The following is a 72,089-nucleotide window of genomic DNA, read 5'->3' on the forward strand; positions in this document are numbered from 1 at the left end:
ACGTTCTACACTGTTTTATAACAATATCTAACCAGCTTAATACTGACTTTCCTTACTTCTATTTAGGTAATATTTCTACGAACAAGCTACACCACATTTCCAAAATCTGGTGTCCTGCCAGGGCCACAGTTAATTGAACGCCACCGTGACGCAACTTCTTGTTATCGACGCGCGTCACTTCCTTATCACGGAAAAATTACGATCACCAACCATTGTGTGCGGGGTAATCTGATGATCTCCGGAAATAACCCTAACAGTGAGTCCAAGATGGAGGGATTAATGGGGACCAAGGGCAGTATATAGTAATGTGAAGACACTGCTAGACCACCAGTCACCACAAGCTCACTGACAGCCAAGCGTCCATACCTGCTACACTACCAAGGCCTCCACATCTCACCTGCTTGTCATAACTTAGCCCAACAAAACAACAACAATGAAACACATCCTGTAAGTAGAGTGTCTTGAATCCCAAAGGTTTGGTGATTTAACAAGGGAACACGTACAGTTAAGGTTGCAGACCCTCTTGTTAGCCGCTCGGTCACCTCTCCGTCACGCACTGTAGGCAAGTATTGGGCATGCACCGGCTCCTTAACGTACCTATAGTGTTGGTCAAGTCTGGTCTTGTAACAGCTCACACTCGGTGCCGTCACAACTCTCACTCCGAAAAAGTTTGCCCGCACAGTTTTCTTGACTCGAGTCTTCATCAACCTTGAGCTGTGTCAGCCGGACCCGGGCCTCCGCCGGCTCAGGCCCTTACTACCATTCATGTCTACTATAGCGTTTATTTTCTCTGGCGTTTATTTTCACTGCGTTCACCCTTACTGGCGTTCATCTTTAGTAGCATTCGGTTTTACTGGCGTTCACCCTTACTGGCGTTCACCCTCAGTTCCGGATTTAAACTAAACTTGGCACGGCCTGGGGCCATCCCCCCCCCCCTTGAAAAAAAAAAGTCTCCCTGGCAGACTGGTACTGAACTTAGTCCATAACTCAGGTCAGGGTTGAGTTTTACAAATTTATATATTTTTTAAATTATGACACCACTTACACTTTGAAATTATTGGATTTTATTTCCACGAAAGTATTACTTTTACTGTTGGCAAGTACTGGCTCCTTGCTGAACCTGCTCCAGTGCTGGTTAAGTCTGGTCTTGAAACAGCTCACACTCGGTGCCGTCACAATACTCTCTGGCAGATTGTTCCAAGACTTAACAACTCTCACTCCGGAAAAGTTACCCTCACAGTTATCCGGACTTGCTGCTTCTTCAACCTTGAGCTGTGACCCCTTGTGGGGCGCGCGTCCGCCAGCTCTAGGTAAGGGCACTCAACTGAGTAGTGCCCTTTGGGATGCTTATACACCTCAATAAGGTCTCCCCTTGCCCGCCTGTGGTATAAGCCATGTTGTTCAAAACTTACCCTCCTCAGTACAGTATAGCACCTACTTGAGTGCTGTCTGCTGGCGTTATTGAAACCAAGCTTGTGCCAAGATCAATTAATCCTTCTCAAACTACGGGGCTTATAGCCTAATGTGTGGGTGAGGCTTCCCTAGGGACAAACGCGGACACTACTCAAAAGGAGGCATAAAATGGACAAGATACAGTTCTTTACTTTCCTCGAAACTTTCTTGAAAAAAGGCGTAACTTAGAGTGTCTAGCGTGGAAATCAACTTAAATGATCTAGGATGATAATGAACTAATATACGAGATCAAATTAATTTTGAACTTGTCTCAACGCAAATGTCATGCACAGTTTCCCATTTGGAGAATGGAGTTAGTTAAGGCCATCTCAGTGAAATTTCTGAACAGTATTTCCACCATGTAATTTTATTACACAAAATGACGTGCTCTTAAATCTCCTGGCAGGGGGAAATTTAACTTAAGATCCTTCGAGAATCTGAAGTGTCTAAGCTGTTATGTGTTCAATTTAATTTTTCCTCGCAATATATATATATATATATATATATATATATATATATATATATATATATATATATATATATATACACACAAAGCTAGTAATTAGTTATTATAATAAATATTACTAAACTGATTTAATCTTGCTTTGCGTTCCTCAGATTGGTTAGTGTGTGTGTTGTGATGGTGGCCAGGGTAAGCCATGGCCACCCCGCTTACCTCACAGCTGGGCCTGACGTGTCTTCCCAGTGCCCTTCACCCCCTAGAGAACATCCATTTCTGCTGCCCAACCCTACTGATTGTTCCTCCTTCTACATGTGCACTTGGGACTCTATCGCCATCCTCCAACACTGTCCCCTCCACCTCCAATTTAACCCCACTCTACAGGTGTGTGACTATCCAGCACACTTCTCCTGTGTCGTCTCCACCACACCTGCTCCAGTCTACAATGCCACCACACCTGCTCCAGTCTCTAATGTCACCACACCTGCTCCAGTCTCTAATGCCACCACACCTACTCCAGTCTCTAATGCCACCACACCTGCTCCAGTCTCCAACACCACCACACCTGCACCAGTCTCCAACACCACCACACCTGCACCAGTCTCCAACACCACCACACCTGCACCAGTCTCCAACACCACCACACCTGTACCAGTCTCCAACACCACCACACCTGCACCAGTCTCCAACACCACCACACCTGCACCAGTCTCCAACACCACCACACCTGCACCAGTCTCCAACACCACCACACCTGCACCAGTCTCCAACACCACCACACCTGCACCAGTCTCCAACACCACCACACCTGCCTCTAAAGCCACAACAGAGGCAGCTTCACAATGCCCTCCCTACAACCCCCAGTCTGTAGTGTTGCTGGCTAACCCTGCAGACTGCGCCACCTTTTTCATGTGTCTGCAGAATGGGTCAGTTGCCCTCAAGCACTGTCCTTTTGACCTCTTATTTAATGACAGACTAAAGGTGTGTGACTACCCACAACACGTTGAGTGTACCTCTTCCACCACTGTGTAGATCCTTCCTGGTACACCTCCATGATGTAGCTGATCTCGGACAATATTATTCTTTGTTTTTCAGTTTATATTTAGCTTTCCATAAAAAAATCTTGGATTGATCCCAATATGAGATGTTTTGTATTTATAACTAATAAACTATACTTAGCATAAACTAATAATTTTAGATTAAAAACTATAAATTTTATACAGTACCCCTGTACTTCTTTATCCAGTAGGAATTTATATAAATTCAGATGCTAAAATAAAAATTAGTTATAATAAATAGCTTATTGACTTTTCCGCCTGAGCACAAAGGACCTTGGAAAATTAAATTGAAAGAAATTTGATTAATTCATTTGACCACAGTTCGAGAAACTGAACTCAAAGGTAATAACTAACTTTCAGTTTCTCAACAAAATCTTTCATAGTATAGTTCTTACCAGGTTATGGAAATATCTGTATCACAACCACTAGCGTAGCTAGGGGGGGGCGGTCCGCCCCAGGCGGCACTTTTGGGGGGGCGGCACTTTTGGGTCTGCTCATCACCCATATCTGCAGCTACTGGAGACGTTAATCCATCCCTTTGTATCGGCGGCAAGTTAATCCTTGTCGTGTCTGACCTAACACCTGACCCACATCATCACGGCCACGTCATGAGCTACGTACACCCTTGCTATGCTCCCCCCCCACACACACAACCTGTAACCTGTTGAGGATTAAGGAAACAACTTCAAACAAGTACGCCAGTGAGCTCATGTGGTGTGGGTCAGGTGTTAGGTCAGACACGACGAGGATTAACTTGCCGCCGATACAAAGGGAAGAATTAACGTCTCCAGTAGCTGCAAAACCATGCAGTCTCGGGTCATATCAGTTCATGTACAGCCGACCAATCCACCAGTTACAAGCAATTCACTTCAGTTCTGCACAAGTCTCCATCGTGACAAGACGAGGGGAGGCTAGACGACTTTTAAGTTCTCTTGTGTTTTCGATCCAGTTATTTACTTCGTTGGAAGACATAATACTATAAGGTGAGAAATATTAAAGTATTGGTTAAAAAATATTGATGTGACTTTTGCTGCGGTACTGAGATTAAATATTAAGATTTTGTTTCACAGCATTGCGATTTTATACTAAGACACTATCCTCACTGGGGTACAGACAAAAGCCCCCCAGACGAAAGCCACCCAGACAAAAGCCCCCTACTTTGATCGGGGTGGCTTTTGTCTGACAACAGTAGGGCAAACTATTTAATATATATATATATATATATATATATATATATATATATATATATATATATATATATATATATATATATATAAAAGAGTGAGTCACTGTGCAATATGTATTTTTTGTAGGGTCACGGGGGGAGGGGGCCGGCAAACTCAAGGGCCGCCCCGGGCGGCACACACTCTAGCTACGCCACTGATCACAACCCTGTATGAAAAACTTTAGTCTGAGACAGCGATAGTGATTTAAGTGCAAGAGTTGAAGAGGAGTGTGGGTAAATGACAAGTGAACAGGGTCTCATCTTTCAGTGTTGCATTACACATCTACCTCACTAGAGCCGTTCCGAGGGGGTGGCTGCCCCAGGCCTCGCACTCTACCAGTTAGTATTATACAGGTCAAATACAACACATAAACTAGTAAAAAAAAGTCTGTGTTGACTGGAAGTATTTTAGTGAGAATAAAATCTTATGAGTCATCAAAAGAACATTTGTTCAACCTTAATCAAATGGAAGTGAAAAGAAGGTTGTGTTCAATGAATACCATGGATACACGCACATTACAAGACTTGAATAAAGAAAAGGAATGTTGGCAATCAGTTCTAACACATATTATAGCGACTGTGCAGTAAGCACAACTCGTCTTTGCACAAGTCATTGAGTGTTGGAAATTCCCACAATACTGCCAAAGCTGCGTTGTTTTCAGTGCTTCCAGTACTCCGAGAACTCATTCCCAAAGAAGCATAAAATGGAAGAAATTAAAAGTGACAGAAATGATGAGCTTAATGCCTTAACCCTTCATCGATGGCTAAGGATTCCACATTCCTCCCCCCCATAATGCACAAAAATAAAGCACTGATAACATGAAACTTCCACAAATGATGACTGCCATTCCTACAGCTAACTTTCACTGATGATGGCCAGTGTTTAGGCATTGAGAGTAATAAATAGGGTAAATTAAATGCAGGTCTGGGTCTGCTCAGGTCTGGACAAACTGAGAGAACTTGAAAGATTGGTAGAAAAATGTATACTTGTGACATGAGAGGGAGAGTTGATGACCAAGTGAGGAGGATGCTGAAGGAGAAATATGCTTGAGTGAGTGGAGAGTATGGTGAAGGGTGATATACTGAAGCAAGATACTAGAGGTCTTGTTATGGAAGGGAAACATCACAATAATACTTTATAATGTGTAAGTTTTGCTTTTGTTTCCAGACAAACTCCATTAAGCAGGAAAAGGCTTGAAAAAGTAAACTGACACAAGTAGTTAAATAAACTGGACAATAATGCAGATCTTTTACTTTGCCTTTTTACTTCACAAAGGGAGAAGAAAAGGAAGAGGGGATGGAAGAGAAATCACCTTTCAGGGGGTCCATGCTTGATGCCGTCATTTCACCAATAAATTTTTAAGTTCACAAGGTGTAATTCAAGATTATTTTATTTAAATCAACATTGCACTGCGCTATATATTATCAATATTTTAACTAAATTTCAGAATTACCAATAATTTCAATGTAAAAATGCAAAAATACTCAAAGACATCAGCAAAATAGATGTTTACTCCACTGTCAACCAAGCCAAACTGACACCTGGTGGCTGAGTCAAGCGGCTGATGGACGCACAAAAAAACTAGTTCCCTAGCTGTGCTGCATATATTATCAGCATGTTCACTAGATTTTAAAATGACTAATAATTTTAATATAAAAAATGCAAAAATATTAAAGAGCACAACTTCTTGATATTTACTCCACTGGAAACGAATGTAAACATAGAACCAATTACTGTATTATTGGCAGACTAGCCCATCAGCTGATGCTCACAACAAAACGTGTTTGTCGTAAGGATTTCGTTAATCGAAGTTTTGTTCATTAACCGAATTGAAGATCCTTATGGGAGGTAATTCGTTAATTGAACCGTTCGTTAACCGAGGGACCACTGTACAATGTACTGTACTACTGAATTTATTTTGAAAGCACTATTCTGCAAATTTTTCCAACATTCTTAATAACAAGGAGAGAAATCAATGCACAAAATATGAATACAGTAAAGCCTTCAATTACGACGGTTCTACTAACGAAGATTCACATCTAAGACCCTGGTTAATTTAGGACCCAATTCAATTTATGCCATAATTTCCTTAGTATTTAAGAAGAAAAATATTACATTTTCGTATAAATAATAGCAATCCAGATATTAAAAAAAAATACACCTTGCGCACAGAGGCTGCCGGGCTTGTGAATGGTGACGCCAGCATCACTAGTATAAACAGTTGCAGTTGGCAGGCCTTTTGTTTTCATGCATGTGAACAAGAAAAGGAGAAAAACATTCTCAGGTTTCTTACAGCATTTTTGCATCCCTATTCAACATGAGCAAGAGAGCAAGTGATGGTAGTGTTTCAAAAGCTAATAGAAAGTGTATAAGCTTAGCCGAGAAACTAGATGTGTTAAAACGATATGAAAAAGGTGAGAGGTTTGTGGATATTATATGGAGCAAGCAATGGACATATTTTCTGAAGTGGATCCATTAACAGAAAGCCCTAAAATTTAAATAAACACAAATGACCTCTACATAAAGATGTATAATGAAAAAATAAAGCAGCTGTGCAAGGTTCTTTTGACAGCTTTATTATTCGAAGGCTTAAACCGTCAACTTCAGCTGCACCATCAAATTCAGCATCATAAGCTGATTTAACAACAACTTCAGGTTCAGTAACAGTTTCAGCAACAGCTATGACATCTTTATGGAAAGCTACGGCTTCAGCCAGAGTTGAACCTGATGACTTCGTCATCTGATTAAAAAAACTCACACAACATTCAATGGTTGTCCTTATATTTTAGACTTTACCACCATTAGTGAGTAGAATTTTTGTTTTACATAAATATTATTTAAAACATATATGAACAGTAAATAAGCGTTGCTTTCATATTCATATGTAGAGAAATGGCGATATGTCTTCACATGTACGCACTTACTGTTCATACATTGGCGTTCCCAATCGTCTCGCTTTATTTCTTTACTATTAGTGGTTAGCTACTTCTAGTATTCCATGTATTAACATTAAATAACATTACTTAAAAAATACATACAGGTATTCAATTTTTTTACATTAAGTTCACTACAGCTACAACCAGGATCTTATTTTCTTCAGTTTCTTATGTAGAACCATCGTCACTCACTAAAACAGTGCCGTCTTGTCTCCTCTTGTGTGTTTTAATATTCTACGTATTATTAATGAATTGCATTGTTCATTTCACATATATAAACATTAATTCAATCAAATACATATTCAGTAATAAACAATAATGAATCTTTTGTACATATTCTTAAAAAGATAAATGACGCAGTATCCTTAAATGCACACGTACAGTATATGTTGGCGTTCCCAATCCATCTCACTTTTTTTTTTCTTTACCATAAGTGGTTAGCTACTTCTATTGTTCCATTTATTAACATTAAATAACATTACTGTACTTAAAACATATATATTAATTTTTTTACATTAATTTTACTACAGCTACAACCAGGGTCTTATTTTCTTAATTTTCTTGTGTCGAACTATCGTCCCAGACTCCTGGCTGTAAACACAAACGAAAACAATGGCGTTCCATCTCCTCTTGTGTGACCATATTATTATTCATTTATATATTGTATAAGGTGCATTCAGAAACATTATTTAAAGAATATAGTTTCCAATTTTCATAATTACATTGTTTGGGGAGTTAAAAAGAGGGTAAAAAGCCACACAAAAGATATGAAAGGGTCACACTTGGGAATGAATCTCATTATTATTGCTTTATTTTAATGGTAATTTTTTATTCACCTTACACTGCAATATTGGAGGACACATTACCGCCGTTATTCAAGGCTTTACTGAACATGATGGGCAAGTATTATTTTCAAAAATTAATTCTCAAGATAATTTTAATATTATTTTCAGCAATAAATTCTTAAGATAAATTTGTTAACATTACAAAAATATTTTAGCAACATTATTATTTAACATTAAAAATTTGACCTTCCTTATAATTACTACAAAGAGAAAACAAAAAAGTTATTGGTACTAACAACAATTACTTTATCCATCCTTCTTGCAATGATCTAAGACCATGCATGAAAACCTAAACAAAGGAAGGTTAGTAAACTATTAATCAATAACTAAAACAACACACACAGCTTCCTCAATTTTAATATTATCTTTTCTTTTAATTCTTACACTTCTTTAACAAAATTATTTTAATGTTAGTAGTGTGGGTTCATGACCGGTAGATGTCAAAAATTTACTGAGGTCGTTCGGGGATATCCCCAAGGTGGCTGCGTTTGACATTGGATGGAAATTTACGTAGGGATGGGAGACACTTAGTGCTTCCTGATCTACGAGAAACTGGACTTGGCGGTTTGTATCATTTATCAAGGCGTAAGCGGTAACACACCCCTGCTTCACCCCTAACACACTAAACATTGTGTCTTCATCTCCAAATCTTAAGTCCTTTACACCAATTTGTTTCCCAATTTCATTGAGTTTGACCTGAAACAAGAAAACATAAAACAATTAAAGTTAAGAACTGACGATATACAGTAAATGGAAGATGCCTCAATTAATCAACAGAGAAGGTAAAGGAAATATATTACAGTGGATCACAAACTATTAGCCTAAAAGATCAGTGTCCACCATTACTGTATTACAAATATGACTCGCCTTATTTAATTTATTTACTTCCAGGTTTCCTATCCACAGAAAAGATAAAATCCACAACTCTGAAACTCCTAAAGTTCACCAGAACCAACATGAGTCACCTAACATGAAATCAAAGTCTGAAGTGACTGTTTTCACAGCAGAGTTCTGTACTCTGCGAGCAAGTCGAATATATCATAAAGCAAGTGTGCAAGTACAATATTGTACACGTTCCCATAACGTCAACAGCAGGACACAAACTAACTCATAGAGGTACTACAGGAAAATATTAATCTTTTAAAAAATTTAGAATGCAATTTATTATGCTTACAATTATAATGCTAGACCTTTCCCAGAAAAACAACAAGGTACAGTATTAATATATCCACCAGCATACAGCTCATTGGATGAGGTGGGAGCCATGGGTCATTGGGTAAAGTGTAAAAACTTCACTGCCCATGAAGAGTAAAGCACACCACTTAATACAGTTCCATGACCTTAAAGACAAATACAGTAGAGTGTAAATTTATAAAAGTGTAAGACAAACCATAAATGAACATTTTTTTTTTACGGGAATTAGCCCACCCGGGCACAGGTCAAACGACCCATAACGGAGCCTGGGGGGCGAAAAAAAAAACGGAAAGAAATTGTAAATATAGAAGAAAACAGTTTATACTGTATTAATCTACACCACGAAGATGCCGGAAAACCAGCTTTTTAAAGTGAGACAGATTGTAAGAGTATGGAAACACAGAAGTAGTCAGAGCATTCCACAGTTTGGCTGTGTGAGGAAAGGAGGTACTATAACGGGTTATTCTCATGTGACCGACATCCACAGAGAAATGGTGGGCACCGCGGGCAAGACGTGTGTTACAAACCCACGGTCTTGCCGGCGGTACACAGGATGCCAAATCCACTGAACATTGCCCGTTAAAGTGCCTGTAAAAGAGAGAGAGTGAAGCAACATTGCGGCGAAGAGAAAGGGAAAAGAGATTGTCGACTAGAGGAGAGTTAATAAAACGAAATGCCTTTGATTCCACCCTATCTAACAGTTGGACAGAAGAAGAGCCACCCCAGATATGAGAGCAGTACTCCAAGTTAGGATGAATGAATCCCTTATATACTTGGAGCAACTGCTCAGGAGTGAAGTAGCTGCGGCATCTGTACAGCATTCCCAACTTTCGGGAGGCAGCTTTAGTTATTCTAAGGATGTGTGATTTCCAGGACATATTGGAAGAAATGGTGAGGCCTAACATATTTATTTCAGAATTTGGGAGGATGATAGCGTCCTGAAATGTAATTGGTGGGAGATCGTCTAATTTACAAAGTGTAATTGGTAAATATTGAGTTTTATTACTATTGAACTTTACCAGGTTTGTACCTCCCCATTCAGAGATGCTGCACAGATCCGCATTGATAGAAGTAATGATATCAGCTCTAGAAACAGATCTAGTTTGAGAGGAAGGGAAAAATGTGAGGAGGAGTGAAGAGTAGAATCATCAGCGCAAGAATGGATAGAATTAGTTGTAGTGTGAAGTAAATCATTGATAAAAAGAAGGAAGAGAGTTGGTGAAAGAACAGAACCCTGTGGGACACCACTACTGGTAGAGAAAGAGCGAGAGATCGATCCCTCGACAACAACTGCCATGGATCGGTTCTCAAGGAAGCTAGAGATGAGAAAACAAATTGGGGGAGAGAAACCAAAAGAGGGAAGTTTAGATAGCAAAGACTTGTACTATAATGTACAATTATACACAATCTAAAAGTTGATAAATAAAATTAGCCAGATTTATAATTCTTGCCATGATACTTTTTGTAATATGTGATACAGATATCTTCTGGTGGGGCGAGTTTCATTCACTATACAACTAACTGTCTTGTGAGATGCCAATGATGTCAAGGTTATACCAAGAAACACCTAATTATTACAGTTGGCAAAGTGTGCATATGTACTGCTATACAGTGTTTAAATATTACAAATGTGGAAAAAGCGAAAGAGAAGCAATATACTGTACTGTGAGCCAGACATAAGAACAAGACTGGCAAACAGTGATAAACTAGTGAGTAACTTCCATTGTAAATAAGACCACAGAAATAAACCAGACAGACATGACTCAGAAGAACAAAGAAAGAAGAGATAGACAAAGTTATAAAAGACTGTTGAGAAGGTTGTACAGTACAGTACTGTAAACTTAACCATACAAATAAGCTAAAAGGTGGACAAAGGATGGTGTTGCTGTATCACTCACCAAGATGTTTATGTCTGAATTGCGATGAGTGAACAATTCATAAAGTAGAAGAGTCACAAAATGATGGACAGAGAGAAAAGAGTAACTATCTGAGCCGTCCACACTTTGTGACGGGACACAGAAAAAGTCCAAACCTCTGCATTGTGTCGTGCAGACAGAAGATAGAGATTCTTCTTCTTGTCCTTCAGGAAGAGGTTCTTCATGTGCAGGCCTGGCATGTCCCTCACATGTTGCATAAGGGCATCTACTGTGAACACTTCCTCATGGTCTTGCACTTGGTAAGTAATACTTAACTGTTTTAGATGAGTCTCTAATCCTGTTCGGTCCACAAAGGTCTTCTGTGAGCCATCTTTTGTCCTCTCCTTTGAATCTAAACACGTCTTGGATTTGTGTGCAGTATTGGATGGCCCTGTACTACTGCTTTCTCTAGAACCTGATGTGTCAGTGTTAACACATGGCTGTGGTTCTTGGACTTCTGTCTCTTTATCTGCAATTAAATTTGTTCATGACAATATTTCTTTTCTTTTCTTTTTTTTACTGACTAGACTACCGGAGACACTTTCAAAATATAGGTAAACTATTTCCTGCCAAACTAATAATGATCAGAGAAGTCAATCACTGATATTAATCCCTTAAGTTTACAAGAAAAATAACAATGGTTTCATGAATAGTTTACTTTCCAATATTTATAATTGTTCTTAAAATTTGCTTTTCAAATACATGATTTATTCACTGGGTAAATTACTGACATAAAGTACCATCATATTCATGTTTTTCTTTTCCTTCACTATAACAAGAACAAACACCAACACTTCTTTCAACTATTGTCACTCAGTCTTTCTAACAGCTGTACCAAATGTCCTGCTGTGGTTCCACTACAGAGTCCTGGACCCAGAGATATTCATCTGACTCATTCCAACTGCTTCACATACATATTCACTACTATCACTTAATTCCTAATTCATGTGATCAGCAGCAAATCTGTGTGCACAACAAAAGCAAGAAAAGAATGGATGGAGTTAGGCTGCAACCTGTATTAGTAATTTAGTACTGCACTGTATGGTTATTTTCTGGACTTATTGTTACTCGAAATTAGTACAGAAGAAACTTTGTTAGACCAACCTGTTGAACTGTGGCAGAGAGCTTATTCCAAATACAGTATGGCAGACAACTTATTGCACTTATGACAAACAGGTTAATGTATATATGACAGCTTATTGCATCATTACATATATGGCAAACAGCTTAATGTGTATATGGCAAACAACTTAATGTGTATATGGCAAACAGCTTAATGTCGTATATTGCAAGCAGCTTAATACATGTGACAAATAGTTTACTGCATACATCGTGAATGACCATTGTATAAAAACAGAGATAGAAATGCTGTCTTACCTAAACCAGCCAAGGTGGTCATGGCCATGTACCACTTGGCTAAATTTGCTGGGGCACTAACACTGAGCTGTGCCTGTCTCATCAGTGACCAGGTCAACACATCCACGATGCTACAAGTATTTCCCATCAGCCATATTGTCTTTCCAAGTCTGGGGAAAATTGTTAGTAAATTGTAACATTAAACTAACACACAAGGTCCCTGGCCTTCACTAACCTAACACACAAGGTCCCTGGCCTTCACTAACCTAACACAAGGTCCCTGGCCTTCACTAACCTAACACACAAGGTCCCTGGCCTTCACTAACCTAACACACAAGGTCCCTGGCCTTCACTAACCTAACACACAAGGTCCCTGGCCTTCACTAACCTAACTCACAAGGTCCCTGGCCTTCATACAAGCTTGATTAATAAACATGAGAGTTAAAATCAGCAGAATGAAAAAGACTGAACTCATACACACACAGTGGTCCCTCGGTTAATGAACGGTTCGATGAACAAAATTTCGGTTACTGAATTACCTCCCATAAGGATCTTCAGTTCGGTTAACAAACAAAACTGATGGGCTAGTCTGCCAATTCAGTAATCTGTTCTATGTTTACATTCGTTTCCAGTGGAGTAAATATCAAGAAAGTTGTGCTCTTTAATATTTTTGCATTTTTTATATTAAAATTATTAGTCATTTTAACATTAATTTAACATATTGATAATATATGCAGTACAGGGAGCTATTTTTGTGTGCGCCCATAAGACACTTGATTCAGCCAACAGGCGTCAGTTGGGCTTTGTTGAAAGTGGAGTGAACATCTATTTTGTTGGCGTCTTGAATATTTTTGCATTTTTACAATAAAATTATTGGTCATTCTGAAATTAAGTTAACATATTGATAATATATAGCGCGGTGCAGTGTTGATTTAAATAAAATAATCTGTAATTACAGCTAGCGAACTTAAAATTTTATTGGTGAAATTACTGCATCAAGCATGGGTCCCCTGAAAGGTGATTTCTCCTTCATCCCCACTTCCTTCTTTTCTCCCTTCTCCTCCACCCCAACTTCGAATTCCCATCATCATCATCAATCAGGAGCCTTCTACATACACACCTCAAAGTAAGTGTACTTTACTGCATTTTTTTACTTTGTATGCACTTTTCTGTGAGCTGGAACCAATTACCCAATATCCCATTGAAACAATGGATTCGGTTAACAAAATTTTCGGTTAACGAACAACTCTGTGGAACGAATTGTGTTCGTTAACCGAGGGACCACTGTACTGTATAATGATTAAGTTAAGGTAAATTGGAGCTCAGTTAAACCACTTAACAGCTAACAAGATATGGATAGACAAGCACAGACAATGTTTCTTTATGGTGACAGCTCCATCACCAAACACTTGTGATGTAAGCATAACTATTGGTTTATATTCTACAAAATTTCAAGTCTGTTCCCTGGGCCTGATGAGTCCAGCCTTCTCCCCTAAAAGGATACATCAATAAACTTTGTCATGTGAATGGTTACAGAAACACACACTCACTGTTTCAGAGCCTCCACATTGTAATATAATGCTACATACTACAAAAACTAAGCAGCCTTAATATGTTCCTGATAAACCATATAGTTCATAATCTACTTATCATGAATCAACAAAACATTCAAGGAGATACAATATTTTCCCCCAAGGCAACCAACCCCACTTAGGAAACGTACCTTCCATTTAACTGCCTCAGTGCTGCTTGCCGTTCTTTGTTATTTCCACAAGCTATTTGTTTGGACAGCTGATCCATCAATTGGTCTGTTTCTGTGATGATCATGAAGGTGCCAGAAGCTTCATAATTGTACTGAGATGACAGGGGAAACAGGCGAGATATATACCGCAGGATGTTGGCCTCGCCTGATATTTGGGTTTGACGGAGAGGATTGACCTGTAATTACACATTTAATTCCTTACACAAAGTATACAAGCAGGTGGGAACAGCATCGTGTGAAGACGGGGGAAAAATATATACAGTGCAGTATATCAATTTATTCTTCTGGTGAGGTGTTGGTAAAGAGGTAGAGTACACAACAGTGAGAGGAGATGTGTTCTGTATATAGTGAGAGCAAAGGACAAAGATAGTAACTAGATACATGTCCCCCACTAAGTGCTGCAACAAAATTAAGCAAATGTATGTAACATCTTTTTTCTGTATACAGCAGACCTTAAGAATTGTCATGCAATATCAAACGGTGTTTTATTACTGTACCCTATACAGTATTTTAATAGCAACTGTCAATGAAAAGTGTTTAATAAGATAAATGAAAGACGGACTCACCATAAGGCATGGAGCTGGCACATCTTTCCAGTGCAGAGTGAACGCTACTTTGTGTTTATTGCGATCTCCCATAGGACAATCTATGAAGCAACTTCTCAAGACATCATTGACCTGTAAACAGTTAAGAATGCTATACCATACATTATTATTCATTTAAATTTTATAGTTTGTGGCTGAGGATGTTTGAAGCATACTATGAGTTCACTAAAACTTTCTTCCCTGTGGCCTGACTGTGCACCAACTCTACGGTACAATATATTTGACAGATCCATTGACCTGTTCAAATTGTGTGAGTACAAATGACTCTAAATATCAGTACAGTAGAATCCTGGTTATCCGGGGACCGGATGACCAGCAGATTCAACTTATCCGCACCAAAAAAGAAATAATAATAATAAAAATTCCTCCCAAATCAACTAGTATTGTAAGTTTGGATACTGCATACAGCAGAGATAAGCTACCATATTTATTGCTATAATAAACAATGAAATTGATACATATCATACAGTAAAATACAATAGCACATATTTTAAGTACTGTACTAAAATAGCCGCCGCCCACCCGTACATTAGTTTAGTACATTTTAGTAATGTAAAGTTTTTCAACTGTATTTTTGGGTAGATTTACATAAATTTCTTCATTTATTTTATTCATTTACACGCACACACCATACTAAAAGAAACAAAAAAGAAATAAATGACCTAAGTGCAAACCTGTACTGTACATGTACTAAATGATTATGGTCCTAAACTTTTTATGTCTAGTGCAAATTATAGCTTGTTTATATTCAAATTAATCACTATCTTACAAGAATCCCAGCAATGTAAATTATATTCTTCCCGGTCGTTTTGATGACAAATGGCAAGAGAAAAGCTTAGTCACTCTTAAGGACTGATAAATAAACACACAGACCTTTGGTGCCAACTGTCAAACATATCCCTCCCCCCCTCCCAGCCAGGGTTTTAGGCTTACAGTTTTTATCTTATATAATATCACAGACTAAAGTTAGGAGAATATAATTTGCATTGCTGGAATCCTTGCAAGACAGTGAATAATTTGAATATAAACGTCATATATTTTGCACAAGAGATAAAAATTAATCACCTGTATCACATTACAGTAGTGATTTAAGAGTTCTAGTGTATATATATATATATATATATATATATATATATATATATATATATATATATATATATATATATATATATATATATATATATATATATATATATATATAAACACTCACTTACCTCTAACACAGAAGAGTGAAGATGGTTCACAGAGAACACTGGACAACCAACTTCTTTCAGAAGTTTGCGAAGTAAAACCAGAGAGAAAGGCGGAGCGTTGGGATTGGCTGAGATCACCAAGTCATGTACTGATGTAGTCTGGAAGGCAAAGGATGAAAATGAAGTGAGCTGTAATACTGGCTTAGTCGTGTCAATATTGTTAGCATTATCCACTCTGTATCTGTATTTTTCTGGCTAAAAACCGGTTTCAATAAAAGATTCAGCAGTGTTGTAACAAGAGCCACTGTCTTGATATCATATACAGTACTGTGGCAGCAGGCATCATGAGAATAAGAAAGAAGTCTTGTATAAAGAGGGATGAATGAAGAGTGTACAGTACTTGTTATAATATTCAAATTGGTATTTGTACAAGAATGTTGACAAACATAATAAAAAGATCACAAGTAATAATAAAGTCCACAGGTTTTTATGTACAGTATACTGTCAACACCAGCTCCTACCTGTTGTTGGCTGATGACACAGGTTGAGTTGCTAAGATCCTGAAACTTGCTGCTGGTTCAGTGTGGCTCACCCATTAACCCTCACATTATGCAAAGCCAACAAATGTTCATACACAACTCACTGTTGTTGATCCTCCAACTTTATTCAACCAAAAAGTTCAAAGGCAATTTTGGACATAAGCCAGCAAGAGGGTGAGATTTTCCTAGCTGTTGACAATGTAAAAGGCTTAATACCATTTATGGGAATGTAGATGCATCATTTAAGACCTGTAAAATACTCTCAACTCTGATTTGTCTAAAGCTGACTTTTCTTATTTAAAACATAAATACCAAACAAGTTGATAAAACAAATTAGAATTGTATTTGCCTTCCCTTCCCAATAACCATGTGCAATAATTTTACATGAAATTTATCCATGGTTCTGGACATTTAAATATCTGTATAAGCTTTAACACCTGGCTAGTAATGTACTCTGAAAACCCAGTAATACATGTAGTACATTACAGTAGTAACCAAGAGACTATGCATTTGTCTAGTAATATCCATCCCATAGTGACTTGATTAATAATGATTGCAGTACAGCAACATAAATCAAATAAAACTGATTCAAACACAAATCACATGCAGAACCCAAACCTTGAAAAATTCATACCTGCAACACACATTACTGAACAACAAGACAATCCTCTACTGATGTCCAACAGCTGGCCGTCATATCTTATCTAACCCTAAAACTACTTAAAGCACATTATCGTCTTATTATCCTCTAAAACTGTGCCAAGCTTTAAAAAAAAATACCAGTGGTTTCTTGGTGGTTAGGAGCAATGGAAATTGGAAGACAGACAAACACACAGACAAATTGATGGAAAGAAACTGTACTGTATAATGGGTTAAGTTTTGTTGGGACAGCACAGTAAAAAGTGAGATTATCCCTGAACATGTGAACCACTGAGGAAGTCCATCAATCTGTGAACATTCAAAAATGCTAACTGTGCCAACATTTTAGCTTAAGGCATAATACTAGCCTTTGAATGAACTAATCTTGTTTATGCCAAATTTTAATTCATTTGTCTTGTTAGTTCAGGAGAAAACAGACTGCCCAATAGGTGCTATATTCCCCCCAGAAACACCTAATAAATAATCCTGGACAGCTACCTATATCCTCCACATCACCTCAAGATTTTCTTCTACTGGTTTAGTAATTCTGGAGAATTTTAAAAGAACCTCCACACACAATTACAGTTGTTGGAGCATAACAAGTGGCCATGGCTGCCATGTTTTCTTACAAAGAACAACACACAAACAACAACAAACTTGAATTATGGTGCCAACATCTGCAAATACAGTCTGGTGGTTCTTAAGGAATAAAAGTTTTTTACACTAATTACTAAGGAATTCAAAATGGCTGCTAGTTATAAGGAACACTCACATGTCTGTTATTAAAACCAAGTTGGTTGTCTAGAACAAGTCAAAATGTAGATGGATAAATGATTGCACACACACTCAACCTTCAACCAGGTGAGCTAAATAAGTTAATATACAGTACTGTACTACAAAGGTTATCTACTGAGTCATCTTAAGTGTGACTGAAGGCAATACTTAAATAATGAAAAGTAAAAATAAATAACACTACAGAAAGGGTCTCTTACTGCAACGATTATTTTCAATTTCTAGACAGGTCGAAGTCATCAAACAGGCTTTAAACAATTGAACTAAAGCAATTAAATGATCCAGTTTTTACAACTTTAAGACATAACTTGTGAGTGATCTCAGCCTAAAATGTAGAAAAGTCAATAGTCTTCACACTAAAGAACCCAAACAAAAATTATACTGTAGTATTTATAGTTGAATACAGTAATTACAGTTGCAGACGAGATACATAAAAACAATGTCCACACACACAAACACACTTGTCAACCACCCGCGAGACAATACGTACCCTGAAGGCGCTCCCAGTTTGGGCAGCCAGGCCGAGTCTGTTTACCCCCCCTCCCCCCTGCTATATCCCAACGCCCTACCAGCCTTATCACACCGGGATTTATTCAGCAAAACATTCAAGTGATTAGTGAATGATTGACTACCAAACAGTGTTCCTATAGTGCACTCCAAGAAAAAGCACAAAAAAACAGCAGTGTAATACTGAGTGTGGCTGGATCTGACCTGACCTAACTTGAAGGATGGAGCACACCTGCATTGCCCAAAGCTACTGTTCTGGCCACGTGACCACACACCTGCCCAACCGCATCCAACCCATACGAGCATGAACCGATTGCTATAAGAACAGCCCAGTCCCAACCATTGTAAAAACTATCAGCACATTATTATATATCATATTTGTATCACTTATGTTACTTGTATAAAATTTGTAGATCAAGAGACCCATTCCCCAATTATGTATTGTAATTGTATATTTTTTGCCTTCTGGCTGCCATGCTCTTTCAATAAACCGTTAATTAAAAAAAAGCACGCGCGCACACACATTCTATACTGCCCTTCAGGGTTTATTGAACAGTCTCCAAAACTGGGCTACCAACAACCACAACCATACCAAGACCATGGTTATGCACATCAACCTCTCCTACTACGTTGTCCCACCCCCTTCCATTACTTTAGGACCCAACACACTCCAGGTTGTAGATTCCACTGAGCTCCTCGGCATCACTATAGACAATAAATTAAATTGGAAGCCACACGTCAGTGAAGTTGTCAAATCCTCCAGTTTCTGTCTCCACCTCCTCCGCCGACTCAAGTCCCTCGGAGCTCCTGCCCCCGAGCTCCTCAGTGTTTACTCAACATTCATACTTCCCAAGCTCACCTATGCCTCCCATGCCTGGTCTTCCTCCCGAAATGCCACACAATGTAAACACATAGAAAAAGTGCAAAAGAGGGCATGCAAGATTATTCTCTCCCCTTCCTACTCCACATATCAAGAAGCGCTCAACACACTGACCCTCTCGGCTCTCTCTGACCATCACCACGACCTCATCTGCAAATTTGGTGAAATGCTTCTGAATCACCCTCGACGCCGGCTCCTACTACCACCTGAGATCCCTCACCCGGGAATTGCTGTTCGACACCACAACCGCATCCTGCCCATACGAGCACGAACTGATCGCTATAAAAACAGCCCAGTCCCAACCATTGTAAAAATTATCAATAACTTGTAATCAACCAGTGTATTCACTCCCAGTCAATCTTACTTTTTGCACTGTCACTATGATGAAATGCCCTGTAGTTTGACCTTCTCCCAACCTAGTTATTATATATCATATTTGTATCACTTATGTTACTTGTATATATTATTTGTAAATCAAGAGACCCATTCCCCAATTATGTAATTGTATATTTTCAGCCTTCCGGCTGCCATGCTCTTTCAATAAACCGTTAATTATTATTATTTATTATTACACACACACACACACACACACACACACACACTATGAGTCAGGACACCAGAAACATCAACATTGTTAAGCCTCCCCGATGCCTATATTGTTCTTATGATAAAACAATAACAACCTTAATTAATAGAAATTATGTTAGTGTATGTATAGTAATTTGCTTGTATTGTTTGGTCCTACAGCTGGGAACCTGAGTACTGTACCAGTGCTGAGGTTTATTTAACATCAGGAGAGAGTTTACAGTTTTCATACATAAAGGAAGGGGAAATATCCATCAGTTAACTGGTCAGCCAGCTAAAATGAATACCAGTTGTGTCTGACTGACTGACAGAGTACTCTTTGACCAGCTTGTGCTAATGCAACTTATAGTCAAATACCTCAACTGAAACTGTGTTGTACTCCGATACTTACAAGGGCTTTCCTACTGATAGTATAGGGTGATCCTTGTTTTAGTTTATACCACACATCTTGTTAACAAGTTATTAGTAATTATTATACAGTACAGTACTCACATTTATTAATTCATTGCAGGCTGTTAGTCATCACATAGTGTACTAATCATGTTTATAATGCTTGTACAGTACCAAACTTTCCATAGCCGATCAAAGCATCACACCAGCACTGTAGTTAACTACGAGCACTACACGCACAAATTCTGGTTTGGTGTAGCCAGGTAGATAAACTTAGATTGATACTTGCTGCCGGTGATGTTGAAGCGAACAAGGGTGAGGAGACAGTAGGAAAGGGAGAAAACTGGTAAGATATGTCACATTGACACCCAACATCTTGAGGGAGTACCTCCCAAGAGAGGTCCTGTAACCCTCGCAACATCTTAGCCAACTCCTCTTGCAGTAACTTGAGTTTCTTGACCACTTCTCTGTGGTGGGTTACAACATCCACCTCAGAGGGCCAGTCCTGCAGATACCAACAATCATCCAATGGTCACTCACTCACAAATTTTCAGTACAATACTTTCTTCAATGGTATGGTAGATTATTATTCAAAAACTTTATCATATTCAGAACATCATGTGATCTGGAGACCTTGGGATCCGTTTTCTTCTGCAGTTCGGCAAGAAATTCCACCTCCTCCTTTAGCACCTTGATTATTTTCAAGATGCTACACTGTCGTTCAGCTAAGCCTACTGATTCAACAGCTGAGAAGGTGTCCTCATCAGTTTCTGAGAGACATTGAAGTTCGGCCTTCAAGCAACCCAATCTGTACAGTACGGAGTCTTGCAGCCTTCCCACATCAGTTTCCATTCCTCCATCTTTATCCTGCTGTACATCAACATCAATTTTTTTTACAATAACATTTTCTTTATAAGAGAAGGAGAATCTGAACAAAATTCATGAATAAAAATAAAAATGACAAGGGTTATTGACACAACATATGGCAATGTATTCACATAACTGTTCTCTTCACAAGGACACAACAAACCACCTGTGCAATGAAGTTGTGCTGAAGGCTATTTAGATGTGCCAGATGATCTCCAACACGAGCCACTACTTGTTCCACCTCTGCCTGTTTCTCTTCACCACCCATCTAGTCAAGTGATCCATAAACATGTACAATAGACAGTCAACAACTACAGATGACACACCACAGGTAAAACAACATCACATTAACGAGTTGAGATACAATAATAATAAATTGCTTCTGGCAAGTTTAATGATGTGAGAAGACCAAACTATGATAAGAGGAGTGACACAACATGGAGCTGTGTTAGTAAGAGGAGTGACACAACATGGAGCTGTGTTAGTAAGAGGAGTGACACAACATGGAGCTGTGTTAGTAAGAGGAGTGACACAACATGGAGCTGTGTTAGTAAGAGGAGTAACACAACATGGAGCTGTGTTAGTAAGAGGAGTGACACAACATGGAGCTGTGTTAGTAAGAGGAGTGACACAACATGGAGCTGTGTTAGTAAGAGGAGTACACAACATGGAGCTGTGTTAGTAAGAGGAGTAACACAACATGGAGCTGTGTTAGTAAGAGGAGTGACACAACATGGAGCTGTGTTAGTAGAGGAGTGACACAACATGGAGCTGTGTTAGTAAGAGGAGTGTGGGCTTGGAGCTGTGTTAGTAACACAACATGGAGCTGTGTTAGTAGAGGTGACACAACATGGAGCTGTGTTAGTAAGAGGAGTGACACAACATGGAGCTGTGTTAGTAAGAGGAGTGACACAACATGGAGCTGTGTTAGTAAGAGGAGTGACACAACATGGAGCTGTGTTAGTAAGAGGAGTGACACAACATGGAGCTGTGTTAGTAAGAGGAGTGACACAACATGGAGCTGTGTTAGTAAGAGGAGTGACACAACATGGAGCTGTGTTAGTAAGAGGAGTAACACAACATGGAGCTGTGTTAGTAAGAGGAGTGACACAACAAAGATAAGTCCCGGGTACTGTATAAGAATAGTAATTAAGGAATCGCTTGTCAAACATAAGGACAACCAAGAAGGTGACAACAGTGAAGGGTTGACTGTCAAACACTTGATACTGTACATGTGGCAAATTAAAAGTCATAACAACTATTATTAAAACACAAATACAGAATAAACGTATTTTTTTTTTTACGGGCAATAGCCCACCCGAGCATAGGTCATCGACCCACAACGGGGCGTGGAGGGTGAAAAAATAAGAGTAAAAAGAAATTAAAAATAGAAGAGAAAAAGACTACGTACGGTGATATCTCCGTTAGCCGGAACAATTGGCGCAGAGCACATCTGGGAATGAGAGATTTCCGGGTGACGAGACGACTCTCAAAGCCGGAAAAAATCCCTCATCCCCGGAACTTTCTGGATAATGGAAAACTGTTCTCGGAAGTTCCAGAAAATGACCATTATATCATCTCTCAAACCCAGAAAAATATCCCCCATCCCCGGAATTTTCTGGGTACCGGAAGATTTTTCTTCGAATTTCCGGAAAATGTGCCCGATTTTCATCTATCAAACCCGGGAAAAAAAACCCATCCCAAAAATTTTCTGTGTATTGAGAAAATTATCTTGGAATTTTCCTGAAAATGTGCCCCTTGGAAAATCGTTCCCAAAGCCGAAATTTTCTGGAAAATTCCGGCAATGGGAACGATTTTCCGAGAAAATTTCAATTCAGGCTACCGGAGAGTTCCGGGTTTGAGGGATTTCGGCTAACGGAGATACAGTATTACTATTAATCTACATCGCAAAGATGCCGGAAAACCAGCTTTTTGAAGTCAGACAGATTGTAGGAGCATGGAAACACAGAAGGCAGAGCATTCCACAGTTTGGCTGTGTGAGGAAAGAAGGATGTACTATAACGGGTTATTCTAATGTGACCGACATCCACAGAGAAACGATGGGCACTGCGAGCAAGATGTGTGTTACGAGCCCACGGCCTTGCCGGCGGTACACAGGATGCCAAATCCACCGAACATTGCCCGTTAAAGTACCTGTAAAAGAGAGAGTGAAGCAACATTGTGGGGAAGAGAAAGGGAAGAAAGATTATCAACTAAAGGAGGAGAGTTAATAAGACGAAATGCCTTTGATTCCACCCTATCTAACAGTTGGACAGAAGAAGAGCCACCCCAGATTTGAGAACAGTACTCCAAGTTAGGACGAATAAATCCCTTACATACTTGAAGCAACTGCTCAGGAGTGAAGTAGCTATGGCATCTGTACAGCATTCCCAGCTTTAGGGAGGCAGCTTTAGCAATGTTGTGGATGTGTGGCTTCCATGACATATAAGAGGAAATGGTGAGGCCTAGCATATCTATTTTAGAATTTAGGAGAATGATTACATCCTGAAATGTGATTGGTGGGAGATCATCTAATTTGGAAAGTGCAAGTGATAAATACTTAGTTTTATAACTACTGTATTGAATTTAGCCAAGTTTATACCTCCCCATTCAGAGATGCTGCAGATCCACATTGATAGAAGTAATGAAATCAGCTCTAGAAACAGATCTAGTTTTAGAGGAAGGGAAAAATGTGAGGAGGAGTGAAGAGTAGAATCTTCAGTGTAAGAATAGATAGAATTAGTTGTAGTGTGAAGTAAATCATTGATAAAAAGAAGGAAGAGAGTAGGTGAAAGAACAGAACCCTGTGGGACGCCACTACTGGTAGAGAAAGAGCGAGAGATCGATCCCTCGACAGTACAGTGAAGTCCAGTACACTCAGTGCAGTGCAGTGCAGTACAGTACAGTGCAGTGCAGTACAGCACAGTGCAGTATAGTACAGTGCAGTACAGTACAGTGTACTCAGTACAGTAAAGTACACTGCAGTACAGTGTACTCAGTGCAGTGCAATACAGGTCAGTACAGTAAAGTACACTGCGGTACAGTGTACTCAGTACAGTACAGTGCAGTACAGTACAGTAAAGTACACTGCAGTACAGTGTACTCAGTACAGTACAGTGCAGTACAGTACAGTAAAGTACACTGCAGTACAGTGTACACAGTACAGTGTAGTACAGTGCAGTGCAGTATAGTACAGTACAGTGCAGTGCAGTACAGTACAGTACAGTGCAGTTCAGTATAGTACAGTACAGTGCAGTTCAGTACAGTACAATACAGTACAGTTCAGTACAGTTCAGTATAGTACAGTACAGTGCAGTTCAGTACAGTGCAGTTCAGTACAGTATAGTACAGTGCAGTTCAGTACAGTGCAGTACAGTGCAGTGCAATACAGTGCAGTTCAGTACAGTGCAGTGCAGTTCAGTACAGTGCAGTTCAGTACAGTGCAGTACAGTACAGCAGAGTACAGTATAGTAAATAATTATCATTCACTGTATCATTCCTTTTGTTTCTCAGTTAGCTACAGTACTGTACTTCCTTTTCCATTGCTATTTACAAAAGCAATATTTTGTATAAGAATAGACACAAAAACTACATTAGCTAATCATTAAAACTCAGACTTGTTCATGACAACACACCTTAACTGGTGATGAATGAGTGGCTGCTCCTACAACTGAATGGAGTGTTGTGTTGGGATTTGATGTCACAACCTTGTTTCCCAGAAGATGGTCCAGCTGTTGCCTCAGGTGCTGAAGTCTCTCCAGCAGAGCTTCTTGTCTTACTTCCAGGGAACTCACATCCTCGCTCTTCTGTTCACATCACATTATCCATGTAATCAGTACTGTATACAATACATCTCTACAGATCCCTCAACACATCCCATGACAGATCAGCGTTAAATGTTTTATTTAGGGGATCATCTTGTAATGTACATCAGTATGATGCCTAGTCAGTCAGGTCATTAAAAACATTACTGTATACTGCACAGTACAGTGATACTTTTGACACATCAGACTTATGGCAACAAGCCACTTCTGGAAAAAAAATTATAGAAGAAAATTTGTTTCTTACCCCATGAATAAAAATAAATGGGTGGAAGAATTGCATGTTCCCAACTTTTTGTTTTAATAGAGTGAATGTAGTAAAACCAGAGTCTAGGCTTTACTCAGCAAAGAACTTGACCATAAAAGCTCCTCCCCAACTTACGATCTACTCGACTTACGACCAACCGCACTTACGACCTGCCTCAGTCAAGTCAGTCGTACCAAAATGTTGTCAAATTACGTAAATTCAAGTCCCGACGTTAGTGATTGCGCTGTGTACAGACAAAATTTTTGTTTGTAATTCACTTAAAAATGGCTGGCAAGCTTAAAAGTGAGAGTTTTGTGGTATTGAGAAGAAAGAGAGACACCCATTTTAGATTTTCTCCACTTACGACCAATTCGACTTACGACCTGGATTTGGATCCCTAACCCCATCGTAAGTTGAGGAGGAGCTGTAGTGTTAAGCATAATAGTGTATAATAATAAGGAAACACCACTAGACCCCCCAACCTAATTAACATACGAATACAAAGGCGGAAAAGTTTGCATAATCTTTGGTAAAAACATTATTATGACAAGAGTATTACAATCTTACTTTGTTTAGTTCCTTCGTTTTATTATCCCTGAAGATCGTAGTAACTTGAAGTTACGTAAATCCTGAGGCGTGCGTATAACTTTAATGGCCTAGTCATAATCAATCACGTACTTATCTATAAGTGTTTCTCTGCACTCTCTAAAAATTGCCACACAGATTCTTCATCAATTAAATCATTGATTATTGATGCCAGCAACAGTTCAGTTTCAAGACTAAGGTATGGGCTCACTTTCACTGGCATTCGTTGGGTCAGGCTCACTTTCATCACTATCAAGCTCAATGCATGTCTCGTCACTGTCCACTTCGACCTCTTCACAGCCTGTATGCTTAAAATACTCGCCAAAACTAAGGAGGAGGCAGCATCTGGGCGTGCAGATTGGCCGAGGAGCTGTGACGTAGCAAGGGGAAATCCATTGTGATTGGCTACCTCGGGGGGTATGGTCCAAGGGAAGCGCGCTGTCATTGGCTTGTGCTCCTCTCGCTCTGAACTTTGCCACTTTCTGGAACTGAGCACACAGCAAGATACGTAGCTCCAGGCCTGAGGCGAAATCACACCTTATTTTTGAAGGATTTTCTACCATATTTCAATTCTAGCTAGAGGGTTACATCCAACATGTAGAGGAAGGGTGAAAATAGTGATATCTGTCAAAAAATGCATTTTGGCCGGGGTGTCACTTCACCCCCTTCTGACACTGAGAGCCTCAAATACAGTTAAACAATGCAATTGCAAATTCAGACGATTAGGAGGTTTACGGAGACGCTCAGATCGACGTAGTAGTTTTATTATTATCTGTACAATGAACGGCAGGAGTGGGAGGAAGCGATGGTTCATTTTCAGGCCCATTAACTGATCCCGGTTTCGCATTCTGAATTGTCGAATCAAGTTCCTCACCACGATTGATCCGATCACCTAATGCATTCATGTTTTCAGTGAATTGAGGAGCTGCACCCAGAGCTTCAGTAGGGCCAGTTGTTATGTTGCCCACTGCATAATAAATGTTAAATATCGCACTTATACATAATTAGTGCCAGAAATGCCATCGAAGAAAAGTCTCTTAGAATTGTCCAAACTATCATTTACAACTACAGCATAAAACTAACGAGACTCGTTCAGTGGTAACAAGTGAAATAATATTTTTTCATCTATAAAACTTTCCCTAAAGTGGCTCACTCCTTCCAACGCCTACAGTACAGTATTAACATAAGTACACAATTACTATAATAAACCGTTATGTATGCAGGTACTGTAAGAATGTTAACTAAATAAATTCACCACACTACGCTGTACAGTACAGCAGTAGGTAGTTATGTGGATCTTAACAGATGACTCTCAAAACATAATGCCAGGTTGGTGAGGCCAGGGGTGATGCCAGGGGTGAGGCCAGGCGTGAGGCCAGGCATGAGGCTGGTTCACATATTAGGACATTCATGGAAATTTTACCTCGTGCAAAAAATAAAAAATCATTCATGTCCAGACTGGACAGCAAAATGTGTATATAGTGGATATTTTGCAGTGACCGGCTAAGTTCCAACTCGTATACTACGTAAAACACAAGAACAAAATATACCGTACAGAAAAATTAGGTCAAATAATAATGAGCCAAGGTAGATGACCATGAAAACTTAAACATGACATAGGAATAAAGAAAGGAATTTATAAGAAATTAACGGGAGAGGAGGAGCAGCTTAGAAATAGGTATAATGAACTATCTAGGAATGTTAAGAAAAATGTAAGGAAGGCAAAGAGGGACTATGAAATCAGGATAGCAAGAGAATCCAAGGTGAATCCCAAGGGATTTTTCCAGGTATATAGGACAAAGGTCAAGGAAAAAGTTGGGCCCTTAAAGTCAGAGAGAGGGGAAGTGATCGATGACAGTGAGGAAATAAGCAAAGCATTAAACAGCTACTTTTTATCAGTTTTCACAAAAGAAATTCACGAGGAAATTCCAGAGGTGGAACTGATATTTAGGGGAATGAAGAAGAGAAATTAATGAATATCACTATCAGAAAAGAGGATGTTCTTAAGAAGATAAATAAATTAAAGAAGACAAAATCCCCAGGGCCGGATGAAATTTCCCCTCGAGTTTTGAAAGAGTGTAAGGAACAGATTAGCGGACCCCTCGTAAATTTATTTACAAAATCATTAGACACGGGAGTTGTGCCAGACTTGTGGAAACAGGCAAATGTAGTACCCATATTCAAAAAGGGAGACAGAGCATCAGCGTCAAATTATCGGCCGATTAGTTTGACATCAGTAGTGGGGATATTTCTTGAATCAATTATAGCAAATAGCATTCGATCGCATTTAGAGAAAAGCAAATTAATCTACGACTCTGAACATCGGTTTACAAAGGGAAAATCTTGTCTCATAAATCTGCTGACGTTTTTTTAGGAAAGTCTTCGAGGTAGTAGATAATGACGAAAATTATGATATTATTTACTTAGACTTTAGCAAAGCGTTTGACAGAGTACCGCATCAGAGGGTAAGGCTCATGGTATCGAGAGGAAAGTTTTAAATTGGATAAAATCATGGCTCACAGATAGAACACAGGTCAGCGTAGATGGTGTTAAATCTGAATGGGGCTGTGTAACCAGTGGGGTTCCCCAGGGGTCAGTACTGGGCCCACTCTTGTTCATAATCTACGTAAACGATCTAGATACTGGGATCAGCAGTGACATAAGTAAGTTTGCGGATGACACCAAAATAGGGCGGCAGATTAATTCAGGGCAGGATGAAAATGCACTACAGGAGGATCTAAATAAACTGCAGGAGTGGTCAGAAAAATGGCAAATGAAATTCAACACCAGCAAGTGCAGCGTAATTAATATTGGAAGAACAAATACTGTCAATGTATACAGCCTTAACAACATCAACCTAGAGAAGTCGACTTGTGAAAGAGACTTAGGGGTACTTGTAAGCCCGGACCTACGGCCTAGAAAACAGTGTGTTAATGTTCGAAATAAGGCAAACAGAGTATTAGGTTTTATATCTGGAAGTGTAAGTAATAAAAGTGCAGAGGTCTTATTGCAACTATGTCTTGCGCTAGTCAGGCCGCACCTCGATTATCGGTTCAGTTCTGGTGCCCTTATTATAGAATGGATATCAATTCACTGAGTCGGTGCAGCGAAGAATGACGAAAATGATTCCGAGACTTAGAAACCTTCCATATCAAGATAGGTTAAAGAAACTAAACTTGCATTCCCTTGAAAGACGAAGAGTGCGAGGAAATATGATAGAAGTATTTAAGTGGTTGAAAGGAATCAATAAAGGAGATATAGATAAAGTTCTTATAATATCCGAGCAGGATAGGACTCGTAGCAACGGATGTAAGTTGGATAAGTTTAGGTTTAGGAGGGAGATAGGAAGGAACTGGTTCACAAATAGGGTGGTGGACGAGTGGAACAAGCTTAGCAACTTTGTTGTAAGTGCTGGAACGCTGGAAAGTTTCAAAAGGAGGCTGGATAGATTCATGGATGATAGAGAGTGGTAGTAACTCTCGACAGGAGCTGCCATGCACAGGCCAACCAGCCGGTATTATTGCTTTTACACACCGTTCATTCCTACCACTAATCTATTATTATATTCGAATAAGATGTCTAATTATAAGATAATTTTCATCTATTACATTACCGACGGAAATGAATAATAACGGAGATAGCATACCCAAAATGTTCTCTATTTTCTTCCATTAATCTTCCTCCATTATCGCCTACCTCACCTCCAACACCGAGTATCTCCTTCATAAATCATCACGCGCATGCGTTCCAGTACACGTCACGCAGCCACTCAAAAGCGTTTTTGCTTTTGGAACCAATTAAAATGATTTTGGGTTTAATTCGCAGTATATTTGGCCCAATCAAATTCGAGTTATATTTTGGGTCTCTCATATTTTGAAATTCAAGTTCAGTTCCGACCATAGAAGTCTGCGAAGGGTGTCACTTAAAAGTACATGGAGCTGATTGCGAGTTTTTGGAAAAAAAACGTACACACTATAGCATTTTTTCGATCACATGGTGTTCTTCCAACCTCAGTAAAGTGTACTAAGAGCAAGAGAATGTAAATATCGCAAAGACCAACATATGTGGCGTTGGGTAAGAATCCCAGAATGCAACGACGAACAAGAACCAGGCCAATAAGGTAAGAAATAGGTGATTCCATCATATGGTGAGAGTCAGTTAGGTTAGGTTAGGTTTGGTTTTTGTTTTTCTAGTGTTTTTTTGGTGTAAGTTGCCATGATTTTTTTCGGAAAACGTCCAACGAAAAAAATTCGAAAAAACCCCCGGCTAATTTCCGCCAGAAATGAAGGCCATATTCAGTCTAAACACACACAAATACACTAGAAAATATATTTTTGACTTTCTAACAGAGAACAGTGTGACAATGCAAATTTACCAACCGGCCTATTGCAGATTCCTTATTTTCTTATGTTCTTAAGGCTATTTTACCGTGAGTGCGCTGTGATTGGCTAAGTGCTTTCTGTTTAATATGACAGGGGTTTGCCCCCCCAGCTAGGAAGTTAGGTAAGGTTCTGTGGGTTTATTGGATTGGTTGGGTCAGGTTGTATTAGGTTCTAGTAAATGTCGCCTCTTTTATAATGATAAGTTTCCATGTACAATAGAAATATGATTAGTCAGTTTGTCAAAGTCAAAAATAGTTCTCACATTGTTCGCCGGTAAAGGACGATGAGCCATTAGAGCACACTCACGGTAAAGGACGATGAGCCATTAGAGCACACTCACGGTAAAATAGCGTCAGTATGAACTTAGCCGGGCACGGTAAAAAAAATCCACTGACAAATGTTTATTATTACACTCATATAAGTGGGCATGAGACGGTAGTTCAGTGCCTGTTAACTGGACGAGACCCAGTGCATACCCTAACACTAATACCCATATAATAATTACAACCTGTACTACATTCCCACAAGATTATAAATATGTTTAATATATACCTGAGATGCACGTGTTGGGCCATAATACGAAGAGGAAAGGTCCATCCCTGACACACGGTTTAAGGCCTCCATCTTATACATACATGATGGAAGCTCCACTTTGTTTGGCACTTCAACCTGTTTCTTTAAGCGGTACATAGAGGTCATGGTCTCTCCCTCACCACACTTAAATTACCAAACACTTAATCAGCTGTTCCCCGACAGAGGTACAGTGTTGAATCTTTCCTGAGCTTCTGCGGGAGGTTGCTTGATACGTCATAAAAATTGTGATGTCATAAGTGTGCAAGTTTCATTACACCATACTACAGACATTGTTCAACACACAAGTATGTACACACACAAATCATGATCAAAAAGTTACACAAATCGTGACAAAAAGAAAAAGCATTGTGACATTCTCAAGGAGAGGGTTGATTTTAGTTTATTTTTAGTTTAAAAAAATTATTGACAAAGCTTGGCGTACAGTTTGCCTATTCTGAGTAATTCAGTCAGGTCTTGACTCTTGACACTGAGGATGGTATTGTTGCGTACTGTATGTGGCCCGTTGTCAATGTCTCTTTGTAAGGGCACACTCAGGAATGAGGTAGTGTGGGGTATGGGTTTGTTTGGTGCTCACACTCAGGATGGGTTGGAGAAAGGAAACTCACAATGTGCTCTCTGTATACATGTTGTATTGGATGTACAATGCAGCTTGGTGCTGGGAAGGCAGCATGGTTACAAGCGTGATGTAGAGAGAGCTGATTGGTGAGGATGCTCAGAGAAGGACAGCTTGTGGGTCGCCATGCTCGCCGGCGGGAGCGAGGGCCGCCAGGCAGGCGGAGGAGGTGTTGCTTGCTGGTTGGTGTAGGTAGAAAGAGAGAGATCACCGCGAGGTCAGGTCTTAAACAGCGGGGGTAGGCGTGGCTTAGTAATTGACCTCCGTGATGTATGGCGGCGCTGGTTGGCCCAGACCACGAGGCACACACTGTGGAATTCGCGGGGTCGGCTACTCAGCGACAAACAGCGTTTGTAGGGGAGAAATCCACTACAATACTCCCTCCTTCCCTGCAGGCGGTGTAGGAGACTTGTTGTCTGCAGGGTTGCATAGCACATGTGAGACAGAACGGGCGGTGCATGCCTCATGTGAGACAACGGCGATGGCGTGGATGAGCCGGTCGCTAGAGACAACTGTCCAGATACACAACATCTGTGGGAGCAGAGAGGGAGAAAAAGGGTGTGTGGAGGCGATGAATGTTGTGCTTCCCTCACGGCAGGTACAGAGTCGTCAGATGCGCCTGCTGGGGTGTGTGGGCCTGGGTCAGAAGCAGGGGCTGCGTCAGCAGAAGCGGATGAGGGCTAGTGACAGCAGCTGGGTCCACGACAGCAGCAGGGTGCAGGACATTAGCAGGGAGTACCTGAGGGAGAAAAGAGGGGTGTGTGGGTCCGCACTCAGGAGCAGGGGCCGCGGCAGGAGGTACTGCTGGGCCGGGGCGGCGTCTGAGGCAGGACGGGTGTGCTGGGGTCGTCAGAATGTGGTGCGTGGGGCAGGAAGAGGAGCCGGTGTCTGCTTGAAGACTGGGAGCGTGATCAGTGTCTCCTCCATCCTGTGTGAGTGCTAAACTCCGGGAGTCACCATTGTAGGGGTATCGAGATATAAATGTTGTCTAGCACTCAGGATGGAAGGAAACTCTAATGTGGTTTTCTTGTATAATATATAAGTTATATGATAGACAGTCTGGTGCTGGAGATGCCGTGTGGTGGGGAGCTGCTCAGTAGAAGACGTTCGGTGAGTAGCGTGTTGAAGGAGGTAGATGTGCAGGAGCTTCGTTAGAGAAGATGTTGCCTGTTGCTGGCCTCCTGGTTGAATAAATGTTAACAGCTAGGAGCTTGCTGGAGGAGGTGTTGCTTGTTCAGGAAAATGGGCAGAATGAGAGTTGGTTGGTGAGGAAGCTCAGAGAAGGACAGCTGGTGGGTCGCCATGCTCGCTGGCGGGAGCGAGGACCGCCAGGCAGGCGAGGAGAAGGGAAGGCAGCCAGGCAGCGGCGGAGGAGGAGGTGTTGCTTGTTCAAGAAGAATGGTCAGAATGAATCTCAATGGAGAGACAGAGCTTATATACCCAGCAGCAGCCGCTATGAGTCATGTTGGGAAAACCCGAGAAGTCGCCGGTGACTGGTTCCGTTGCTAAGATACGGTAACATCTGGGGACAGCTCTCGCTTGGTTGCTAGGCAACGGCACGTTGAATGTGATAGCAGGTGGTGGCTGCTACGCAGTTTGTAGGGGAGACGTCCACTACAATACTCCCCCTCCCCTCCAGGCGGTGTAGGAGACTTGTTGTCGGTAGAGTTGCTTAGCACATGTGAGGCAGACCGGGCGGTGCATGCCTCATGTGAGACAACGGCGATGGCGTGATGAGCCGATCGCTGAAATACAACTGTCTAGATACACACTATCTGTGGGAGAAGGGAGAAAAAGGGTGTGTGGAGGCGATGAAGTGTTGTGCTTCCCTCACGACAGGTACAGGTTCGTCAGATGCGCCTGCTGGGGTGTGTGTGGGCCTGGGTCAGGAGCAGGGGCTGCGTCAGCAGAAGCGGGTTAGGGCTCGTGACAGCAGCTGGGTCCACGACAGCAGCAGGGTGCAGGACATTAGCAGGGAGTACCTGAGGGAGAAAAGAGGGGTGTGTGGGTCTGGGTCAGCGTCTGAGGCAGGACGGGTGTGCTGGGGTCGTCAGGATGTGGTGCTTGGGGCAGGAAGAGGAGCCGGTGTCTGCTTGAAGACTGGGAGCGTGATCAGTGTCTCCTCCATCCTGTGTGAGTGCTAATCTCTGGGGTCACCATTGTAGGGGTATCGAGATATTCATGTCGTCTAGCACTCAGGATGGAAGGAAACTCTAATGTGGTTTTCTTATATAATATATAAGTTATATGATAGACAGTCTGGTGCTGAAGATGCCGTGTGGTGGGGAGCTGCTCAGTAGAAGACGTTCGGTGAGTAGTGTGTTGAAGGAGGTAGATGTGCAGGAGCTTCGTTAGAGAAGATATTGCCTGTTGCTGGCCTCCTGGTTGAATGAATGCTGGACAGCTAGGAGCTTGCTGGGAGGAGGTGTTGCGTGTTCAGGAAGATGGGCCAGAATGAGAGTTGGTTGGTGAGGAAGCTCAGAGAAGGACAGCTGGTGGGTCGCCATGCTCGCTGGCGGGAGCGAGGACCGCCAGGCAGGCGAGGAGATACGAGGGCTGCCAGGCAGCGGCGGAGGAGGAGGTGTTGCTTGTTGTAGAAGAATGGTCAGACTGAATCTCAATGGAGAGACAGAGCTTATATACCCAGCAGCAGCCGCTATGAGTCATGTTGGGAAAACCCGAGAAGTCGCCGGTGACTAGTTCCGTTGCTAAGATACGGTAACATCTAGTTGGTTGCTAGGGAGGTGGTACCAGGTGGTGGCAGCTACGCAGTTTGTAGGGGAGACGTCCACTACAATGTCATATATTTTGCACAAAAGAGAACATATCTACTCAGAGTAAACATTTTATCTAAAATTTGTATGTCTAATGCAAAATCTATGATGTTTATATTCAAAATGATCATCAAATTATAAGAATTCCAGCAATGTAAATTATATTCTGACCGGGTAATTTGTATGAATTTTATGAGCTAAAACAAATATCTTCAGTTAATAAAAAAAAAATATTCTTCACAGGGTAACAGATGGTCGGTCGGTCCCTCCCTCCCCCCCACCCCCCACCAACCGTCCCAAGGAGATGTGTGGGAAAACCAGAATATTTAACTTTTTAGTAATAAATAATACCTCAAACTAAAGTTAGGATAATATAATTGACATTGCTGGATTCCTTGTAAGACCAGGAATATTTTGAATACAAATGTCATATATTTTGCACAAAAAATAACATATTTACTCAGAATAAACATTATATCTAAAATTTGTATGTCTAATGCAAAATCTATGATGTTTATATTCAAAATGATCATCATATTGTAAGAATTCCAGCAATGTAAATTATATTCTGGCTGGGTAATTTGTATGAATTTTATGAGCTAAAACAGGCAGTCAGGCAGGGTGGCGGGTGGGGCAAATCTAAAAATAGCATCTCCAGCCGGACACTCACCGCGTATACGTGGAAAAAATCCGAGTTAAGTGAAAGTTCAGCTCTGGCGAGGCACCGCGTATACGGTAAAACGCGCTAAGTGAAACCGCGTTAGGCGGGGTAATATATATATATATATATATATATATATATATATATATATATATATATATATATATATATATATATATATATATATATATATATATATATATATATATATATATATATATATATATATATATATATATATATATATATATATATATATATATATATATATATATATATATATATATATATATATATATATATATATATATATACTGTACTTCATTTTTAGTCCATATAACACGCGGACTTTACCTGTCTGGCCTAAGTAAAACATATTACATTCCTTGCAAGGAACTTTATAAATGCAACCAATTGTGTTGATGGGGGGAATTCTTGATTAACATTTGTTTAGCAGTGCACGAGTTTTTAAATGCCACATTGATGGTCCAGGTTTCTAGTTGTAAAGGAATGTGTGAGAAATTTTTGTGAAATGGTAAAGATCTTGTAACTAGACTTAAACAACATAAATATAGTGTTAGGACAGGCCAGGAATCCAATGCTCTGTTTGTTCATTTGAGGGATAACAAGCATTGCATTGACTGGGATAATGCCTCCTCAATATTACCTTGTAATTCAATTGATAGTAGGAACATCATAGAATCTAGTCTCATTAAACATACCGAAGCATTCAACATGAATTTGAGTAATGGCATGTACAAACTGGACAATTTTGTAATTAAGAAGATTTGTAACCAGGTGAGAAGGTTGGGTCACCTTACCCTCTGACCTGACTACCGACCGTTGCCGTGCTATTTAAAGATTAGTAGGGTCATTACCTAATACCTGACCATTGTGGACCTGGTCTCACCCTCCTCTGTATATATACACCTTGTTTTGTACTTCTCTTTAGTCTGTACTCACCCCTGAAGATGTGAATTACACGAAAGCGCTTGGGAACTTCGTGTTTTCTTCTTTCCTTGTGGTTATCAGCATATATATATATATATATATATATATATATATATATATATATATATATATATATATATATATTATATATATGTATATATATTATTTCATGTAGATCCACAATGAAAATGTGGATAAGATAAATCTTGATAAAATCACACGGGAAAAGGGAAACGTGTGATTTTATCAATATATATATATATATACTGTATATATATATATATATAATAAAACTAGTATTAAGAATTAATACAACACTCATTTACGTTTGCTACAACACACACCATCTTTGGAGATAAAAGAGAACTACAGAACACTGTACAGTATTTGTCTGACCCAACATTGGCTAGGCTTATGAAGTTATGACCTGTGGGAATACTGCCCCGGATTAACGAGCCTTATAACGTGGGAATATCACCTGGGCTCTTGGAAAATACATGTACTATAATTACATAAATTATATGACATTGTTTTTTCACTGTGTTTATAATAATAATGTAATAATAGTAGGTTACAGGAGCTAGCTTAATGCCTATAATATGCCTGATTTTTTTATATACAGTATTACCTTAAAATAAAGCTTAACTTAAAATTGTTTCATCGACATTTTCTTCACAGAGTTATTGTAATATGAGTAATTGGTTATTTGCATGAACGAGCCAAAAGATGAAACTATACAGTACATGCTATGAGTGGTGTTTCCAGAGTTACAGTAATAGAGTACTGTAGTTATATCAAAACTTAGTAGGGGGGGCACACTTCAGAGAGCTTACCTAGGGCGTCGAATACCCCCGAGACAGCCCTGAGATTCTGTACGAGCTTCACCTAAGTAAATGTGGATTATTGGTTATTTTCCTTGTCTTGAATGTAACCATTCTACCAATTAATTCTCTAATTTTTCTCGGTCCTAGATACAGTGTTATGGAAGGGGTAAGCACTGACCACCTCTAACAGTATGAAACCCTTGTCTCTGCTCACACTGCCCAGTTGGCTGAAACTGAAGAGTTGTGCTTTATATCATATGAAGGTGAAGCAGTTCACAAGTAGCATGAGTGAAGAATCATAGCCTTCAGCCATAGATGATAACTTTCTTCACCATCCCCCTTTTTATAAAAGGACTCGAGCTGTAATGGGAAGCTCAACATGACTTCAAATTAGCCCCAATCAATAATGTTAGGAATGCTGAGCATTCAACCCACACACTTGACCTACTCGAGTTGCACAAGTAAAGCATAAGACAACAAAATGGTGACAGGACTTTGAAATCAAGATGAGATGGATGGATAATCTTAGATTAACCACAGTCTACATCACTCATCCTGATGCCCCTGAGCCTATCAAACTGTCTCTCAGAGTTTCTGACGGGGCATCCTCAACTCAGGCTAATTTAATAGCCCTCCTTGCTGCCCTTCTCACTGAGGAAGAAGCAGATGGTTTCTGCCCCTTGCTTGGCTGCTGCGATTCCAGGTCTGCTCTCGACGGGATCGCATTTGGATCAGGGGAAAATAAAGACCTCATCCTCCGAATACGAGGGTTAACATCCACACTTCAGGATGCAGGCCGTCCTGTGACATTCCTATGGATACCCAGTCATGTCGGTATCTTGGGGAATGAGGCAGCAGATGGCCTTGCCAAGACTGGCTGCAACAAGGCCACACCTGACTTCGTTGTTCCTCGAACACTTTTACAGATTAGGACCCAAATTCGCCGCAAACAGAGAGAAGCTCGGGAAGCAGCCATCCTCCTGGACTCCCCGCCCACCTGGTACGATGTCCTCCGTAAACTTCCTGACCTCTCGTACGTCTACGGGAACCGGGTCGCGGAAAGGGGACGTGATTGCTGGCCGTATCATCATTGGGTATGACTTTGCTTGGGAGATTGGTATCCCCGCATCCCCTGAGCAACGCTCTTGTGCGTTATGCAGAAGACCCGACAGCAGCACCCTTATCCACTACCTCCTAAGATGTCCCCACACACAATGCTTCCGTGATGCCTGCTGGACCACCACTCCACGACCCCCTGACGGAGACACGATGATCCTCCCCATACTGGCCAGATATTTTGTAAATAATATTGAGTATGTGTTAAAGGAATATCATTCCTTCCTTAGGCTTTAGTAAGCCCCTTTATAATATTTATACTGTATATACTTGTCACACTTGCCAGATGCTTCTGGTGTCATTGTACAGGGGTACCTAGTGACAGCACTAGGATCCCGCTTCCTCTAACAAGGAATAAACAATTGAAATTGAAAAATTTGATTAACCACATCTGCCATTCAGAAATTAATACATTCTCCCGAACTCTCTAAAATGACTTGCACATTAAGAGGACTCATCTAACAAAGAGCATCATGCTAGAAAATGACAAAAGAAAATAATGCAGACAACTGACCTGTTGGTGGGAAGAAACAAAACTAGTGTTTAGAATACTTGACTTTATAAAACAAACGCACTCTTATTACAAATTATCTTTACAAATATGCATATTCATGTTAAGTGTCTTCACAAAGATAAATTTTGTACTTAGCTGAGAGGCTGTGAAGACCATGAACAGCCATATACAACTTGGCAACGTAGTCTAAACATGTACATGTGTTTAGCGTGTCATCTTCAATGTGCACAAACTTATGCCCTTTGAAACCAGTAAGCCACACATCAATATGTGCTGAATAAGTGTTATGAATAAAAGCACTATGGAAATCTGTAAAAATACATACAATTATCACCTTGCAGTACTCAAAAATAGTAGGTTAATAATTACCAGGTGATAACATTGGCATTTACAGATAAAAAGTACATGGTTGACTTGACCCTGAAGTATTAATATTTGAGGGTGGGCACCTCATTAAAACACAACAAATCATATAGTAGGTAACATCAGCTCTGGCAACGTAAACGTCACCCGCTAATGACTAAAGTGTTGGGAGCCCATGAAGACTAATATATACCTGTATCTACAGTCACACCCCCCATACAAGGCCAGCAAGGTTTGTTTCACACATCAATCTTTGACAGGTAATCTCTCTCTTTTGTACATATAAGTGCCTATGTGCTCTCTCTCAAGCATTAGGGTCCAACATACTGTCTTTTACTTCAGGCTGTCACTCCAACAACTCAAGTATATGTTAATTCTATACGGTCTTCTTCATCAAGGACATTACTGTTATTGATTTGTGCGGCGACCAACTCTCCGAAGTCATTATCTACAAAAGGAATGTGACGAGGGTCATATCTGAGATTAATCGACTGACTGAAGGATTTGACGTGATACTCGTGGGGATAACGGGTATATGACAATGGATGACTAAATACATGAGTGTCTACAATACTATATCACTCCATTATGTGTGGAGTTTTATTGATATGATATCAGTAAAAATAATATGCCTCTTGATAATGCAAAGAGTACCTGGTATTTATATTCTAAAGAAATATAATGTACACTCAAGTGTATACAAATTCTATATGTACAATGTAATGTTGAAGAAGTCTATTGCATAATATAAATGTGCATACACCAGGATAATTTCCTGCAAGTGTGCACTTAACAACTCTTAATAGAATTCTACACTTTTCATAGCAAAGATTTACTCTCATAATTCAATAAAATATTATTACCAGTAATAATGAACATATCTCTTTATTTAAAAGGTACAAAAATTACTTGTTGACAGAAATGGGGTTGGGATTACTTGGCCAAGGACATTTTAAACTGTGTTTACGGTAATCACACCGGACCCAACACTATGCTGCCAATCACAGTTGTTTCCTTGTCATGTAGGTTTGACTCATACCAATTACTGCATTAAAATGCTTAAAACTTTTTCTTAACCCTTAACATTTTCTTAATAATAGTGGACTGATAATAGAGACTGCACAACACAGTACTGTAATGTGAACAGTACCACAACACCTTTTTCTAAATTAAAAATATCCTGCAGCTAGCATTTAACTTTTCCACCATATCTTTTCTGAGGGTCAAGGATTTTCTCAACTCTTTCTCTCCCATAAAAAGACTTCACCCAGTATATAATGTGTTATACCACAAATTGGTATATGGTAAAGATGGGACTAACTAAGGAGAACTGAGTTTCCAGACCTAGTCTAACAGGGCCCCTTTGTATTTCTACTAAAAACTATAATATTAACAACAGTCAATAAATCAATTGTCCACACTGTAACATCTCATTTCAACAAAATATAATAAATAATGGGAAGAACTATCTAAAATTTTCTTTATGGTCATTTCTGCAACGGGATATACCGTATCAGCATTATTTATGTAAAGCTTCAAATCCTCTGTACCAAGAACAAATACAGCATGATAATTTTACAAGACAATTTAAGTATTTGTCAGCTTGGACTTGTACCATACAGTACTAACACCACATGGAGATGACTTCCCCTGATATCTTGCTCAGGACAATCACTAAAGCTGTTAATCTGTTTCTTCTTCTGTTCTCAACACATGAGAGGTCCTGTACTCACAACCGATCATCATGACATGTTTATAACTTTGCTCATTATAACATTATATCTATAATTCTGTTCACATAATTAAAAAAGTTAGAAGTTTACATTAAGCTTCAAGGCTTTTTGTGAAGAATTACATTAGGAAAACATTATGATTTTTGACCTAACCGAAGCTTTAGGCTGCGCAGTTTCTGGCAAAAGAAAGATTCTAATGTTGCTGCACAAGAGCAAAAAGAGGAGTTTGGTGGATTATAGAGGCGGCAGTTATCAAACACCAGCATCACGTCACCAATGAACTGAGCTAGTCGTTGATATGCTTTTTCTTCCACTCTGCTTTCCACAGTTTTTAGGTCCATCGGTTCTTTAACCACTTTGTAATAATCGGGAACTTCTGAAGGATCCACCGGCTCCAGGAATGGCCACGCATTCTTGTGTTGCTGTAAATAAAAAAAATAAAAAAAATTATTAGCATGTAAGGGGTGCCATAGCTGAGCTGATAACTCTGTAAGCGATCCAAGTTTGATATTGTGCTCAGACTGGATTTGTAATGAATCACTTGCTATGGTGAAAACCGAGCCAATTACTCACCATATTAAGGCTATTACACTAATCAATACAGTTTTCATCCAGTAGCTGTTATGTAACAAAACTGTAGTTCCTGTACAAGATGTACAGAACGTTAGCTTGAACTTAACAATAGGTGTGTGTGTGTGCACAGTTTATGTACAAACAATTCATACAGTTTCCTTATTTGTACAATAATATCCCATTACACAAAAAGAGAGCCAGACTGAGCCCTTTTCACAATAGCCAGAGGGACAGAAAAGATCAGCCATAATATCGGTTTGGTCGCGGTAAAGCTCGGAACAGGAGGAAACTCACAGGTGAGGTGGCATGACGTGGAGGAGGGTGGAAGATGTTGGCAGTGCAGGAGAAGGGAGGTAGTGTGTGGGCAATGTTTCTATCTAGTATATTAGGAGTCAGAACATCTTCATATAACCATCAGTCCACACAAAGGATGCAGGCATTGCTGTTCTTCCTCCTCCCTGTCACTTGATAGACTAAGGAAACTTCCATCACTATCTATTATCCTCATATAGCGTGTTGACAGAGGTGACAGCTCTGGATAAATTTCCATGGCCGTGGGAACAAATTTGGAAGGGGCAAGAGGCTTTTTTTCCCCCTTGAGTGGGGCGTGTGTGGTCACCAGAGAAGGAACAGCTAACTGCATAGGTGTCTTCTTCTTCCCACGCACACCCATGTCCTGTTTGCCTCTAACACTTTGCACTTGTGTTTCACTTTCTTCATTACTGCTACTAGATATCAGCTCAAGTTCATGTTTTTCAGGCATTTATTTTTGTACAAACTTTCCTCTATTAGTAACACTGGAGGTGACGGGTTACTCCTCCCCACTCGTATCCAGCCTCCACACACAGATATCAACCCATATGACATCACGTAATCCACAGATACATAAAACTAAATGCCGCTGTTGGTGAAATGGTACTGAGCGAAACCTGTGGATACAAGGAATCCACGGATGGGAATCCCGCTGTTGCCAAAGGTCTACTGCACAGTATCTATATACTACCGAGCTTCTGTAGTCACTCCATTCCTCATGTACAGTATATGAACAAGTTATTTTGTACAGTGTACACACGGTAAAAAAAGTAGAGTACAGGTATCTATACACAGTGTGTGGAACAATATGACCCGACGGACGAAGGATTTTGACAACACTATCAAGACAACACGTGTCATATTGATCATTTCAAAATTCCTCAGACACATTTGGACATAAACTTTGTTTTACTGAGTGTACATGTGTTGAGACAGTGAATCTTCCTCTACACTTACAGGCACACACAAGTAAGAAACACTACACTACTGTACTTACTATAAGGCTTTTTGTGACTTTTTTCAATTCTGAATAATCCTTGGCAGAGAGATTCTTCTGGCAGGGGTAATTCCATACATTATTTGAATCACATTTTGGACAGATGTAATCATCTATATCATCTGCTTCTGTCTGCATTATGCCCACACACTTGCCATGGTACCAGTCTTCACACTGCTCACAGCAGATATAGAACTGAGTTTCATCATAAGGCTGAAAAACAAAAGAATGGAATACATGTACACAACAACCCACTACAGTACTGGTGCTAAATTAGGGTTACAAATGACACCAAAGACAACAGCAGGTTTTATTTAACTGGTGTCTGTTATAAAATGAATATGCTGTCATGAACAGAAGACGATTATACAGTTAAACCTCAATAAATTGAACTTCAATATATCAGAATTCACTTTTTTGTTACTCTGAGATGCTCTGGTCACCAGAAAAATTTTATATTTATATTTTTTTAAGAAATGGGGAGATGAAATAAAAAAAATCTTATGAAATGAACAACACTTACTGAATACTGTACAGTGGTATAATAAGATTTGCTATAGGCCAACTGAGAACTAAAACGTTTGAGTATGTAAGCTGGCTGAAGCTGATCAGGTGTTGCCACATTCATCAGGTTTATTTATTTATTGATTCAGTATTATATTCTCATATGATTGTCCTCTTATGGTTCATCAAGATCAATATAACATCTTCAGCAATAGAGAAAAAATACAATAATATATGTTATTTGTAATATGAGTTAAAATAAAAGGATAAGGTGTATCAGAAGGTTATTTACTCAGAATATATTCTTGTGAGAACTTTCAGCAGACGAGCTTACAAAAGGGGTCACTATAATGCACTGTATAGTATTTGATATGAAGATACCTTCTTAAAAACATTATTTACTACCTTCCAGTATTATAGGATGACTTAGTTTGGCTACGTGTACTTAGACAACTGATTAAAGAATAAACCAAGGTATATGCAGATGCCTTATACTTTCCACTACAATATTACTTATTAGGTGATGATAAATACACGAATGTACTGTACTATTTTACTAAGAGTTGAAGACAGACATTGTGGTAATCCAATCAGCTGTTTGCTCTTTGTAAACAATGACTCATGGTGTTCAGTGTGGGATTCGTTTTTAAGGAAAGTTGATTCTTTTAGGATAATATTTTATCAACCTGGCACCAAATAATCCTAAATTATATGAGAATTGTGGTGAAAATGCATAAAGCAGTGTTAAAGGAATCTTGTGGCAGAGAGGGGGAGGGAGCCACCCCTCTGCTCCCAGATAAACACTTGTCTTCCACGTACAATATACAGTAATCCCACATTTATTTGTTTTTATTTTTATCTTTATAGTACTGTACAGTATACATTTTCTCTTTATTTACAAGACAAATTCTGTGGTTGCTCGCATGTAACACCTTACAGTAAATAACAATCACCTCGGTGACAACCAGACTTGTATGTCTAATTTTCAACCCAGAGAGTGCTGTTTCATGTTTTTTATTGTTGATGTAACAGTGCTTTAATAACCTTGTTATACACTTAAAGACCTTAGTTGTTGAAGTAGTGTAGTAATAACCTATGTGATTTTCTTAAACAGTTCAGATGAGCAGTGTTATCTGCACCCCCCCCCCATATTTTGTTTTTCGTACTTTTGCTTTCTTTGGGCAGGGAGGGGGGGGGAGCTGCTGCCCCAATTAGTTTGATTTATCGGGGTTCTGCTGTAACAGCAACAATTCGTAGTTGTGATTATATAATAAACTCAAAGCCATTATATACACAAAGCTATATGGGGCACAACAATTATTTGATTATCCTATAGACTTCAGCAGAAACATTGATCACCATAAAACAATTCCCACTGTTTTATAACAAACAGATAAAGTTTAAATGTAAAGTAAATTATTTGAGGCATTAATTATGATATAACCAGAAATGAACTGTGTTAAAGGACACACTTGAATAGTGAGAACAAAAGCCTTTCTACACTAATGTCCTAATAATCACATTCAATAGTTAAAATCAAGTTCTTTAACATGAACCCAGAGACATTGTTAATCTTGGTGATGAGTGAATCTCCAAAAATCTTACAACACGTACCTGTCGACAAAAGCAGAATAAATCTTTGTTTAGCTTAGCGTTTGCACAGTCATCACACACAAACTCCGTCAAACTGCGACTCATGGCCTCAGTTATGCCCACACAGTCTCCATGGAACCAATTTCCACATAGATCACATCCAACATAAAATCTGTTGAAAGAAATTTAAAGGTCATAACATTATGGAACAATACAAATCTCTCAAAGACAATTTTACTCTAGAAAACAAAGAAACTTCAGTAAAATAGCTGGCAAACTGTGTGTGTAGCACCTGATATTGTGCACTATAGTCAACATTACAGAAAACCCTCGATAACTCGGCATGGATATGGCCTCAGAATGTATAACTCTGGAAATGCCGAGATATATAAAACTATTTGAGAAAATTTTAGCATATCTAGCCACCTGCATCACCTACCATACCTCTGTGTCAGCTATGCCTGTGTCAGCTACCATACTTCTGTCACCTACCATGCCTATGTGTCAGCTACCATATATCTGTGTCAGCTATGCCTGTGTGTCAGCTACCATACTTCTGTCACCTACCATACCTCTGTGTCAGCTACCATATATCTGTGTCAGCTATGCCTGTGTGTCAGCTACCATACTTCTGTCACCTACCATACCTCTGTGTCAGCTACCATATATCTGTGTCAGCTATGCCTGTGTGTCAGCTACCATACTTCTGTCACCTACCATGCCTATGTGTCAGCTATGCCACTGTGTCAGCTACCGTACTTCTGTGTCAGCTACCGTACTTCTGTGTCACCTACCATGCCTAGTGTCAGCTACCATACCTGTGTCAGCTACCATATTTCTGTGTCACCTACCATGCCTAGTGTCAGCTACCATACCTCTGTGTCAGCTACTATGCTTCATTGTTCACCCACAGTGTTGGTAAATGTTAAATTTTTTTACATCAGTAATTACATGTACCTGTACACATATATGGGTCGATAATCCTTTATTGTTGTATTTTTGTAGGAGGGGGGGAGAGAGAGTGTCTCGATTAGTTGTAATTTGGGATAATTCGGCAATGCCAGAGCCCCATACATGCCAAGTTATCAAAGGTTTACTACAGCTGTAAAGTAAAACACATAAATTACTATTGGCTCATAAAAGAAGAAGTAGAGACAAGGAAAACCTGGATCCAAAACTCAAATGTTTCTAAAGAACGTACACCTTTTAATATCACTTTGATATTTACTTTAAAACATATATCACCTCCAGAAGCTATTTTAGCAGTAGCACATTACAATATAACAGTTAACTACTGCTTTAACACAATGTACTTTATGTATGAACATAGTGATATTATAAGAAATAAAAGGGAGATCTTGAGGTACAGTATTATGCAATGATCAACAGAACTGCTTTGTAATTCCAGTCTTCCTTCACATTACTGGATACTTCTTACACCGATTATTGCTCTCCCTGTGAACACACGAACACCAGCAACAAAAAGAACACAACTTACTTAGTATCATCAAACAGTGTTCGACAAATGCACACAATTTTCTTGTTCTTGTTCTTTGTAGATTTTTTCGTTGTCGACGTTTTTGACGACGTTTTGGCCGAGGTGGGAGACTTTGTGGAAACTGGACTTTTATTGGAGACCGTCGTGGTTTCGGGCAGAGTGGAAGATTGAACCACGTGCGGAGATTCGGACTGCAGTTGGATACCCCCGGTTGATGACATCTGGGACACTGATAACTCTGAGGCTGAAGAGGAAAATGTGTGTTAATTGGTTAGGGAAAATTATTAACCACATTTCAACATTCTGCTTACATATACAATATATCTGTGTGTGTGTGTTGATGGAGGAAGCTATGGGGATGGCCCAACACTGTACCTAATCCTCGATTCTGATTCCCTCACAACATAATTATAATGAGGTACCTTACTTGTACGAGAGTAGATACAGTAGAACGTCGATATAACATGAAATACGTTCCAAGAGAGGTCGTCGCTTTAAACCGAAAACCCACTAAATCAAAGTGTTGTTTTAATGGAATAATTTAGTTTGGTACTTGAGAGAAACACAAAATACTAAAGAGACCGAGAGTCAACCCAGATGCACCTGAGCCTGTCTCCTAGAATAAACAAAACATTGATTTTTATAGTACTGTATTATGTTAAAACAAACACCCATAAAGAAACACAGCTAAAATTATGGGACGTGAAATGGTCTGTTTACTGGCTGGGAAGATGGGTGGGGGGAGGAGGTGAGGTGATATGTTTGACAGTTGATGCCAAGGTCTAGTGCTTATTTATTTATCTGTCCTTAAGAATGACTAAGTTTTTCTCTTATAAAATGTCACTGAACTGACATGTTCTAATTAATTTTATCTCTTGTGCAAAATATATGACGTTTATATTCAAATTATTCGCTGTCTTGCAAGGATTCTAGCAATGCAAATTATATTCTCCTAACTTTATTCTGTGATACTATATAAGATAAAAACTTAAAGCCTACTGTATAACCACCAAACCCTGGCTGGGAAGATGGGAGGGAGGGAGGGGAGGTGACAGTGACATGTTTGACAGTTGGTGCCAAAGGTCTAGTGAAGTATTTATTTGTTTATTTATGTCCTTTAGATTGAGTTTATGTTTTTTGTTTATAAAATGTCACAGAAGTGACAGGGGAGAATATAATTTACATTGCTGGAATTCTTATAAGATAGTGATTAATTTGAATATAAACATGCTATAGTTTGCACTAGACAAAAACTTTAGTAATCATTTAGTACATTATTTTGAGTACATGTACAGTACAGTTTTGCCCTAAGGACAGTGTAGCGTGCCCAGAGAAACATTAGGCGGAAAAAATTTAAAATATGATGCCCCAGATTGACTCGCGCAAAATAGGAAACATTAGCTTTAAATTAAACATTGTCTTTAATTGTGGGTGTCGCTTTAAATAAATAATCTTAAATTAAATCACTTTAAATCGACGTTCCACTGTACTACAGTATATTTGTATGGTGGCTCAAGATTTAAATATGCGAACCAATTGTATTCTAATAACATTAATGCATAATGACAACTGACAGATGTTAAGAACTAATATACTAACCAGTCTTCTTCTTGCGAGGTGAGGTAAGAGGTGAAGGTAACGATGCCTCAGGTTTACTCTTCTCCAGCAGCTGTAGTTGGTGCCTTGCCACAGTTATCTCCTTCTGTTGACAATTATTCTACATTATATAATAAAACAATGATCCACTTGGGATTTGGGGTAAATTTGCAGCACCTTAATTCGTGGTAGTGCAGGAATCGGGTCGATAAATTAATTCATAAAGGACTGTGACAAACACTGTTATTCTTGTTAACAGTACAGCACAGTCATACACATGGTAATGAAGAGGTTAACATTCTTTAATGCTTCAACACAACTGTTTAATAGTTCTGTACTGTACTGTATGATATAACCCCAAGTTTACATAATGTCCTTTTTACTGTTCATTATGAATGCCAAGTTTACAAAACATCACCAGCTTTCATAATACTCTTCAAGTACTGTATACAAACACACCGCGAGTTGACGGAGTGAAATAGCTTCTGTATGACACCGATGACTTCATTATCACAACAGACAGTAGTAATAATAATGGACCACATCATTAATGAATTCCCGCCCTCTTTTCTAACCCTTTCTTCTTATTCTACAACTGAACACAAGCTTCACTAAACAAATACCCATATTTACTCTGCCTTATAATCATTGGTTCATTCTTACTCCTGTACTATAATAGATGTGCGGCACTCTTCTTCCACAACAAATACTTTTAATGTAAACTTACGTGTATTTCTACCTGAAGTTCTTTTTCTAGCTGAGCTCTCTTCTTGAGGATGTCTTTCTTTAACAGGTCTTTGTGGCGCGTCATGAGGGACTCCAGCTTATGCTGAAGGGCTTGCTTTTTTCTTGCATCTAGAGCCTCAGTCTTGGCTGATGTTTTCTTTGGTTTGGTGGAGTCTAGCGGACGTTGCTCTGAGCGCTGCTTCTTGGGGCGAGGCTTGGGTGCTGCCACTGTGACTAGTGCCGGTCCTTTGTCTTCAACTGGGTCCCAGTCTATGTCATCCTGAGAGAAAAATGATGCAAAACTTCTAATAGAAAATCAACCAAGATTTTCATAAGAATATTAATGCAAGATTTTCTTATAGTAAAAGCAGCAGCACCAAGAAAACAAGAGAAACAACTACAGTAGTTTGCCTACAAAACAGTACAGCATGTCTTAAACCAAACCCCAACATCCCAAACTTTGATAAATATATTACTGCACATTTTTGTGATGGAAAGTAGCATTTTGTAAGAGGGTCACTATGGCATTAAGGTGGGACCCCGGTATAATGGCCATAATCTTTAGAAGCATCATCTCTCCAACTCATTAAAGGGGGTCCACATACAGTTAAGATTATTATACAGAAAAATCCAAAGAGAAACTGTACCATATTAAGAATGTCACTGTTAGTTGATAACCACGAAAATATTCTTGATAACTAGGAGCACGGCCATGAAGGAAGATACTGACCTGTTCACGAATCCTCTTTATAGGAGAAGTTCTGGATGGTACAGTGTTGACAGTGGCAGAGGCTGTGCTTGTTACTGTACTCAGAGGAACTTGGTCTTCTTCCTTCTTGGTCTGTTCAGTAGTATACTTCTGCAGCTGCATCAACTTTTCTTCTATGTCAGGTGCCAAATCTTCACGGCTCAAAGCTGATTTTATGGCTGTGGCAAAAAATATAAAAACTACTTTAAATATATGTAAATATTAGTTTTATAGAAAGTGAGAGAGAATGGGAAGTAACTCACGTAAAGTGTGTGTACACATACTGTATATAATAGTACAGCATTACATAAACTTGTAGACACCTGTAAGTCCAGGACATTGTAAGACTCACTTACAATTTTTTTCAATAATTATGTAAAAAAAAAAAAAAAGAGTAGACTAGTGACAGTCCCCAGCACAGTGTACACAAACAAACATTATATAGTTGTCTTCAACAAATGTCCAATACAAATACTGTATGATAAAGTGTATATTAACACTTCTTACCACACAGTATAGTATAGTACAGTATAGTACAATATAGTACAGTACAGTATAGTATAGGACAATACAGTATAGTATAGTATAGTACAATACAATACAGTACAGTATAGTACAATACAGTACAGTATAGTACAATACAGTACAGTACAGTATAGTATAGGACAATACAGTACAGTATAGGGCAATACAGTATAGTATAGTATAGGACAATACAGTACAGTATAGTATAGTACAATACAGTACATTACAGTATAGTATAGGACAATACAGTATAGTATAGTATAGGACAATACAGTACAGTATAGTATAGGACAATACAGTACAGTACAGGAATGGTGGTGTCATATACATACAGTACAGTATAGAATGGTATATTCATATACATACAGTACAGTATAGGAATGGTGGTGTCATATACATACAGTACAGTATAGGAATGTATAGTCATATACAGTACAGTACAGGAATGGTATTGTCATATACATACAGTACAATTTTGGGAATGGTGGTGTCATATATACAATACAGTACAGTATAGGAATGGGTGGTGTCATATACATACAGTACAGTATAGGAATGGTGGTGTCATATACATACAGTACAGTACAGGAATGGTGGTGTCATATACATACAGTACAGTATAGGAATATGGTGTATACATATAGTACAGTATAGGAATGGTGAGGTGTCAATACATACAGTACAATTATATAGGAATGGTGGTGTCATATACATACAGTACAGTATAGGAATGGTGGTGTCATATAATACAGTACAGTACAGTATAGGTGTCATATACAACAGTACAGTATGAATAATTGGTGTCATATACATACAGTACAGTACAGTATAGGAATAATTGGTATAGTCATATACATACAGTACAGTATAGGAATGGTGGTACAGTCCTTATACATACATACAGTACAGTATAGGAATGGTGGTGTCATATACATACAGTACAGTGTAGGAATGGTGGTGTCATATACAGTATAGCATAGAATGGGTGATTGTCATATACAGTACAGTATAGGAATGGTGGTGTCATATATATACATACAGTACACAGTATAGGAATGGTGGTGTCATATACATACAGTACAGTATAGGAATGGTGGTGTCATATACATACAGTACAGTATAGGAATGGTGGTGTCATATACAGTACAGTATAGGAATGGTGGTGTCATATGCATACAGTACAGTACACACAGCACAGCATAGCACACAGCACAGCACAGCACAGCATATGATCAACATTACATAGCATAAGAGCAGCCAACACATACAGCATAGCATAGATCAATCACAGCACAGTATAGTACACAGTACAGTACAGTATAGTATAGGACACACAGTACAGTATAGTACACACAGTACACACAGTACAGCATAGTATAGTGACTAACACACAGGCACAGTATATAGACACTATACAGCATAGTAATACAGCACAGCACAGCATAGCATAGACACAGCACAGCATAGTATAGCACACACAGCACATACAGCATAGTATAGGGATACAGCACAGCATAGCAGGACAACACAGCACAGTATAGGGCAACACAGCACAGCATAGCATAGACACAGCACAGCATAGCATAGGACACACAGCACAGCATAGCACACACAGCACAGCACAGCATAGCAGGACAACACAGCACAGCACAGCACAACACAGCACAGCACAGCATAGCAGACACAGCATAGCATAGCATAGCACAACACAGCACAGCAACAGCATAGCAGGACAACACAGCACAGTATAGTACACACACAGTACAGTACAGTATAGTAGGGACACAGTATAGTATAGTATAGACAATAGCATACAGCACACATATATAGTATAGATTAACACAGTATAGCATAGTATAGAGCCAATACAGCATAGTATACAGCACAGCATATACACAATACAGCACAGTATAGCACACAGCACAGCATAGCACACACACAGCACAGTATAGTATAGCACACACAGTACAGACGCAGACACATAATACAGGCAAGAAAGTATAGCAATAAATACAGCACAGTATAGTACAACACAGCACAGCATAGCATAGGACTAACACAGTACAGAGGGCACACAGCATAGATATATACACAGCATAGCACAATACAGCACAGTACAGCATAGCAGGACACCACAGCACAGTATAGTATATATTAACACAGCACATAGTAGCACACGTCAACACAGCACCAGTATAGGCATTAACACAGTAAGCAGTATCGCATATTAACACATAGTACATAGTACACACATAAAGATAAAGTACAATACAGCACAGTATAGCAGGATTAACACAGCTAGTATAGTAAATACAGTATATATAGCATAATACAGTACAGCATAGTACAATACAGCACAGCACAGTATAGTATAGGACACACAGCACAGCATAGTATAGCACACACAGCACATACAGTATATAGACACACAGCATAAAGAGTAGGGCAACACAGCATAGTGAGAGACAATACAGCATAGCATAGGCACACAAGCACAGCATATGAGCAGAACACACAGCACAGTATAGCACAACACAGCATTGCGCACAGCATAGCATAGGACAACATAACACAGCACAGCATAGTATAGGTGATTAACACAGTGCCAGCATAGGCAACACAGCATTGAAAGAGAAGAGAGGAATAACAATAGCATTATATAGGGCAATACAGTGCCAGTATATATAGGACACACAGTACAGTATATAGTACACACACAGTACAGTATAGTACACACAGTACAGTATATAGACAGTACAGTATAAGTACACACAGGCACAGTACAGCATAGTATAGACAACAGCACAGTATAGCACACAGTACAGTATAGTATAGACACACAATACAGTACAGTATAGTATAGGGACACACAGTACAGTATAGGCACACAGTACAGTATATAGCATAGCATAACACAGCATAAAGAGTAGTACAATACAGTACAGTGCTAGTATAGTGATTACACACAGTACAGTATAGTATATATAATACAGAGTAACACAGTACAGCACACACAGTACAGTATAGCATATCACAGTACAGCACAAGAGAAGTACACAGCACAGGCATAGTATAGGATCACCAGTACAGTATAGCACAATACAGTACAGTACAGCAAGTATAGATTAATGGCTGGTACAGTGAGCAGCACAATACAGCACAGTACAGTATAGTATAGGACAACATAACACAGTACAGTATAGTATATAGGACAACATAGCATAGTATAGGGCAATACAGTACAGTATAGTATAGACAATATAGTACAGTATACAGTATAGCACACACAGTACAGTATAGTATAGACAATACAGCAGTATAGTGCCAATACAGCACAGCACAGTATAGTATAGGACAACATAAATTGGCTTATATATAGGACACACAGCACAGCATAGCATAGGACACACAGCACAGCATATAGCACAACACAGCACAGCACAGTATATAGTACAGGACACACAGTATAGTGTATAGCAGGACAACACAGCACAGCATAGTACACACAGCACAGCACAGCATAGCATAGGACAACACAGCAACAGCATAGGGCAACACAGCACAGGTGTATAAAGATAGACAACACAATTACAGCACAGTATATAGATAGGACACACACAGTATAGTATATAGACAATATAGCACAGTATAGTACTAACACAGTACAGCACAGCATAGTATAGACAACACAGTATAGCATAGCACACAGTATAGACACAGTACAGCATAGCACACACAGTACAGCACAGTATAGCAGGACAATACAGGCAGTATAGTAGCACACAGCACAGTACAGCATAGTATAGGACAATACAGCACAGCATAGCACACAGTACAGTACAGTATAGGACACACAGGCATAGTATAGTATAGACAATACAGCACAATACAGTACACACAGTATAGCATAGGACAATACAGTATATATAGTATAGATTAACACAGTACAGCACTGCATGGGTCACACATAGCACACAGCATATAGCACACAGCACAGCATAATACAATTAACACAGCACAGCACAGCATAGTAGAGGACAATATATAGTATAGTATATAGGACAATACAGTACACACAGTACATTACAGTATAGTAGGACAATACAGTATAGTATAGAGTAATAACACAGCAATAGTATCGTACACACATAGCACAGTATAGTACACAGTACAGCATATAACACACATAGCATAGTATAGTATAAAGTAATAATGGCACAGTATCGTACACACAGTACAGTATAGTACACACAGTACAGTATAGTATAGTACAATACAGTACAGTATCGTACAATACAATACAGTACAGTATAGTACAATACAGTACAGTATAGTACAATACAATACAGTATACAATACAATACAGTAGTCAACAGTGTTAGCACACAATACAATACAGTACAGCATAGCACACATATACAGTATAGTACAATAAATACAATACAGCATAGCACACACAATATGTACAGCACAGCAAACACAATACAGTCCAGATATAGCACAAACACAATATGGTACAGTATAGTTGCAATACAATACAGTACAGTATAGTACAATACAACAGATAGCATAACAATACAATACAGTGTAGCACAATACAATATATGGTACAGTATAATTACAATACAATACAGCACAGTATAGGGCACAAATACAATATTAAGTAGCAATACAATACAGTTCAGTACAGTATACAATTTTCATTACAGTATAGTACAATACAATACAGTAGTATAATTACAGCACAGTGTAGGTAGCACATATCACAGCACAGCATAGTATAACACACACAGCATAGTATAGTATATAGTACAGTACAGTATATAATACAACACAATACAGTACAGTCTAGTACAATACAATACGATACGTGTATTTTGCAACAATTATTACAGATACAATACAGTATAATTACTGATACAGTACCAGTCCTAGTATGATACAATACAGTACAGTCTAGTACAATATGATACAGTACAATACAATACAGTACGGTATAGTATAATACAATACAATGCAAGTATAGTATAATACAATACAATACAGTATAGTACAGTACAGTATAATTGCAACACTTCTGATGCAGTATATTACAATGTCTGATACAGTATAATTACAAGAACAAGTATAATTACAGTACAATACAGTATAGTATAGTATAATAATAGCTTAGTACAGTACAATACACTACAGTATAGTACAATACAATACAGTACAAAATAGTGCAGTATAGTACAGAACAGTGGTACAGTGGGGTATGCTATAACGAATCTAATTGGTTCTAGAACCTTGTTCGTTATAGCATTCGTTCGTTATAGGATTAATCCGTTCCAGGCCCCCCAAATACAACCACTTAACACTGAAAAATATAATATAAAATTGTAAAAATTGTAAAAAAGTGCATAAATATGCATCTAAACCCCTGAAATAAAGAATATCATTAATATTTGTGAATAATAAACATGCAATAAGAAAAAAAAAAAAAAAAAATTAAATTATGTTCGTTGTAGGAGTTTCGTTCGTTATAGCATTCTCAATTTTATAGGTAAAACCGTTCGTTGTAGGAATATTCGTAGTATGATCCGTTCGTTATAGCATACCCCACTGTACAGTATAGTACAGTACAGTACTTGTTAATGTATTGTCTAGAATATCTGTTGAAGTAAATTTTTGTTTTATTTTGTAATAATCGAAGCCTTTTAATGTTTAAAGCAGCCACCATCAACTGATGTTAGCTGTAGGGACAATAGCTAATATTAAGATTAAAAATTTTTCTTTTAATTTTGATACTGCGTTCACCCAGCCAGCAGTTATGACTGGACGGTGTGAGCACCGTCTTCAAAGGGTTAATCATAAACTTTTTCTAAAACTATCAGTGTCACAAGTAAATTCTTCCCTTTTCCAACACTTTTTACTCACATTCTTTGAAGCAAAAACTTAATCTAAAAATCTTCTTCCAATTTGAACCCAGCCTGTTCTTCCCCAAACACACCCTCTCTTCATCAATAACTTCCCTTCTTTTTCTCATCATATACAGTATACAGTATATTCTGCACTGTCAACATGTCTTGGTACATATTTATTCATCCTTGCCACTCCAGGCTTCCAAATAAGCTCTGCCACTTCCAAATTACTATCCTCTGTATCTAACTCCCCATCACACTAAAGCTTTCAGTACTGTACGTACACTTATTTACATCTCCCGAGAACCTCTTACCTCCTCAGTCAGTGGTGCTCTTGTACCCACTTTATTCCGTCTTCACCTCCCTACATTTAATCTACTCCACAATATTCTGGAACTGACCAAATTATATTTCATCACTTGCAACCGGCAAGGAAACACAAACCAGGTGACATTTTAAAATGTCCCTCAATTTTATCAGTACAAACTGGTTGTGAGTTTTTGACTTACAAAACACAAAGTGAGACAGTCACAATTTTCTGTTTTACCCTCTACAGTATATAAAGAGAGGAGAGAGAATATTTACTTTGTTGAATATATTCTTGTGTGAGTACAAACTTCTTTGGTGAGGAGACTGCAGGTGGATTATCTTTGTCTGCACTGGGTTGTCCATCAGTAGTATCTGTTTCAGGTGTTTCTGTCAAATTTGAGGCTACATTGCTGCCTCCAACACCTGCCTCCAATGGTGAGTTCTGTAGAAAGAATTCATTTGCCTAGTGTACTAATACCGAGATAAGTAAAAACAAGGTACAGTCTCATTCAAGATTCTTTGAACACTGCTGGAGACAGCTGGCAACTCAAGACCGTTTGCTTACTATAGTAAGTAATATAATATAATACAAAACAACAAAGTCCAACCATTAATTAAGCAACGGGGAACCAAGTAACCAATCACTGCTTTTACATTCATTCATTCATAATTTTTACTGCTGTCTCCAGCAGTGTTCGAAGAATCTTGAAAGAGACTGTACATAAGTTAGGCACAATGAAGTTAATAACAACATATATTTTCTGTAAAAAAAATTTAAATGAAAGGCTAGAAAATGGTTCTTGCATATAACTAGTACTGTACGGGGTAGTTAAGAATTCAGTTCAATTACTGAGGAAGCATTACAAAATTCCTTCACAATAAATTGTGAAGCATCAGAAAAGATTTCTGCTGTTAACAAATTGTACATTATGGTACAGTATTATGACACAAGAATGTGTGTACTATATACACCATTAAGAATTAACACATAATAAAACATTACTTGAGAGAGGCAGATAATAGTCAGCGTCTAAACAGATAAATATAGCCTGGGCTTAATACAGACACTAAAACAACCAAAGACATATGCTGTAAGGCTTCTTGGGTATAGAAGAAAACCATAATCATCACCAATTATTGTGTCATCTTAAGAAACACCAACCTTAACTGTGATGACTGCTGGAGACTGTTGTGGAGATGCTAAAAGACTTCTAAAGACAGCTGAACCAGAGCCACCTTGACTCTGTAAGACACACAAACACACTTGTAAACACACTTGTATTATGAGGACAACAGGGATAGACAGAATCACAAGTAAGTACAACTATTAAACATGGTTGTAACCCATTGGGACCCCTAAGGATTACCACTTTGTCAATAATAACTCAATCTCAATCCTAATGCGAAGGTTAAATTAAGTTAGGGGCCCAGTAAGACAAGACTTAGGTGATATTTTCCCTAAATCATTTTCACCACTTAACAGCTTACTACCCATTTGGGCAGTTGGTCTATCCAGTGTTAGTACAAAAGGAAACCGGAGTCAGGAAAACCTGTGATGTTTGGTAGTGTCACACTGGATAACACCGGGCTGAGGCTCGAACCCTTTGACATATTTGTGAGATAAAAGTTACTAATTATCATTACACATAATGAAAAGAACCTAACATGGGGTAAGTTAAGGTACCACTACCCTTTCTTCCACTATTGGTTCTTCAGCAACATTCACAAGTCACCTGTGAAGTCACACTTCCACAAATGAGTAAATTTCATATATCTTCTCTATAATGTCTTGTCCTCTCTACTTTCATCCTGTTCTCTCTTACTGCACAGTCGTTCCACCTTCCCCTGCCATAGCGGTCTTCCTTCTCACTATGCACTTACAATACCAGATTGTCTCTTTACTCTTTTCTCCTTCTGCATCCTCCACACACGTTCATACCATCCCTATTGGCTATCTGTTTACTCATTCCACAACTCTTAAATTTTAATCTCCCATTGTCTATGCCAATCTAAACACCTTGTGCACTTCGCTATTACTTAATCAATCATTATTACTTCTTTCATCATGGTGACCCCACTGTAGCCCTCAGGTTAATTCACCTCTGTAGCTTGAATCTTAAAACATTTTGCTCCATTCTAATTCCATATTTCATTACCATTAGATGATGTGGGAAGCATAATACTATATCCTGAGTTCCTTCTTTACTTACTCAACATTACTCCTAAATACTTTAAATCTTTAGCCTCTGTCAGTATCTCATTCATTACCATAATTTTACTCTTCTATTCACTTCAATTTTCAGTTCAATACAATCTTACAGAATTCCACACCTCAAAGTCCTTCAGGACTCAAAACCATTACCTTACTTTTACAAGCATTTACCTTCAATTTCCTTCTATCACACACCTTCTTCATCACTTTTGTACTCCCTGATCATTGTGCATAAAGTGTGGCATCAACCGTGAAGACACATTCCCAGCGGACACATGGCTTCAACTTTGTTCCTGCCCTGCCCTAGTCACATTTGTTGTCATTTCTCTTACCACTGCACCAATTTCTTCAAAACCATATTTCGTTAGCTGCTCATAATAGTGCAATTTGTTGTATAAAGTTTTTGTGACTGGATATTCTTAAATTTACTTACCCCCTTCTTCAAGTATATTCAACTTCCCAGTTATACCCATATACAAATGGTAATAATAACCTATAGTGACCTCCCTCTCCTGCACTTTTCACAGCAGGACAACCCCAGAGCATCAAGGGTTAGGTATTATGGGTGTGTGAAGTGCTTGATGACCTCTGAGTAGCTATGCCAAACACTACCTACTCCCCTCCTAGCAGGCTGCACATTATCATCCAACTCACATCTCCTGGGTTGTGAGACTACAACTAACAACACAAATAACAACAAATGACAGCACAATATTTACCTGCTGAGGTTGTGACACAGAAGCTTGTTTCTGTGGTGTAGGTGACTCCTCCTGTTGTGATGTTGTTGTTGTTGTAGTTGTTGTTGTTGTTATTGTTGTTGTTGATGACTGAGGTTGTGCTGACTGTTGCTTGTTTGGCACATGAAGTGTTAGAGCCATGACAGGTGACAGTTGGTTCACTTGTAACTTGTCTGAAAATGTTTAAAAGTCTGGGTTTTTTAAAAGCTTTCAGATGCATAAAACTTTTTAAAATAAAATAATTCATACTTGTATCCACCTACAGAGTGTTCTCTCTTTGCCTCACACTGCCATAATCCCTTGTGTATTGATACAAACTTTTGTTTTCTCTTAATCATTTTCCCAATTAATGCCAAGTACAGGTAGGTGAACAAAAACACACACACAATCCCCTTCACTACATATCATTCATTCACTTTTATTGATGTAAAAGATGTTTTCGACTATGATCCTCCCTTACCATCGCAAAAACCCTAATCTGGTTTACTACTTCACTCATCTCAGCACCACAATCTACACTGCTGCTACCTGGATGTCTATTCCCCACAATGTGCACTAAACATGCGATGCACAATCTGCTGTATATCCATTCATTTTGAGGTCAAGAAACTGCATAGGTCATTCCTAAACAAACTTTGCAGAGTTGTTGATTTTTTTTTCTTTTAAAAAATATGATTGATTTGATTTAAATCGGATTTCTATTTTATTCAAGTTTGTATTAAACAGAATCCCCCCAAAATATTATTGCACCAAGATCGTCACCATCCAGTCCAAAATGAGTACTGTACATTACATCATCAAAGATGAGTATTGCATCATCCACTGCCAACCTGTTACATTATGCTAAGACCCGTGCCAGTGTGAAGTAACCCTTAGTCACAGACTCATAGCTAAGCAGTCACACAGAAAAGATGTTGTTGAGTACAAGATTGACCCCTTCTGGTCGAAAAAGTATGTAGAGTTCTGTTTAATTTTTCTATGTGGAAATTACAAGAAAACCTGAAAACAATTGATCAATGCCTTTAATACTTGCCTACAACTCCTACTTGTTTGAAGCACAAGTACAATACAAGAGAACATGTAAGCTCAGAAATGTGATGCTACTCATCTGAAATTTGTGTTTATTTCAGCTACAAAGCAAATTATGTAATTTTTGTTGCGAGAACACTGAATAGCGAACACTGAAAAAGTGGAAGTTCTTTGTATTTAATTATATACCTAAGCTTGTGTAATAAGCGCATATTTTGTTTGTGTCTGATTAACAATACAGTCGGCTATGTAAGCAGGTTTGTTTAGTTTTTCTTCCTTCGCTTTACATTTACGTGTAAAAATCAAATTGTGATTAGTGATTTAAAAAAATATATATTGTATTTGAATCAACTTGATTTAAATCAAACAACTCTGCTTTGCAGTGACTGTTTAGTCTCCATAATTCAAACAAGTCATACTCTTATAATCTACACAGTACTGTACTAAGTAACCAAGAAGTTACTACTACTACTGTACCCATGTTTTGTATATTTGCAGCAACACTTCTCACTGTAAAATTATCTCTACCAACACACTGCTGTCACAGATCAAAGCCACTAAAATCTACATCATCTTATATTCAAAGTTTATGTGAAAGAAAGTAATAAAGAATGGTGATGTATTACTGTAGTATCAACCTTTCATTAGTCAGTTACAACACAAAATAAACTCTCACTCTAAACACTTATTATAACTTAGGTTAGTAAATCTTGTCACCCTTATACATAAAACAGTAAATATTGAAGCACAGTAAAGTGTCGGTACTTACACTGGGCGAGCATGTTCCGTACTTGCTGCTGGATGGCCATGATGTGGTCCTTTGTAAGTCCCACACCTGGCTGAAGGCCTTGAATGATCGTCTTGGGTCCCTGCTCAGTCATACGCACCTGTACCTTCAATGTAAGACTGCTGCCTGAACCCGTCGAATTGTTTTGTGAATTGGTATTTGCTTGAGCATCAGTTGGTGTAGAGTTTGTTGTACTTGTTGGTGTGGAAGTTGCTGTTGTGGTGACTGAAGAATTAACAGACACGGTAGCATTGTTAGACATAACAGTCTTCACCATGGTACCGTCGGGTGCAAGCATAGTCTTTATTCTTGGAGAAGTCTGACCACTCTGAGTGGATGCTGTCTGACGCCCGCAATTAAGCGACGGAGAGACGGCTGCAGCTTCACTGGCTCCTACAGTGACCACCTGTTTTCCATCATTACCTTGCTTCAAGGGCACCTGTTGACCATTCACTTTCACCACATGGCTAGAGGGAACACTGGCAACACCTCCTACAGAACTAATCTTTTGTGGGTTGTCAGTAGTTGTACTAGCACTGACAGAAGTGGCAACAGATAATGGTTGTACAGTCTTAGTCTGTTGTGTCACCTGGATAGCTGGGGTTACACCTTGATTAGCTGTAGGAGCTGGAGTATTGGCAGGTTGCTGTGTCACTGCTGTAGTTTTGGTGTTAATAAGCTGAAATTTACCATCAGGACGCTGAATGAGCTGCTGACCATCTAGTAAACCTCGCACTTGTAGTTGACCATCTGGTAATCTTATTATGTGTATCTGTTGCCCTGGTGCACGAGGAGTAGGTGTCGTTGTTGGCGCTTGTGATGCTACGGTAGGCGAGGCATTTGTGGTGACCGTAGTAGGCGTAGTTGCAGGTGCAACTGGTCGAGGAATACGCGGCTGTAACGCTGCAGAGTTTGTTGAACGTGGTAGAATCATCCGCTGGCTTCCTCCAGTACCGACTGCTTGTAGTCTTATCACTTTGTTTCCTTGTGATGTAACCTGAACTTTAGGTCCACCACCAACTGGAAAAATAGTGCTACTTCCAAGACTAATGCTACTGGTCTCACTTGTTCCTGAAGTTTGCTGTTGTGTAGAGGTGCTACTGGTTGCTGGGGAGGTCGTCTGTACTGTTATGATACGGCCATCCCTAGTTGCCATTATTTTCTTGCCAGAAACAATGGTTGGAAGCTGTCCACTTACAGCCATGATTGTTGAAGCTCCAGCTTGTACAACCTTAGTTGTTGCACCAGGATTGGCTGGCAAGGTTAGTTTAGTGCCAGAGGCAGTTGTTAGAGTAGCAGCTGAACAGAGAGACAATTTGACCACTCCACCTTTGGCAAGAGGTGTACTCTCTAGAGCTCTCTTCTGGTTAAAATTAGCTCTTTGTATCTTTAACTGTTCCTCCATTCGTGCCCGGATCTCAGCTGGAGAGGCCCCTTGGGTTGTTACAGTCTGGACGGACTCCCCACGTTCCCCAATCGACCTCTTGGTCACCACTGCCGCTCGTTCCAATCGTTCACCAAAGAATCGTATTTCCCATAAATCCAACTTATCTTCTTCTACCCACTCTTCTACACTCTGAGGCTGGGTGTTGACAGGTGACTGAGCACGTCGTCTTTTTCTTAATCCACTGCGTTGAGATGGAGTGAATTCTGAAATATACATTTTCATTTAATGTGAGTCAGATCTATCTTATATTTAATTCAAAGGATGACACAGTTAGCTAATAAGAATGATAAAACTATAATGTCCTCCTGTGTGGCTCATATTATTGATGAGTTTCACTTTTCTTATATTTTTGTTACAAAATACTGTACACAGAATTATTCAGTTTGGGGTCATCTTTTATTTATTTATTTTATGACTGAAATACTGTGATGAAATGGTGGAGGTGGGAGGTACACTGTCCCTCTGAAAGGTAATGCTTATGACAGTTCATAACATTTACTAAGATACTGGTAGCTTTAGACAGTACCTGGCCAGGCAGTAATAACTAAACTAAAAAGAAGGACTCTCAAGGATCACTCCGCTAATAACTAAGTTTGCTGGAATTACTCACATTGTTTCACTTACCACCTATTAATATCTGGGTCAACACAATGTTGTCAACAACAATGATTAAATAATAATAATACTAATAATAATACTAATACTAATACTAATAATAATAAGAGTGAGTGTGTGTGTGTGTGTGTGTGTGTGTGTGTGTGTGTGTGTGTGTGTAACTAGTGCAGAAACATCTGGTATAACTGTCCTTGTGTTAAATGTTATACAGTAAACTTAGTATGGAGGAAGGTTGACATAAGTGGGGGCTGTGGCAAGTGGATGCTGAAGTGCACAAGATATATAAGTAGTACATAAAGTAAAGCAGTGAAAACATAACCTCCGCCCCACCTTTGGTAGCGTACATTGAGAGTTATGTACAGTCGCCTCATGATGAGTTATTAAGTAATAAGTTCACAACTTTATTATTAACATGTACTATGTGCTTCTATTATTTATAAAGACATATTATAGTGCAGCAGTAATAACATATGAAACACTCTTCTACTTTATATGATTCTCTTATCACCCCCATTATATACTATACTATATATATATATATATATATATATATATATATATATATATATATATATATATATATATATATATATATATATATATATATATATATATATATATATATATATATATATATATATATATATATATATATATATATATATATATATATATATATATATATATATATATATATATATATATATATCACACACACCTGAAAATGTAACTTGAATGGAGGTACTGTACTGTATTTGAAAATTGTCTTCCACTTGTGGTGACTTCGGACAGCTCAAAAATGACTTGGGAGGCACAATCCAAATATTATTCATGAATATTTTCAAGATTGCACTTGTACAGTAATGACATTGTACATGGCACTGCTAACAACATACTGAGAGAGACGTGTGTGTGTGTGTGGTGAGCTCCGTGTTTTTGGTCGAAAAAACAGGTTCATATCAGGAGTACCCAGGAGTACTCAGCCTGATTTCTAGAAAATTTGATTCGTGAGTGAAGAGACCAGTACAATATATATCTGTGATCACCCTCAGTAGATATATTTGTCAATTGACTGGTTAATCTGTGACCGATTCCCCTTAGAGCCACGGATTGTAATCCGAGCCCTAGTCCACCCCACTGGCCTGGCACCCCAGCTGACCACACAGTTTGACTGACTCCCCACTGCCAGCCAACACTCCTCTCACTAGCTCTAATATGTCTAAGTTGGCTGCTAGTGGTCAAAAATTCAAATTTCATGAAACAACAGCTGGCTGATGTGATAATGGAAGCCCAACGGATTCTCATACGGGACATCGTACAACAAATGAATAAGGAGACCATCAGGAAACTAGAGGAAGCTGACTTGGCATCTCACTACCAAGCTGAATGAAGTTGTAACAAGTTTGGAATTCTCATAAGGAGAAATATGTGACTTACAAGCAAAATTGAAAGATGAAGCTAAAGAGAACCGAACACTCAAGACCCAAGTTCAACAGCTGAGCGAGGAGAATTCCAAGCTTAAAACAGAACTAAGCAACAACAGCAGACCGGGTGGATTATGTGGACGACATAGGGCGGCGAAACAACTTCAGGTTTGCCGGAGCCCCCGAAGATGTCCACGAGAACTGGGAATCATCCCAGTGCAAAATTTCACGCCTGCAGAATGAACATTTACAACTTCCTGAAGTCAAGTTTGACCGTGTTCAATGCATCGGGAAACCCAACTCCTCCCACCCCCGTGACATCATAAGAAAATTCTCATCCCCCTCTGACCGTTACAAAGTGTTTTATCAACGCAGTAAGCTGAAACGCACCACTATATTCGTCAACGAGGACCTCTGCCTAGGTAAGACTAAAGCCCGCCTGCAGCAAATGGACAAGTTTAAAAAAGCCAGGAAACAAGCAAACACGTGACATTCAGTCATAAAACCCTTGATGAGAAGGATCAAGCAAGTGGACACCTGCCCACCCACTAGAGTAACTGCCACCTCTGCCACTGTGATAGATCCTATCTGGACTAACAACACTCCTAACAATCTAGCAAGTGGAATTACTTATAACAATATTTCAGACCACTTCCCAGTTTTTGCCATGTATAAAACAGCAACAAGACCTGAAAGGTCTAGTAGAGTCTCAATCCAATACAGAGACTAGTGCACCGACAACATGCTCCTTTTTGAAAACAACCTAATGAATGCTAACTGGTATCTTGTCTATGCCTCCAACAACCCTAACGTGAACAGCTGCAACTTTTGCATCTTCAATACTTACTTTGATAAATGCTTCCCCCTCAAGACTAAGTCAGTGAAAACTGTATCCATCTCCAAACCTTATATCGCAAGTGAAATCAAGATAATGATAAAAGAAAAACACAGACTCCAAAGGAAATTTTAAAAAATACCCATAACTTTTGGTGATGCTTACCAAAGTATCAGAAATAGAGTAACTCAAGCAGTTAGAAATGCCAGACCTAGCTATTATACAAATAAGCTCCAGTCACCATCAGGCAACAGTAGGAAGCCTGGAATATCATCAATACTATTCAAAACAGGAACACTCACCCCCCTGCCCCCGACTCCTTTTATGATAAATGATTCAGTTGTAACGGAACCCTCCCTCATAGCCAACCACTTCAATGAATATTTTATTTATGTCGGCAAAAATTTTGCAGACATCACCCCTGCTCACCCCAGTTCTTATCCCCTGTCACAGCAGATGAATTACTGGCCATCATAAAAATGTCCAAGGATGCAGCAGCAGGCGAAGACAATACCAACATCATTAAGAAAGTGGCCACTTATTACTACCTGTTCTCCTACACATTTGTAACTCCTCCTTCACTAGTGGTGTCTTTCAGAAAACTGAAAATTGCTAAAGTTCACCCTGCATATAAAATATCTGGGGACAAGGTCTCTTCAAATTACCCCCATACCAGTCCTCTCAGCCTTGAGTAAGATACTGGGGGAAGCTAATGTGTAGACTAAATTCCTTCTGCAATGCCAATAACATCTTCACAGACTCCCAGTTTGGATTTAGAGCCAGAAGGTTGACTGAGTGTGCTCTGCTATACTTTACAAACGACATTTTAAACTCCTTTGATGACAGTCAGTTCACAGTCGGTATATTCTTGGACCTCTCTAAAGCCTTAGATACTGTCGACCATACCATCCTCCTTTCAAAGCTTGAACATTACTGCTTTAGGGGCCTCTTCCACAATTGGTTTCCTCATATCTGCCCAACAGGATGCAGTATGTCTGCTATAATAATCACCAATCTGACTCCTCGCCAATCTTGTATAGCGTCCCCCAAGGTTCCATTCTCGGTCCAGTACTGTTTTTGTTATACATAAACAATATACAGTGATCCCTCGGTTAACGAGCACCTCAGTTAACGAGATTTCGGTTAACGATTTACCTTCCATAAGATTCTTAACTTCGGTTAACGGGCACTCCCTTGATTAACGAGTTTCTTACGAGCCGACCTCCACATGTTTTCGCTTGTATTTGGCGGTCCACCAGCTGTAGTATTAGTCTGCCAATACAGTAATCGGTTTTAGGGCTTAAATTCCTTACTATTTTAGTAAATATAGTTTATACTATTCAATAATTGTAAAAGTTTAATATTAACTTTTTTAGTCATTTTAACAATTATTGAACATAATTGAAGGTAAAGAAACTAGTTTCTGGCGTGCCATCCAGCCTGTTAACACACCAGACAGGCGTTAGTCTCTCTCTGTTTTCAGTGGAGGTAACATCTTGCTTGAGACTCTCTTCAACTAAATGCTTTTTTTCTGTGTTTCCAAGCAAATTGTTGGTCATTTTGAAATTTATTTTACATATTGGCAATATATAATGCAGTGCAGTGTTGATTTAAAGAAAATAATCTTGAATTACACCAAGAGAACTAAAATTTTATGGGTGAAATGGTGCCATGGGGTGACTTCTCTTCCACCCCAATTCCTTCTCTTCTCCCTTCTCCTCCACCACCATTCTAATTCCCATTATCATCATCCAGGAGCCTTCTACATACACACCTCAAAGTAAGTATACTTTACTACCTTTTTTGTTGAATTTAGGCAATTTTCGGTGAGCTGGAACCAATTACCCAAAAACCCATTGAAACAATGGTTTCGGTTAACGAGCAACCTTATACAACGAATTGTGCTAATTAACCGAGGGACCACTGTAGTCCACGCCAGCACACTCATAAAATACAACTTATTTGCAGACGATAGTAATTTTGTATGCTAACAACTGAGACCTCCATTCCTTAAAGAGAACTATGAATACTGAATTGACTAAATCAGGACCTGGATAATATTCAATAAACTGACCTTAAACCTCGAAAAAACCCACTACACGATCTTTCACAGAAGGAAAAACTTGCCCCCAGACTTGGACACCCTGTACCTTGGTAATACACTCCTCAAACGCGAACAAAATACTAAATTCCTTTGAGTTATTGTTGACGAGATACTTAACTGGAGAAACCACATACAAGCCATTCACAGTAAAGTCAATAAACAGTGTGGTATCATGTATCACACTCAACAGACAGTCACTCACTCTCACAGCAATGAAAGAAATCTATCATGATCTTGTTTACCAACACTTGATACACTGTCACACATTATGGGGGGCCTCTGGCTCTTCAAAAACCCAATCCCTGGTTCACTGCACAAAAGAGAGTTGTGCGGACAATGACCTACTTGAAAAAAAAAAAAACAGATCACACAAACGAACAATTTGCAATTTGAAATTTTTTTAAATTCGAGGATAATAACACCTATTGCTGTGCCTTATCTGTTTACAAATCTATCTATCACTTGCTTGACAACAATTATTTACAGTTCTGGAATAATCAGAGATACAACTTCAGGCACCAGAGCTACTAAGACCCCCCCTCCCATGCGCTCCTCTCAGTCCCAGACCTCCATAAAATATCATGGTGTGAAGGTGTGGAACAACTTACCCCCACACATCCGAGCAAAGACTACGTTCTCTTCCTTTATATCATCTCTTAAAAAATATCTATTGTCTAAGTATTAACATTTCTTGTAATACCTACATTGCAAAAGATATATTTGCCACCCAGACATAATCGTGACAGCTCTGTCCTCTTGTTCAACCTTAATACAACCCATGTTGTACTGCATCCCTCCCTTATCATATTTATGTTTATCAATTCCACTGTAACTTATGTACTGTATATATTTATAATATAAATGTAAAAAAATAAAATAAATAAATAAGGAAGTGATAACCGTGGTAACATGCAATGTGTACTATTGATACTAAATTTGCATAATACTTTCTTGAGATAAATGTACAGTATATATCAGGTGTCTACAAGAGAGCTCAGGCTCTCAACTGGCTCACCCACGTTAACATTATGACTTTTTTAATCGACCCTATATATGTTTCTTCTGGCTAAATAAACTGTTTCAATGTATATATATCAATATCAATAGAACTATTGTAATCTACAGCTGACTGAGGGGATGGTACAGGAAGGTGCACGCTGGGCACCGGCGACCCGTTAAATTTGTTTTGCCGTCTCACCTACTGAATAGCCTTAACAAGTGAGCCCATGACACTGTACTGTACTGGAGTTTGTTATTTTCAGCAAACATAATTTTCTTTTAAAAGTTTTCCCTTGTCTCGACTCTTCTTCCTTTTTTGGCTCACCGTATATACAGAGTTGTGAGGTAATGAAATAAATGTTACTTGAGTACTGTACTCAAGTAACATTTTTGGGTATCTACTTTTTAAAAAGTACTAAAAAATTTAAATACTTTTACTCAAGTATGTTTATCTAATACGTTTATTCCAATACAATTGAAAAAAACAAAAATCGTTACTCTTTACCTGACCCAAACAAAGAGTTTTAATGTGTGTGGCAAACTAATGGTATATTTTTAAATTAATTAATTAATTATTAGCCACAGTAAGAGTTGTGGTGGAGAGATGCAGTGGGTGTGATTGTGGGTGGGTGTGGGTGCAGTGCAGTGTTGGTGGGTGGGTGGGTGGAGAGTGTGGGTGGGTGGGCAGGTGTGGGTGGGAGTTGTGGGTGGAGGTGCGTTGGTGGGTGGGAGTGGAGTGCAGGGTGAGTGCGGGTGGGTGTGGGTGCTGGGTGTGGGTGTGGTGGAGTGCGGTGTGGGTGGGTGGGTGTGGTGGTGCAGTGTGGGTGAGGTGTGTGGGTGGAGGGTGCGGTGTGGTGGGTGGGTCGGGTGGTGGGTGGGTGGGTGCAGGTGTGTGTGGGTGGGGGGTGCGGTTGGGTGGAGGTGTGTGGGTGGGTGGGTGTGGGTGGTGTGGGTGGGGTGTGGGGGTGCGGTGGGTGGGTGTGAGGTGGGTGTGGGTGGGTGGAGTGCGGTGTGGGTGGGGGTGCGGTGTGGGTGTGTGGGTGGGTGGGTGGGGTGGGTGTGCGGTGTGTGGGTGGGGTAGGTGTGGGTGGAGCGGTGTGGGTGGGTGGAGTGTGCGGTGTGGGTGGGGTGTGCGGTGGGTGTGGGTGGAGGGTGTGTGGTGTGGGTGGAGGGTGCATGCGGTGTGGGTGGGATGGGGTGGGTGTGGGTGGGTGCAGTTGTGTGGGTACGGGTGTGGGTGGAGGGCGGTGTGGGTGGGGAATGCGGTGGGTGGAGTGTGGTGGGGAGTCTCGGTGGGTGTGGGGTGGGTGGGGTGGGTGTGGGTGGAGTGCGGTGTGGGTGAATGCGGTGTGGGTGGGTGGGGTGCAGTGTGGTGTGGGGTGGGTGTGGGTGGGGTGGGTGTGGTGCGGTGTGGGTGGAGTGCGGTGTGGGTGGAAGTGCGGTGTGGTGGAGTGCGGTGTGGGTGGGTGCAGGTGGGGTGCGGTGTGGGTGTGGGTGGGGTGCAGTGTGGGTGGGGTGCGGTGTGGGTGGGGGTGCAGTGTGGGTGGGTGTGTCAGTGCGGTGTGGGTGGGGGTGCGGTGGTGGGTGGGGTGGGGTGGGGGGTGCGGTGTGGGTGGGGGTGCAGTGTTGTGCGGTGTGGGTGGTGCGTGTGGGTGGAAGTGCGGTGTGTGGGTGGGAAGTGCAGTTGTTGGGGGTGCAGTGTGGGTGGTGTGGGTGGGGTTGAGGTGTGGTGGGAAGTGCGGTGTGGGGTGGGTGCGGTGTGGGTGCAGTGGGTGCGGTGTGGTGGGTGGGGTGTGTGGGTGGGGGGGGTGTGGGTGGGGTGTGTGGGTGAGTGCGGTGTGGGTGGAGGTGTGGTTGGGTGCGGTCTGTGTGGGTGGGTGGGTGTGGGTGGGGGTGTGGGTGTGGTGCGGTGGGTGGGGAGTGCGGTGTGGGTGGGTGGGTGTGGGTGTGGGTGGGGAGTGTGTGTGTGTGGGTGGTGCGGTGTGGGTGGGGTGCAGTGTGGGTGTGCGGTGTGGGTGGGGTGCGGTGTGCGGTGTGGGTGGGGGGGTGGTGGGTGCGGGTGTGGGTGGGGGTGCAGGTGTGGGTGGGGTGGTGTGGGTGGGTGCGGTGCTGGGTGGGGTGGGTGCAGTGTGGGTGGGTGGGGGGTGTGGTGGGTGGGTGTGGTGGGTGGGGGTGCGGTGTGGGTGGGGTGCAGTGTGGGTGGTGTGGGTGTGGGTGGGGTGCAGGGTGTGGGGTGCGGTGGAGTGCAGGTGTGGGTGGGGGTGCAGGTGTGGGTGGGGGGTGCAGGTGTGGGGTGGGGTGGGTGCGGTGTGTGGGTGCGGTGTGGGTGGGGTGCGGGTGTGGGGTGGGTGGTGCAGAGTGGGTGGGTGGGGTGGGTGGGGTCTGCGTGTGTGGGTGGAGGGTGCGGTGTGGGTGGGAGTGCGTGCAGTGTGGTTGTGGGGTCTGGTGCGGTGTGGGTGGGGGAGTGCAGGTGGGGTGGGGAGTGGGTGTGGGTGAGGGTGCGGTGTGGGTGGGTGTGTGGGTGGGGTCTGCAGTGTGGGGGAACCTAGTGGGGTGCGGTGTGGGTGGGGTATGGTGGGGTGGGTGCGGTGTGGGTGGGGAGCAGGGGTGGCGGGTGGGGGTGGGTGTGGGTGGGGTGGGGTGTGGGTGGGGTGGGTGTGCGGTGTGGGTGGAGGTGCGGTGTGGGTGGGGTGCGGTGTGGGTGGGGTGCGGTGTGGGGTGGGGGTGCGGTTGGTGGAGATGCGATGTGGGTGGGGGTGCGACACCCTGCCCGATGTGGGTGGAAACCCCAGGCCTCCCCGCGTCAGATCCAGGGTCAGTGGCCATCAGACAACTGCCCCTCCCTCCCCCATCAAATCCCCTCTCTTCTCCCCCACCGTTCTGTCAGAAGTCAGTTGCTCTTTACATATACCTGTACCTAAAATGAATTTCAAAGAGGCTGTGATTCTTAAATGCTTGACATAATTCTGTCTTAGATATAATGCCTGTATCTATACATATGTGTAAGAGTGAGAGTTTTTAAAATAATTATCTCAATTAACTAAGTACCACTGCCTCCCCCCCACCACCTGCCAGATATTACATGGTGCGTAAAACTCGGCCACTCATCAATTAAGAGTGACGTCACCACAGCCACACCCCCAATTAGAGGAACAGTTCACGGTGAGTCTTAGTCAGACTCAGTCACTATGGAGGCAACAATCATCCACAACTGAAGGAGCTTGAGAGCTACTTGGCATGCCCAGGGGATGAAATGCAGCTACTGAGGTCCTTCCCAACATTGTGTGACTTATCTTAACACCCCACTACCAGCATCTGCTGCTTGTAAGCGTCTATTTAGTCCCGCTGTGCTTATTGCTTGTTATTTAATTCATTTATTACGCCCCAGGAAGCGACAAGCCCGGTCACAAGACCGGACGCTAATACATTGGTACTCGTGTCTCACTACGACTTGTGATATGGAGACAATATTGATATGATTTAAGGACAATGGGAGGTAACACCCACCAAAGTGTGGGTAGTGAACAAGAATTAAACTAAACTATTATGAATAAGTAGGTGGTGACTTATAGTGGTTAGTGACTATGGCAGGAGGTCCCTGACAACAGTGTTGAAGGGTGTTAGTGTTGGGACAGTTACAAGTGCAGGTCATCCCCCCACCTCAGATAGGTCTATATCCTAACCTAATGCCAGCAGAGACAACATGTCCATAAGTCCACGTTGACGATACTTGTGTGGATAAGGAAGAAAGTGATCATAGTGTTGGGTGGATATATTTACAGCCCGTTCACCGTCCCTGTGATGGGAGAAGAGCGGCTGAACTTATTCTCTTTCAGTAGGTCATGCTGGGCTTATATTTAGGCCCAAAACATCCTGATGGGACAGCCATCAGTTGGAGAATCAGTTATTAATTAATCTTAATTGAAAGATTTTCAAATAAACATGTGTAATGTTGTGTGTCTTTTGTGTTTATCTTTAGTTAACTATTTTTTATAATTTACTGTAAAGTTATTTTAATATTTGAAACAAATAATAAGTTGTTGTTACTTTTTACTTTCAGTACTTGAGTACTTTATGAATGAGATACTTTTTTACTCCTACTTGAGTACATTGAACTTTGGATACTTTTACTTCTACTTGAGAATCATTTTGTCAATGTAACAATACTTTTACTTAAGTAACAATGTCTGATACTTTTACAACTCTGCATACATATGCAGATTTCACCCCCCCCCT

The 72,089-nt window shown here is 40.0% G+C and overlaps 3 protein-coding genes across 8 annotated transcripts in view; 1 reads left to right on the forward strand and 2 right to left on the reverse strand.

Annotated features, from left to right (window-relative positions):
• Window positions 1–267: 267 nt before the first annotated feature.
• On the forward strand, window positions 268–5,406 carry LOC121864524 (peritrophin-1-like). Its single transcript, XM_042363596.1, has 3 exons — window positions 268–447; window positions 2,071–2,532; window positions 5,364–5,406. The coding sequence occupies exons 1-3, from the start codon at window positions 434–436 to the stop codon at window positions 5,404–5,406; spliced, it is 519 nt and encodes a 172-aa protein (XP_042219530.1). The 5' UTR covers window positions 268–433.
• A 2,527-nt stretch (window positions 5,407–7,933) lies between these two features.
• On the reverse strand, window positions 7,934–31,038 carry LOC121864473. Of its 6 annotated transcripts, none has more exons than XM_042363497.1 (11): window positions 30,790–31,038; window positions 24,838–25,005; window positions 21,369–21,470; window positions 20,969–21,205; window positions 20,724–20,840; window positions 16,025–16,162; window positions 14,772–14,882; window positions 14,167–14,381; window positions 12,465–12,613; window positions 11,204–11,556; window positions 7,934–8,673 (listed from the first exon to the last, which is right to left on the reverse strand). In XM_042363497.1, exons 1-11 carry the CDS (start codon window positions 30,934–30,936, stop codon window positions 8,377–8,379), a joined length of 2,034 nt encoding a protein of 677 aa, XP_042219431.1. In that variant the 5' UTR covers window positions 30,937–31,038; the 3' UTR covers window positions 7,934–8,376. The 6 variants fall into 6 exon arrangements, with proteins under 6 accessions (XP_042219431.1, XP_042219430.1, XP_042219429.1 ...); XM_042363496.1 differs by having other exon boundaries at window positions 20,969–21,202; window positions 24,838–25,008; window positions 30,790–31,037; XM_042363495.1 differs by having other exon boundaries at window positions 24,838–25,008; window positions 30,790–31,037.
• Window positions 31,039–38,312: 7,274 nt separating this feature from the next.
• LOC121864474 (nucleosome-remodeling factor subunit NURF301-like) overlaps window positions 38,313–72,089 on the reverse strand; it is a 69,814-nt gene continuing 36,037 nt past the window's right edge. The window contains exons 13-23 of the mRNA XM_042363501.1: window positions 60,412–62,079; window positions 58,596–58,786; window positions 56,827–56,907; window positions 55,941–56,106; window positions 48,910–49,106; window positions 48,181–48,459; window positions 47,457–47,559; window positions 45,858–46,101; window positions 44,381–44,531; window positions 42,263–42,475; window positions 38,313–40,802 (exon numbers count right to left, since the gene is read on the reverse strand). Coding sequence (XP_042219435.1) covers window positions 40,515–40,802; window positions 42,263–42,475; window positions 44,381–44,531; window positions 45,858–46,101; window positions 47,457–47,559; window positions 48,181–48,459; window positions 48,910–49,106; window positions 55,941–56,106; window positions 56,827–56,907; window positions 58,596–58,786; window positions 60,412–62,079 — 3,581 coding nt within the window. The 3' untranslated portion in view covers window positions 38,313–40,514. The remainder of the gene's footprint in view (window positions 40,803–42,262; window positions 42,476–44,380; window positions 44,532–45,857; window positions 46,102–47,456; window positions 47,560–48,180; window positions 48,460–48,909; window positions 49,107–55,940; window positions 56,107–56,826; window positions 56,908–58,595; window positions 58,787–60,411; window positions 62,080–72,089) is intronic.

The sequence above is a fragment of the Homarus americanus genome, unplaced genomic scaffold (assembly GCF_018991925.1).
Source record: "Homarus americanus isolate GMGI-L3 unplaced genomic scaffold, GMGI_Hamer_2.0 scaffold25860, whole genome shotgun sequence".
NCBI classification, from domain to species: domain Eukaryota; kingdom Metazoa; phylum Arthropoda; class Malacostraca; order Decapoda; family Nephropidae; genus Homarus; species Homarus americanus.

Coding starts and splice junctions, on each gene's coding strand:
- LOC121864524 (XM_042363596.1), top strand. Junction 2,533..5,363: donor GTCTCCAACACCACCACACC/TGCACCAGTCTC, acceptor TTTTGTTTCCAG/ACAAACTCCATTAAGCAGGA.
- LOC121864473 (XM_042363495.1), bottom strand. CDS start 30,936: ATGACCTCTATGTACCGCTTAAAGAAACAGGTTGAAGTGCCAAACAAA. Junction 20,841..20,968: donor AGAAGAAAACGGATCCCAAG/GTCTCCAGATCA, acceptor TGGTATCTGCAG/GACTGGCCCTCTGAGGTGGA. Junction 11,557..12,464: donor GACCACCTTGGCTGGTTTAG/GTAAGACAGCAT, acceptor ATTTAATTGCAG/ATAAAGAGACAGAAGTCCAA.